Source organism: Hyperoodon ampullatus (genome assembly GCF_949752795.1).
Source record: "Hyperoodon ampullatus genome assembly, chromosome: 5".
Lineage (NCBI taxonomy): Eukaryota > Metazoa > Chordata > Mammalia > Artiodactyla > Ziphiidae > Hyperoodon > Hyperoodon ampullatus.
Window position 1 is genome coordinate 74101315 of NC_136918.1, and position 70258 is coordinate 74171572.

Consider the following 70258-nt stretch of genomic DNA (forward strand, 5'->3'; position numbering starts at 1 on the left):
GTGTGTTAAGTGATTCTTTCACCGTAGAGGGTTTGGCTTTGTACGGTACCTCGGGAATGCACATCACCACAGGTACTTCTTAGACGCCTGCTGTACTGTGATAGAAATTTGACATATTTCTGTAGCACAGGTCAAAGCTATGACGTGATGACTCCTTTTGTGGGGGGAATCTCACTTGTAAGGTGAGGGCGTGTTTAATCCTAAACCACTTAGGTTCTGTCCTCTTCTGAGCATTGCAGTTAGAATATCAGTTGTCATCTTAGAATAATTGCATATCAAGAAAATCTTTTGGAGAAAATATTTCTAGGTTTGTTTTTTTTTTCCCCTTCTGAGTATCAGAAAAATCAAACAACTTCTTGGTTGTTTTATTCCTAGATGACAGTTAAAATGGCTCTTGATTTAAAAGGGGGACTTTTGATTGTATTGCTGTATAAGCTGTATTGATTACATAATACCTGGGGTGTTTTTTTTTTTTTGCGGTACGTGGGCCTCTCACTGTTGTGGCCTCTCCCGTTGCGGAACACAGGCTCCGGACGCGCAGGCTCAGTGGCCATGGCTCACGGGCCCAGCCGCTCGGCGGCATGTGGGATCTTCCCGGACCGCGGCATGAACCCGTGTCCCCTGCATCAGCAGGCGGACTCTCAGCCACTGCGCCACCAGGAAAGCCCTCTGGGGTGTTTTAATTTAGTTTATGTTCCGTTGTATAGTTTGAAACCTAGAGCCTTGTGCCGGATGTTTGTATGGAATTTTGGAGTGCTTCTTGTTTGGTTCTGTGTGCTCCTTACCCATTGATGTTTATATCTTGGATCGAAAATACCAAAAAATATATTCAGCATTCACGAGGGTAAGTTTAGAAGAATCAAAAAATTAAAATACCACTTTTTCCTTCTTTTGCAAAGAAGAAGCGCTATGTAAACAAGCAATAAATAAGAGGAGTCGGAGTAGGATACGTCAGTTGGACACAAACATAGAAGGAAGAACCCTTGGAGAGCTCCGGAATGTGGGTGAAGGCTCCACAGCAGCGCAGGGTGCTTGGCCGTCGGTGGAGTCGCCCCAGGCCGCCCTCGGGGAGCAGAGGCAGAGCGGGCCCCCACGGGGCAGGTCCCAGCGGAGGGAGAGGCACAACCGCATGGAAAGAGACAGAAGGTAATGCGTGCTGTCGGTGGTATACAGTTGTCCTAGACGCCAAGCTGGTGAGAGTCAGTGCTGGTAACAGGCACCTTTTTGTAGAAAACAATGGTGTAGGCACTTCTGTGTTCAAGGGAGGGAAAGCTGGCAAGAGTCAATGGTCACCTTGCTTTGCTAGGTGGATGGGGGTAGCCAAGACCACCCCCAGGTTTGATGATTCATTAGGAGGACTCATGGCTTTGATTTATTTTGGGCAAAGAACCCAGCAAAGTCAGCAGAGGCGCATGGGGAGAGGTCTAGGGGCCCCAGGCGCCAGCTCCCCAGAACACCTCTCAGTGGAGCCACTCAGGATGCCTGTCACCCCCCAGCACTGGTGACATGTTCCCGGACAGCAAAGCTCCTTAGAGACTCAGGGCCATGGATCCTACTGGGGGCTGGTTGTGGGGGGTATTCCCTAGGTGGCACGCGGCCAAATCCCAGACGCCCAGAAGGAAAGCTGGTGTTTAGCATAAGCCAGTGACCAATGGTGGTGGGAACCCCCCCGAAATCTAAGTTCCCAGGTGCTGGCCGGGGCCGCCTTCCTGGGAGGGAGTCCGCCTGCACACTGGGTTACTCAGTTTTGCTTGGTTCTTTTAAGGATATTGAAGAAGGAGGAAGTTACAGCTTATGTAAGTTGTTTTATCTGTGGATTTTATTTGTGCTGTTCTGTGTAGATAGAGCTGGGTACGGGATGATTCCCTAACATAGAGTTAATTAACTTAGTCATTTATTGAGTACTTTGTACCAGTTTCTGTTTTAGGCTCAGGAAATAGAGCATTGAGCAAGAGAAATATTCATCTCTGAACCTACAGTGTGGAGCGGTGGAAATTTATTTCTTTAAAGGGATATATTAAAGCTAGGCATCTAGATCCCTTTCCTAAGGGTGTGTCCGCACATACACGCCAAGTGATGGGCATCACTGAACTCACCGTGACTCATAATGGGCATGGTTTATATTTATTTAATAAACATTTGCTGAGCACCTACCGTCTGAAAAAAAGCCTCATATGTACTACGTGTTGACGGTAAAAGTTTAAATTCTTGCTCTGCCATTCCCTAGTTTAACAACTTCCTACACATTCTTTACCTCTCCACCTGAGTCTCTCGTCTATACAATAGGTATATTACCTACTGCGTAGATGGGACACAGGAAGTAAAGAAGCTGAAGTGTAGTGTCTGGCCCAGTGCCTGCAGTTACAGAGCATCTAGTGAATTCCTGCTGTTGTTGTTGCCTTAGAAAGTTGCTCTAAAGTTCTGAGCGTACAGGTGGGGAAATAGAAACAAGGGCCGTATTATCTGAACGTGATACGTAAAAGTTAAAGATGGTCTAAGACTCCAGTTGTGATGTAAATCATCCCTAAAAAGAGCAGGTTTGGGGATATTAACCGGCTGGTAGTCTGTGGTCCTTTATGAACCGGGACCCCTGGAGGATGAAAGCTGTGAATCCTAGCTTCTGTGACTTTCTTGGCACCTGGAGGGCAGGTGAGTGAAAGAATGTCCTGCCCAGAAGAAACACACACACAATTTTGCTTCCAGTTTCAGGGGGTTTGGGTCCATCCTTGGTCTAGAGACTTGGACCTGGTCCTTGCTCCTGGCCCAGGAGAAGTAAACAGGAAACTTTCCAGGGAGCGCAACTGGGCTTAGTGGGCCACTGAAGGGGGGCTGGCCGCTGTAGATGAGGCCTTAGTGAAGAGCGTCCGGGTTTGGCTGCTGGTCCCGGCTGTCGTGTAGTCGCTGCCGTTGACGGCAGCACGGGCCTGGTTAGAGAACCGAGCTGAGGCTGGCACTGTAAACGTGGAACCTTTTGCAAAAGAGCCTTCCGTATCGAGATCCTGGGGCAGCGGCCGGCCGAGCGCCCCAGGTCGCCTGGAGTGAGGCCCCTGGGGCTGAGTGCTAAGAGTGTGTCTTCTCCGTTTCCCTTTTCTGTGCCTATGGGCATTTCCATCTTGTGTATTTCGTAATTTGGTCAAGTTCCTTATTTTCCTTGTATATTTAGTTGCCTTTGAAAGCGATCCCTGTGTGCAGTTTGTGCTGATTGGATCATTTCTGGTTATTTATAGTGTGGTTTCTCTTTAACATTATTTTTTAGCGATAGACTTGGTTTATTGTAAAAAAATAAAGCTTTTCTATTTAAAACAATGATTTAATGGTTGGCTGTGTGTACGTAATAATGGTAAACTATTATTTCTCTGATTCATTCAAATATGATGAAGGTGTTTACAGCAATAAAAAAACGTAACTGTCACTATCTCTACTCACAGATTAAATAGGTTAAAAACTTCCGGACATTAATTTTTATGTGTCTTAGGCTTCCTGAATCTTTGTGAAATTTAGTTACATTGAAGTTGTAGATTGTTTCTGGGTCGGATTACAAGACCCATCAGGAAACAGGCTGAAGTGACGTCAGTAGCAACTTGGGGGGGAATTAGAATGTAGGTAGCTTAAACCCTTGTGTCCTTCCTGTTTCCTTAGTGACTTTCCCCCTCTTCCTTGCATGAACATTTTGAAAGATGTGATACCCAAAAGTCTTCCGTGATTTTCCTAAATTATTTCAGTACACATGTCATGCCACAGGTCTGTTCCGACTCTAACCAGGCTTGTGTCCCAGACACTGGGGGCACCTTGAATAAGACAGAGACCCCGTGGGCTGGAGGGAAGCGGCTGAGAGGTCGAGGGTGAATGGACCACCTCCATCCCGGTGTGGGGTCTGGTTGACATGCTGCAAAGATGGCTCTCCCTGCTGTGCAGCAGGGAGACTGGACTCCAGGAGGAGAGGTTGGGGGTGGGCAGGAGTGGAGACACAGACCCTGGTCAGAGGCCGCAGCCGCTCTGCTGTGACTGGCCAGGGCCCGCGGTGGTGGATGTAGGGCTGCTGGGCAGAGGAAGTGGGGATCACGGTGGGGCGTCTGGCTGGAGCAGGTGGGCGGGTGGCGCCGTTTCCTGAAATGGGAAGACGTGTGGACGAGCAGGATGGGGTGGGGCGGAAGCCACGTTCTGTGTCCGACGGGCTAGGTTTTCAGTGCCCAGGAGGCGTCAGGTGGAGAAGTTGAGAATGAGTAAACGAGTCTGCAAGCAGGTGGTTCTCTTTGTTTTATTTTTCTAATGAGCACAGAGTTCACTGAACACCTGCCCTCCCCTCACCTAGTGTGAGCCGTCAACATTTCCCATGTTTAACACACACGTGCACGCGCACAGCACAATTTCAAAGACAATGACAGATGTCATGACCCGTCACCTCTGAATATTTACGCCTGCGTCGCCCACGTAACGCCAGTGCCGTTTTCACACCTCACAAGGTCGATAGTCATTGTCTTATACCATCTACTACCCAGTCCGTATTCCCATGTCCCCCAGATGTTCTAAAGGTGACTTTTATGGCTGCGTGTTTTTCCAAACCAGCACCCAGCCATGCTCCTGTGTTGCCTTCAGTGACGTTTTTCTGTCTCTAAGCTATAGCAGTCCTTCCTACCCCACAGTTTCTATTACGGCACTGAGATTTTGAAGAGATCGGGCCAGACAGGTGCCTGTAGAACCCTGGATTTAGATGATTCGTTGTATTTATTTATGGTAATTAAAAATTTTTATATAATTTTAAACTTGCAGGAAAATTGCAAGATGAGTGCTAAGAGCTCCTTGTGTGCCCACCCAGCTTTACCCAGTTGTTCACATTTTGCCCCATTTGTTCTGTCTCTCGCAGTCTCAACCATTTGATGGTAAACTGTGGGCACCATGCCCCTTGATACCCAAACACTTCAGTCTGTGATTTTAAAGACTATTACATTATCTTACATAACCAGAATACAATGGCCCAAATCAGGACACTTAACATTGCTGTAATACTCTTATCTAATTCAAATTTTGCCTCTTGTCCCAATAACACCCTCTACACCATTTTCCCCCGTCCAGCCCCACTGCAGGATCACTGGTGACACAGTGGTTGTGAGGTGACATTTTGGGGTCATGACCTTGAACCCTAGCCAGGCTCTGGGGCTGTGGGGCAGTCTCTCACTCTGTGCTGCCCTCTCCTGTGTCGTGTCACCATCACAGTCTTTGGGCAGGACGGTGGCGCTGCCCCCCTGCTTTGTCTTCCCTCCTCCACCTGAAGACGGGCTGGGGGCCGCCCCGCACCCACTTGTCCTTGCGCACCAGCCCCAGTTATCAGGTGCAGCTGTACTATTACTTCTCCCTTTCCTGTGCAGTAGGAATTCTGTCCTTTTTATTTTAAATTTATTTTATTGAAGTATAGTTGATTCACAATGTTGTGTTAATTTCTGCTGTAGAGCCAAGTGACTCAGGTGTATATATATGTATATACACATATATATACACACACGTATATATATATATATACATACATACATTCTTTTTCATATTCTTTTCCATTATGGTTTATCACAGGTTACTGAATATAGTTCCCTGTGCTATACAGGGAACTGTAACCCTATATAGGGTTAGGACCTTGTTTATCCATCCTATATGTAATAGTTTGCATCTGCTAACCCCAAGCTCCCACTCCATCAATCCCCCACCCCCACCCCCTTGACAACCACCAGTCTGTTCTCTATGTCTGTGAGTCTGTTTCTGTTTTGCAGATAAGACTGTTCTTTGTAAGAACAGCATTTTATCTATTTCTCCCATTTATTTATCACATTGTGATCAGTGAAGATGGTAGTTTTTAAAAGCTTGTTGAGACTTCCATTGTGACCTCTTATGTGGTCAATTTTTTTAAATCGTGTGTTTATTTGGAAAGGATGTGCATTCTCTGTTTGGCGAATTCTGTATGTTTATTAGGTTGAAGTTACGAATTGTGGTTCAGGCCTTTCCTGTCCTCTCTTGTCTGTCAGACCTGTGGTTCTGAGAGCCCCCGTGGCATCTCCCGCCGTGACTGGCCTTGTCCCATCTCTGTGGGGCTCTCGGCGTGGCTGAGTGTCGGGGGCACACCCTCCCACCTGGGCCCCGAAGTTTGTCACCCCGCTTGGTTTCATTAACCCTTTTCCTTTAAGTCTCTCGTCTCTCTGTACAGATGACACCAGTTTTCTTCCTCTTCCTGACTTCCTGGTATAATTTCTTGACATGTAATTGGAACAGTCTTTCTTTTTCCTACTAAAAATAGTTTTTATTATTGACCTTCTCCTATTTACAAATTTAATGTGAATATCCAACTTTGACCAGAGGTCATCTCAGGGTGTCTGATGAGTTGTAAAAATCCCTTCAAACTCAGCTATTTCGCTTACGTTTCGTTGAAATAGACGCTACTTGAGAGAGCAGAGTAACAATTACTAGCTTCCCTTTGAGGCAGTCAAGGGCGGGAGGTGTCCACTTGTCTCCCTCTTTCACGGTCACCCCAAGTTCCCATGAACTGAGTCCCAGGGACCTCGTGAGAGTCTAGATTGAGCTACACCTTAACCCCACTGCTGGCAGAAGTATTCAAAATAAAGACGGGTGCCCAGGGCTATCCACCTCATTTTATGACGATTGTTTAGAAAATCTCTTGAAGTACTTTCTGACATCTGAGATATGATTCTTGTCTTCCTTCTGACTTCTATTTAGGTATTCTCAAAGGTAAATTCTACCTTCTGAAATATAGGCAAATATTTTATAGTTGGGCTTTGGGTGTCAGAATATAGAAACCAATATATCAAACCATGGTTCATCTTACATTGCATTAAGACCCGTTGAAAATCTTTTAAATTTTGGGAAGGAAATTAGAATGTATTTATGTGCAGATATAGCTTCTGAGCATAGACAGTTGTTGCAAATGGCAGATGGCCTTGGTTGGGATGCCACTTAGCGTGTGGACAGGTGGAGTGCTCCAGCCGTTCCAGATGACTCAGAAGTCAGCGCAGTGGCAGCAGAGAGAGCGCTTATACTTCCCTTCCTGGACACAAAGTAAATATCAACCTATTGTAGTCCAGCAACAAAGAGACAGCACAATTCAAAAATGGGCAAAGGACTTGAATAGACATTTCTCCACAGAAGATAAGCAAATGGCCAATAAGCACATGAAAAGATGCTCAACATCACTAATGATCAGGGAAATGCAAATCAAAAGCACTTTAATGGATGTGAGATAGCAGTTCACACCCATTGGCTGTGGCTCTTATAAAAGAAAATAAGAAGTGTTGGTGAGGATGTGGAGACATTGCAGCCCTCGGGATTGCTGGTGGGAATGTAAAATGGTGCAGCTGGTGGTTCCTCAAAAAGTGAAACACAGAGTTACCATATGATCCAAAAGAATAGGAATTACCCAGAAGAATAGAAAGCAGGGACTGAAACAGATATTTGTATACCAGTGTTCATAGCCGGTTTATTCATAGTAAACAAAAGGTGGAAACAATCCAAGTGGTGGAAACAATCCAATCAACAGACGAATGGATAAGCAGAATGTCTGTACAGCCAATGGATTACTATTCAGCCATGAAAAGGAATGAAGTTCTGACACATGCCTCACAATATAGATGGACCTCCAAAACAGGATGCTGAGTGGGAAGAGGCAGACACAAAAAGACAAATACTGTATGATTCCACTTACATGTAGTACCTAGAGTCATCAGATTCATAACGTCAAAAAGTGGAATGAGGGGGGCCAGAGACTGGGGGAGGCGGATGGATGGAGGGAACATGTTTCACAGGGACAGAGTTTCAGTTTGGGGAGATGAGAAAGTGCTGCAAATAGATAACGGTGATGTTTACACAACGTTGTGAATGTACTTAAGCCACTGAATTGTACACTTCCAAATGGTAAAAAACGGCAAATTTTATGTTATATATATTTTACCGCAATAAAAACATATAAACTTAGACTTAATTGTGTAGGAATGCTGTGCTTAAAAACAAAAGCTTACAGAAATGTATACATGCACAAAAACGGAGAGACTAGAATAATGAACTCCCGTGTGCAATAACTCAGCTTCAGGCATAACTTTGTTTCACCTATACATCGCCATCCTCCCACCGTCACTGAGTTATTTTAAAGCATTTCCAGATGTCATATCATTTTCCTTCACAAACGTATCTCTAAAAAGAAAAGGGCTGTTTAAAAGCACAATCACGTCATCATCATCTTCCTTAATCTCCATCCGTGTCCAGATTTCTGTGATTGGCTCACAAGTGTCTTTTTACTGTTGACTTACTTAAGTCAGTATCCAAACACTGCATTTGGTTCACGGCTCTTCAATACCTTTTAATCTGTTACGGCTCCCCTTGCCTATTTTCCTTGCTGTTTGTTTATTGATGAGGCTGAATGGTACTGAACCAGATGTAGGTCCACTTGCCTGCGCACAGTAAAGCCAATTTGCTGCCACCAGTTGCAGTGAAAAAAAGTTCAGCGTCTCTTGCAGGTGCCAAAGAAGCAGTGTGGGCAGCTATTGCTCAAAAGACCTGAAGTTCTTGTTTGGCACCCGCAATAAAAGCTGCACTTTCTTTCACTGCAAGCCAGTGTCAGTAGATTGGCCTTACTGTGCGTGGGTGAGTGGACCCAAATTTGGGTGAGTGGACCCATCATCTCGGCCCCCCGCGTGCCTGCATGCCTTGCTTACAGGCGCCCTTTGAGCCAAATTCCCAAAGGAAGACAGGCACAAACTCACCTCCCACCCAACACGACGCCCTCCTCGCCACTGTCCCCGCCCCCAGGAGAGGGGACCGGAACTCCCGTCACTTCTGGGCGGGCTTCCTGGTCCTGCAGACCATGGGAATAAGGCCGGCCATTCCCGTCGCATCCAACGCGACCAGGGACGAGCAAGGAGGAGAAAACAAAAGCGTGCGGTGGATAGACGCGCAGACACGTTTCCATCAGAAGCAGGATGAGGCGCGGCTGTCAGAGCCGTCACTCCTGGTGGCAGCCGCGGCGCTGGTACCGACAACGACCCTCCTCCATGAACCCGTCCACGCTCCCTGGGCCCCCGAGCAGCTGCTGGGAGTTCGTGGCCTGGTGGGTGACCCAAACCTTTGCTTCTGCCGGGTCTGAGCCTCAGCCGTCGGGCCCGAGGGCATCGCTGTGTCTGTCCACCGGCCTGGAGGACGAAGAGGACCTGGGTTCTCCGGCTCCTCACCCTGGACAGTCGGGCCCTGCCACCCCAGCTTTGGGCCTGAAGAGTCCCAAGTGGCCAGGCCACAGCCTCCAGCGACAGCCCCAGGAAGCCTCACTGCGTCCCTGCAAGGAAGTTCTCTTCCCCTCGGGACTGAGCCCTCTAGAACCGAGAGTCACAGGACAGGAAGCACAGATTCTGCGGGGCATCAGGAGAGGTAATAGGGAAAGGGGCCACCCCATTGGCACCCCTTGATTCCAGATCCAGCAATCCAGATCGCAGAGCTGGGTTCTAACTGGGCCGTTGGGCCAACCCCAAACAAATGTTCCATGATTTCCCCAGAGCTACGTAGTCCCTGCCTTCATGTTTCCAAGAAAGGTGCTTTAGCCCTGGTTCTTTTTTTCCAACATCTTTATTGGAGTATAGTTGCTTAAAATGGTTTGTTAGTTTCTGCTTTATAACAAAGTGACTCAGTTATCCACGTGCACATATCCCCATATCTTAGTCATGGATTTTAAGGAAATAAGATCTGTGACCTTTAGAACGATTTCTCGTTGTATTCAACAAACATTTATTGCATCCTGTGTGCCAAGCACCCTGGTTGTAGCAGGGAGCAGAAGGGTGGCCTTCCCAGCCCTGGAGACGTGTGTGATGGGGTCCTGTGAGGGTCGGCAGCCATGTCCCTGGAGCCTGGGGCCCCTTGTTGGCACTTGAGGGTGGCGTGTATTGAACATCCACGTCTCCACGTCTAGTCCTCTGCTCTCCCATCTTAACACGGCAGAGACGTCTCAGGGGTCGCCTGGGGAGGCCCAGCCCCAACCCTGTTGTGAAGCGTTCTGCCTAATGCATTTCCTGAGCACCTTCTGTTTCCTAGCTGCCCGTGTTCTTGCAGACTTAGGTTAGCAGTGAGTTTAGGAATAAGGCGTATCTTTAATTTCCTTCTGATTTTCCACCGAGAACTGTCTTCTATTAGTATTCGATTAAATTCAGGCTGTTCCAGGCGAAGCGAGTTATGTTCTGATAAGAAAGGGCAGAATTCAAAGTTGGGCAGTTGGCCCCTCCCCTGATTGTCTGCTGTTACCGGGGGTCACCATTTCTTTCTGGCGAGCAGTGCCCCTCCCAGCATGTATGCGTGTGTGAGCATCACCATGGCTTGTTGAGGAAATGTGTCACTGGAACCTGGACACGGGGCGACGCCCAGTGCTTCAGGTGGCCCTTCGTGTGAGTGGGGTTTATCTTCTTGGTGAGGCGGGGAGGGTTTGGAGTGGGGACTCGGCTCCCGTTTTCTTCTTGGCGGTGGAGTTGTGGGTCCTGCTGTTGACACTGGAAGTCTCTCCGTGACTGAGCACAGGGTGCCTTATTGGCGCGGAGCCCCTTCCCTGGCAGCCCGCGGACTGGGTCTTTTGTGTGTGTGTTTTCCAGATGTTCCAGGTACTGATTGTTTTTTATTTCTGTTAACATGACGTGTTTTACCTTTTTTATCCACGTGTTGCAGGCTACCAAGTGACTTCCATTTGGCTCTTACAGAGCGAAGATTGAATGTTTACAGGTCAGTTCACTGTTGTCCTTGGGTCCCTGCAGTTGGCACTGTGTCCAGTAGAGGCCTGATTTCTCATACAACTGGTGGCTTCGGGAAGTCCTTTAAGAAAAACTTCCCTTAAAGAGTCCCTTTTGCATTTCTTCTTACTGAAATGGTGGCGTCAGGTACAGTGGAAACCTAATGTTACTCTCTTTAAGGCCAGCATCAAATGATGTGTGTTAATTCCACTGCAAAGGCTCTGTGACTAAAAGCTAATGGACATGTACTATTTGGGAAGGAGGAGGCGTAACGGTCTACATTGAGCTCCGTTGATCTTAAGCACCCACACTTCCTGGAGTCTCTCGCTTAGGCCTTTTTTTTAAAAATTCCAAACTCTTAATTTATCCCCCTGCCCGAGCATGCGGGCCGTGGGATACACTTTGTTTTCTACGTCTGAGTCTATTTCTGTTTTGTAATAAGTAAGTTTATTTATGTCAAGTTTTTTGGATTCCACATATAAGTGATATATATTCGTCTTTGTCTGATTTCATTTAGTATAATAATCTCTGGGTCCATGTATGTTGCTGCAAATGGCATTTCATTATAGCTGAGTAATGTTTTGATGTATACATTAACCACATCTTCTTTATCCATTGCATCCATCAGTGGACATTTAGGTTGATACATGCCCAGGACTGGGATTGCTGGATCATACAGCAACTCTAGTTTTTAAAGGAACCTCCATACTGTTCTCTTCATTTTATTTGTTTGAGTAGTGTAGTTGACCCTTGAACAACATGGGTTTGAACGGTCCGGGTGCACTTACACAGGGACTTTTTCCAGTAGTAAATAGTACGGTACTGCACAGTCTGCTGTATACGGAGGCCAAGTATAAGTTATCCACGGGAAATGGATGGGAGTCCAGTTCCTGCATTGTTGAAAGGTCACCTCTAATTTTGAGGGTAAGTTGTTGCGTGAAGTTGAATAGGTAATTGTACGCATTTTAATAAGAATTGTTGTAGCCGTGATTGTACAACCTACTTAGTCGGTGTGATTATCTTGTTTGTAATTTGTAAAGCAGAAGTTTCTCTCTTGAGTGTCAAACTTAGGTGCTATGGTTTTGTTTTTCATACGCTGATAGAGACACTCAAGAGGTATTTAATACACCTTTACTACAGGAAGGGAAATGAGGTTCTCCCCCAATGTAAAGAGAGCTGTACTGTGTATGGGTTGCAAAGATAAGTTTATATAGAGAGAAAATTAGGATATAAAGAAAGGATATAAAATATGAAAGGATATAAAGAGAGCAGAAACCCCAGAAATGGCACCATTTGGAAGCCCAGTTACAGCTGTGGATGTGTTTGTGAACTTGGTTGGGGCGGGGTGGGGGTGGGGGTCAAGATGTGCTGGGAACTGTTACCTGCTGGCTTCGCTCAAGGGTGTGGGGCTCTTTCCATGGCAGGGGCTGTGGAGTTCATCATCCTTTAATTACAGTCTTAAAGAATTGCATCATATGGCTGTTTCTGGGTTTTTCTCAAACTGGTCGCCTGGTGATGGACATTGGTTTGTGTCCCTTAATTTAAAAAAAAAAAAAGGCATGCTGGGAGCCCCCTTACAAATGACACAGGCTATTTATCATACTCTGACTGGCACTTGACACGATGGAGTTTCACAGTTGTCCCCATTTCCCTGGGCAGCACACCTAGCTGTTAGGTTTGTAGTTGGGATTGAAGGCAGGGACACCCTGGTGTGAAGCCTGCCTTCTTCCGTGGTGCTGCCCCTTGAGCCTCCCAGCCCCCTATCTGCTTATCAGAGGACTTACCCTACTTGTTAGTGTGTGGGTGTGGTCATGCTGTGGTCAGCAGAGGAGGACACTGGGGGCTGCCTTGGTCAGGACTTGGCATGCTGAGCCGGCACAAGGAGTGGTCCCCCTGAAATGCCCCCAGTGCCCCATGGAGACAGGGCTAGGTCAGTGCTAGCCATTGGCTCTTTAGGTTTGTTAGATTGTAATTTAAACAGTATTTGTGTTTTTAGTAGTAAGGTGGCTTTCTTCTGCACTTTTGCGACCCGGGCAGTGGTGGCAGGAGTCGGAGAAGTTGCCTCAAGTTGAGCTCTGCGTGGATCTGTAAAATCCTGTTTTTATTTAATAACTGCTTTATTTAAGCTTGGACCTTCCCCACTGCCCCCCAAAGGTAGACATTGGCCTCTTCTAATCTCAGAGAAAGAAAGGAAGATTCCAGCTCAAGTATACAGTTGAATTCTTGACTTTTGCATTTCCAAGGTCTCCAAGCATTATTTTTGCCCCTTGGCCTGTGGCATGAGATGCAGCTCCACTCATGAAGCACGTACTTGTGAGACAGCAGCAGGCCTTTGGTTTTTTCCTCCAGCCATTTTCTCTTTGGACTTGGGTGGCCGTCCCTCTGAATGCTGCCGTTTCATAACTGGTGCCTTCTCAGTCATCCGAGGAGAGGTGGGGAGGGTCTGGGAGAGCAGCCTCCTGGAGCGTCACTGTCACGGCCCTTCAGTCTCACTGGCCCATCAAGAGCAGCCCTTTGAAGTAGCCAGTAGTGTCAAGTCTGTGCCGTTGGCCATACTCAGACTGACCCCTTTACACCTAAAATTAACAAGGACCCCAAAGGGCTTTTGTTTATGTTGTGTCTGTTGATATTTTCCATATTTGGCATTAAAAATGAGACATTTAAATATACTTAAAAATACTAACGTAAATAACACTTTATGGAAACTATGTTCCAAAAGAAAAACAATTTAATGAGAAAGGTAGTGTTGTCCTAGGGCTTTGCAGGTCTCCTGAACGTCTGGCTTAAGCGACAGTAGCCGGATTCTCTTGTCTCCTTCGTCCTATCTCTGTCATTTGGCTTCTGAGAAACCACCACGTCTGTGCCCTTAGTGTTGTGCAAATAGTTTGACCTTGGGAGGGCCCTCCTGAAAGGCCCGGGGGCCACACTTTGAGAACCTCTGCTGTAGGTCATGGTTAGAAATGCTCTTGTTGTTGAGAAATGGGAATTTCAAAAGGCAGTTGACTCTGAACTTTAACACCTGGGGAAATGGGTTACTTTTAAGAAGATAGGCAATGTTTTCAGGGGGCCCTCAACCACGTTCTTGCTTTTTGGGAACAGCGTGGACTATCTGGCTAGTTTGTGGTCCCCAGTGAAGAGGGTTCAGTGCACACATCCCCCTCAAAGTGGACCGCCGGGAACCAGAGCCCCAGAGTACAGCCGGGGTGCGCTGTGGGTGAGGAGGCCCCAGGGGTCTTTGGGCCTGAGGGAACGGTGGCATTTTGCCTTTATCGTAGGCTGTCCTCACCCACAGCCTCTCACCGGATCCTTACCAACAGCTCTTGCCGCAGCGAGACACGGTGCACCGGGCCTGCACTGGGTGCTACGGGTGACACGGGGATCTGGCAGCAGTGCCCCCGTGGGTGCTGGAAGGGAGTAGCCAGCCCGGGTGCACTCGGGGCCCAGACAGACCACTGCGGATGTGAAAGCGATAGGGTGGGTGGTTAGGGGGGCGGAGCTGGAGGATCAGGGTCCCTAGGAAGCAACCCCTGAGGTGCCCAGCAGGGCTGACTGTCCTGGGGAGCGACTTACTGTGCCCAGGTCCCTTCTGTGACCCTCCCTCCCACCCACCTCAGAGTCACACCCTCTGTCTTGGTTGGGGAAGGATGGGGGAGGCTCCCGTTTGGGGGCCCATCCCAGTGTTGTCCTGGGCATTTAGCCAGACCTGCCCCATCTTGCAGACTCGGTGAGGACAGGAGCCTGTGCAGTTCAGAGGGTCCCTAAGACCCTGGCGGGGGCCTTGTCTTACAATCACCAACCCCCAGGGTGTAGGATTCAGAGAGTCCCTTGCCAGTGTTTGAAGCCATGTCTTCTTATTCCTTGAGAGACAAGAGGGAGCTGCCTCAGTGCACTCGGGCTGCCGTGGCAAGGACCACAGACTAGGAGCTTTGACACAGTGGACTTGATTTCTTGCAGCTCTGAAGGCGGGAGGCCCGAGGTCAGGATGCCGGGGCAGTTGGGTCCCGGTGGCAGGGCCAGGTGGGGTCTGGGGCCTCTTTTCCAGGGCAGATATCCCATTCAGGAGGGCTCTGGGGGCACAAACGTGCAGACCCCAGGAGTAGTCCATCCAAGGTAGCAAGCGGTTCCGTAGAGGACAGGGAAAGCCTCGTTTCCTCCACCTTACCCTGGACGCATTCAGGTGGCTCTGCTGGTTGTTCCTGAAGCGCTTTTGGAGAGCTGCCCACCGAGGTCACAAGCCTGTGTTTTCACTAGGAAGTGGATAGAGAGAAAGCAGAGTGCCCGCTGCCCGCCCGCCAAGGGGGAGCTGGGGTCCCGGCCTCACCAGAGCTTTGCCGAGGCACCAGTCGTGGCGAGCTTTTAAGCAACAAGTTTTACTTTTTGTCTGCACAGACCTGTGAAGCAAAAACACCTAAGAAATTTTGAACAGCAGGTGGTTCCTAGATTTCTCTCTGTAGTTACCGCTTGAGAAGCGTATCGTGCTGTGGGTCCTTTTGCTTCAGTGGAATTTGAATGACAGTGTTATTTGGCAAGCAGCAGACTTTGGATTGGCCACCTAAAGGACTGCAGTGCCACTAGGGCAGTCGAGTCAGGATGAGCGTGGGGTCGCTGAGAGGGACCGCTGCCAGGTCGGCAGGATGTCGCATGTCCTCTCAAATTCCTGGGCGTGGCCTCGTTAGTGACTGTCCCATTAATAAAAACGGAATTGTGCAAGAAGCTTGTGAAATTGTGAAAGCTTGCTGTTTTCAGTACTTCATAAAACTCTCAGCACCTTCTCGATCCCTCCTCATCCCCAGCAAAGGATTCGTCATGAGACGGAAGACTCTTAACGTGAAATATCCGTAACTGAGAACTTTGGCCCAGCCTATTAGAACCATAAGTTGAGTTAGCAGAGTCCGAAATAATGAGGTTACGTTGTAGCATTGGATATAATTTGTGAGCGAAATAATGAGGTTATGTTGTAGCACTGGATATAATTTGTGACCCGCAGGTTAGAATTGATTCAAAATTAAAATTGTTAGCTTTGAATATTGTTTCGGGGTGTGAGATTCGGAGGACCACCTTGTTTTGCCGCTAGGTGGGCAGGGCAGGTGCACGCTTGTGTGTTATGTTTTTGAGAAGCCGCAACGGTTTTCTCGTGTTTGTTGTGCTGTGAAAATAGGAGCTTCATTGTGGTTATATACTACATTTTAAAGTATCTCAGAGAAATTAGTCTCCAGTGCATAGAACTAAGCATCTTCAGATGGGTAAGATGCGGTTACTTACCTGTGGCGAGCTTTGTAGTAGTGGAGCCTTCAGATTTACGTGCTTGTAGAGTCGGGCAGCACCCACGTTGTTTGTTTGGGGAGCGTATTTTGGGTTTTGCTTGAAAGAAAATCACTTCTGGCAGCTTAACGTTTTCCAAGGGTTGTATAGTCTGAAGGGAAAACGAAGTGGGGCTTTAGAACAGTTTTGTGGAAGCAAATGTTTCCTCTCCTCTGACACTGGAGTGCGGATTCGTGTGAGGGCTTGGCGTGTATCCAGAATGTTCTTGAGCTACCGGAAATGGTGTGTTTTGAAACCCTTTGGAGGCTAAGAGCTCAGAAGCCCTGTCCAGGGTCACAGTCGGCCTCGTGAGCCAGCCCTGCCGGGTCGGCGTTTGCACTGCTGGCACAGAGGTTCCTGGTAGTGCCCCTGAAGGGCCAGAGGCGCCCGCAGCCAGGGGCCGCAGAGCAGTGCCGATGGACTGCATTTTTCAGGTGGTGTGTGTCAGGCGTTTTCTCGAAGATGCACAGCGTGAGACTCGAGGAATTCAACTGACTATATTTGTTACTGATGACAAAATTCCGGTGTTAAAGGAAAATTAGCATTTGGAAAAGCTTTTATCTGCCACCCTGAGCTTGATGGCTTCCCAGTAATGAAAGACATTTCAGGAGATGGGCGCTCACATTAAGAGATGCGTCTCATGTCGTCTAATGAAATGTGCCAGCGTGTGGACTCTGCACGTGTCCAACTGGCCACCGTGCACATAGGCAAAAGCTGTTTTCAGAGTGCGTTACGACGCAGGAAGGTGTGGAGCATTCATGGCTGTGGTTGCAGATTCGTGTCCCAAGTAGTTTTCATGGAACTGCGGCCTGTCGAGGTTTGATGTGGTATCAGGGAACATCCACAATTCTGAAAGCCTTTCTCAGGTTTAATTTTGGAAATACATATCCCACATGAGCAGCCGCTCTTTGGGGTCCTCAGTTTGTAAGGGTATAAAGGGACCTTGACAGCAAAACGTTGGAGAGCTGCCTGGGAGGTGGTGGGCTGCTTCCTGCCCTTGGGTGGCCTGGGGGAACCTAAGGTTTCGTGTTGGTATTCCTAGGTCTGCTTAGGAAGTGGAGCCGTTTTCAGCTGAGAGGACATTTGCACTTAGAAATGTAAAGATCTAAAAGTATCTCAGTGCATCATGTTTGCCTCCAGGTTTTCTTTTTCCCAGTTTCAGGGATGACCGCCCACCGTTCTTTTCCTCTGGGGAAAAGTTGTTACTAGTACGGTGTGAGCACCGTTTGGTGACCTGCTGTTGTGTGTGGACCCACATTTTAAGTTGTGTTAGGAACAGAACACAATTTTTCTCTTTTAACTTTTGCCTTGATCATAGGAGTTTGTTTTTGTTTCGTGACCTGAAATTTTACCTTAGAATTTCTGGGAAGAAATTATGAAAGCGATCTTGCAAATGTAAAATCAAAAAAAAGAACCAAAATGAACCAGATGATCTAAAATGATATGATGTATTCTGAATAAAGTACTTCATTCCACTTAACAGAAATAGCTGGATTTTCCTTTTCTGATGATTCAGAAGTCAAATCCAGAGGCATGGGTTTTTTCTTGGGTGGGTGGTTGAGATTAACACAAACCTTAAAAACTTTTTAATTCCTGAGACCATCGTAATTTCTTTGCTTTTATACATGTTCACTGTTCTGAACAGTTTCTCCTGAGAAGTTTCTCATTTTGAGATGGGTTGACCATATGTGAGAGAGGTGGTGGCCATGGGGGGCCGGGGGTGACCAGAGTGAGATGGTCGCTATCTCTTTAAAAGGAGGTGGGACGGAATGTTTGCTCTGAGGTCACCCAAGGAGACCACAGTTAGAGGGGAGGCAGTTGGTGTGAGGTGAGGAAGAGGTGAGTTGCGGGCAGGGAGTCCTGGGTCTAGAAAGCAAAATGTGTTAAAATGTTAACACTGCGGACTTACCTAGAAACAGAGACACATTTGTGGAGCAAACTAGGTATCGTGATTGAATGAGGGCACAGGAGGAGAAACGTTCTTTCAATATGTAAATACACATAGATGAGCTGTACCCCGGTGATGTTCAATCATCATCACATTAGTCCTCTGAAATCTTCCTTAGATTTTTAACTAAAAGGATGACATAGGTATAGTGTTTTAGGGCTTCCCTGGTGGCACAGTGGTTAAGAATCCGCCTGCCGAGGCAGGGGACACGAGTTTGATCCCTGGTCAGGGAACTGAAGATCCCACATGCAGCAGAGCAACTAAGCCCGTGTGCGACAACTACTGAGCCTGTGCTCTAGAGCCCACGAGCCACAACCGCTGAGCCCGCGTGCCACAACTACTGAAGCCATGCGCCTAGAGCCCGTGCTCCACAACAAGAGCAGCCACCGCAATGAGAAGCCCACGCACCACAACGAAGAGTAGCCCCCGCTCACTGCAACTAGAGAAAACCCACGCACAGCAACAGAGACCAACACGGCCAAAACTTAAATAAATAAATTTAAAAAGAAAAGAATTTCTAAATAATGACTTTCATGTGTAATTTTTGTGTTCATCTTTTCATGTTTTGTTCCTTTCTCTCTGTCTCTGGGTTTTTACTGACCTGGGTCCATCTTAAAAGTACGATTGTAATTGGAAAGCAGCTGGTACCAATGATCAGTTTTGAAACCCTCCTTCCCACTGAGGCCTCTGCCCTCTGCCCACCAGCTTCCTCCCCACCAGTGCGCAAGCGGAGGCCTTTCCAGCCCCCTGCTTTGAGGTGTAGTCAAAGTATCTTCCCTTCTTTAAAAGTCCTTAAGGAAGCAGGGGACTTTGTTTTGTGGATATTGTTTGTCGACTCGCCCAGTGTCTTTGTGGGTCATGTAATGTACATTCAAATAAGAGATTGTTTGGAAAGCTTCATGCCTTTTTTTTCTTAAACATGATTTTAGTTATAGTTGCTTTAAATCTTTAAACTGTTTTGTTGTCTTCTTTTAGGAGCTTACTCCGTGGTGACAGTCTCGAGATAATCTGCATTGTAATCTGTGAATAGTGACCGGCAGCAGCAGGGTTTCGGGGCTTGGCGCTTCCCTTGGACCCCGCAGTTGCATCGGCCAGGTTTTCATTGTTCCTAGGAAGTCGGAAGAAGCGCCCAAGCTTCCGTGTGGGGCAGGTAACGTGGCAATAGTGTTAAACGCCAGCAACACAATTTTCAGTTTAGATGTCATGTTTTCTATTTCAAAAGCAGCATTATATGTAAAGAAACTGATGTGACATTAGTATTTGTTTGCAGTGGTTTAAGCTTTAGCCCAAGATTTCTTGAAGAGTGTCTAACTGTGTGTTAAGAATCTGATTCAGAGCACTACTTTATTTTTACATGGGTGATTTCTTTAGTGCATTTACGATGACGTTGTATGTTGTCTCTGGTGAGAACTGTGTTTTGTAGAGGAGAGTCCTTCCTGCAGAAAGACTTGGGTGACCAGGACAGTGGCGTGGTCCTTGGTGGCACAGGTGCTGATGCCACAGCTACTCCTGCAAGCTTCCAAGTGTCCTGGGAGAGTGTGGGCCCAGGCCCAGGGTGGGGGAGTTGCAGAGCTGGACATGGAAATGGGAGGTGACCATACTTAGTGGGAACGAAAAAGAGAGTTCAGTTACGTGTGATTTTTAATTTTGTGTGTTTTCTGTTTGAAGGTTTCCATTCTGTACTAGTCCTTCCCCTGGGATGGATCATGGCGTAAAACCTGAGTCATCGTTAGCATTTAAATGTAATTGAAGGCCGCGCAGCTTGGGAAAAAATTCTCAAGGTATATACTATCTTTTTCAGGCTTTTTCATTTTAAACAGGAGTGAAGTTTTCACAAACACGACCGTTTAAACAGTCTGTTAGAAAGAGGAGAGAAGAAATAAATACCACAGGTGCTGCGTGGGTCAGTATTTTCTCAGTGTCCTGATGGTCTGCTGCTGCAGACCCTGCGTGCAGAGCTGGATGGGCCCATCTTGTGTCAACACAGTCGTGGCTCGGGAATCTGGGCAGGGCTCAGCGGGGGCTGGGTGTGGGTGTTCAGGGTCCGAATCCCCCATCTCCACGTGATCCCTCCAGCAGCGTGGTCAGACGTCTCACACGCAGCTCGGGGCTTCCAAGCACTAGGCCCGGAGCCAGCACGGCATTCTGTCCACCGAGCTCTGCGGGCAGAGCCAGGTGGGCCCCGCGTCTCTGTGCGGGAGAGCCCGAGGCACCCGCCACCCTGTCCTGTCCTGGCAGCACTGCTGCTCGCTTCCTCTTTCCCCGCTACATCTTGTACAAATCCTGGTCCTCAGCAGTCGACAGATGCACAGATTTGGTTTGCTAGCTGTGTTTTTCTACTGAACATTAGCTCCGTAAGTGTTACACTTTTCTTCAGAGATCACCTTGAATCCTCTCAGCGCACTTTAGGAAAAGCCTTCGGTTTTTGTAGGTGGAGAATTGTTGCGATTCACTGTGTCTGGGTTTCCTCCGTGCGGGTGGTGCCCCTTCTGGTGCGCTGTCGTGGCTGGTGGGTGCCGGTCCTGGGCCTGGACCGCGGCCCTGGCTGACGCCTGGCGTGGTTTGGTTGCATTTCCCTGTTAGGTATGGACGAGGAGGATGACCCGAGTGGTGAGGACGCGCCCAAGGCCATCAAGCCCACCAGCAAAGTGTTCAGGAAGACGTGGAGGTTCCGGAGGACCACCATCGGCAAGCGCGAGGGGGCCAGGGATGCGGAGGTGGATTCCCTGGAGCCTCTGCCCGGGCAGCAGCAGAGCCCGTCGCTGCGTCGCAGCGGAAGGCAGCCGAAGCGTACGGAGCGGGTGGAGGAGTTCCTGACCACGGTTCGGCGCCGGGGCCGGAGGGGCACCTCCGTGTCCCTAGAGGCCTCAGTGGAGCCGGCATCCTGTCCAGTGACAGAAGCGGAGAGCGCCTCCGAGGGGAGCATGGAGAGCACCTCGGACGGGAATAGCGGTCCCAGGTCTGGCTGCACGGGTGCTAAGGAACGAACGGCCTCCTCGGCAAAGGCCAGAGGGCGTGGCGACGAGATTGACACCTCCAATAGCCACAGTGACGGTTTGACTTTGAAAGAACTCCAGAATGGCCTGCGGAGAAAGCGCGAGCAGGAGCCCACCGACAGGCCCCCAAAGGGCATCCAGAACCGCCTGAGGAAGAAGCATCGGGAGGAGGACCCGGTGGAGACCGTGGATGCTGAGGCAGGCGATGCGATGGAGGGTTCGCGGCCCGTCCCGCAGGAGCCGGAGGCCGACCTGGGGGCTGCGTCCCAGGCGGCGAAAATGGACAGAGAGAGCCAGCTGGAAGGGAGGGCGGCCCCAGGGGGGAATGCAGAGGAACCCGGAGACGCAGTCCGACACAAGCCCGCATGTGAAGTGTACGACCCCAATGCCCTGTACTGCCTGTGCCGCCAGCCTCACAACAACAGGTGGGTCGTGGGGGGATGAAGTGGCTGCCCAGGCCTCCGGGGGGGAATCCGAGGTGTGGAAATTGCCAGAGAGGGTTTTCCATTCGTCTTAGTTTAGAGAGTCCCAGGGTGGCCTGAATGAGGGACTTGTTCTCTTGGGAAAGACGAGCAAGTCATTGTCAAAAAACAAAAACAAATACGGCATGGGTGGGCACTGCCAAGAGCCACACCCTCCACCAAGGTGGGGGCTGGCGTGGGACATTGGCTGCCTCGGTCCCAACAGCCACAGACAGGGCGGCCTGGACCAGAGAGGATCTGCTGTCCCAGAGAGCTCGCTGGGTGACGCTGCTCCAGAGCGGCTGCGACTGGGCTGTGGTGTGGACGTTGGGGCAGCTCAGGGAGGGGGCGGGTAAAGGCATGGCTGCCCTCCTGTGGACAAGAACTGTGGTGTCCAGGGCAGAGTGCTCCCCTGAAAGAAAAGATGAAGCAAATTTGATTGAATGTTAGTAAAATTGAGAGGGGCACGTGGATGCTCTTTATTCTGTTCTGTCCACGTGTCTGTAATATTTTTGTTTTTTTCATAATAGAATGTTGAAATTTGACTTGTGTTTAAAATTGAGTTGGTCTCTCACTTTCCATTCGTAATACTAATAATAATCTCCATTCCTTATTTTATCATTCCAGGTTTATGATTCGCTGTGACCGATGTGAAGAATGGTTTCATGGCGACTGTGTGGGCATTTCTGAGGCTCGAGGGAGGCTCTTGGAAAGGAACGGGCAGGATTACATCTGCCCAAACTGCACCATCCTGCAAGTGCAGGACGAGCCCAGCTCCGAGACCACAGGCACGCAGGACTCGAGGTCGAGACCTGCAGATGCCGACGGCATGGACTGTACAAGTCTAGGAATCGTGGAGCAGAAATCGAATGAAGACCAAGGAATTAAGGTTAGAATTGAGAAAGCTGCAAACCCAAGTTGCAAGAAAAAACTCAAGATATTCCAGCCCGTAAGTACCTGTCTCCCAAGGTCAGCGGTAGAGGTGACTGTGGAGCCCTCAGCTGCCGTTGGCAGAAACATCAAGACAGAAGCGTTTGTTTCCTGAGATAAGTTAGCTTTTCCCAGGAGTGGCATTGGGCGCGGGGCTGGGCTCTGCGAGCTCCCAGGTCCATGCACCTGCTTAAGGCTGGCACGCCTGTCTATTCTTTCTCTATGTTTGTTCATCATATCTATCTCCTATGCTGTTATTACTGACTTAACATTTTCCATAAGTGGACTCACTTTTGTAAGTCTTCCCTTAAGTTTTCTCATGAATGGATCCAGAGTTTGACGTACATATGTGAACAAACAAAATTATCTTTGAGTCACGGGGGCACGTGTGCACCTATATTACCCGTCAGCGCCTTGAGAGAACCAGTGGTCTAGTCCCTGCCTCGCAGCAAGATGCCAAGGCCAGCGGTGGTGACCGCACAGGTCCCCAGGCTGACAAGACAGCTGCGGCTGGCACGCCCTCTGTTATGGTGTTCTCCCACTCACCAGTGCTTGTGCAGCTGTGTTTTCTCCTTTCCCAAGTCTGTTCACTCGTGTCTCCTGCCCAAGGGCCGTGATGCTTTGTCATGGATTCCGTGCATCTTGAGAGCTGTCTGAGGCTCTCATGATCGTCCTACTCAGAGCATGTTTTCACCCCAGGCCTTCCTTGAATTGGGGGCCCATGCCGCCCCCACAGCCCGTGCTCTAGCCAGTGTTGGGCATGCAGACGACCTTGCGGTGGCCGTGTCCTAGCTTCCCGCCGTCTCCCCCTTGCACTGAGGTAGCCTCGAGGGCTGGACCGTTTAAATTTTACCTGTCACGGGCGTATGAGGAGGCATCGAGTGGAAGTATGATGATAACTGGTAAGGAAGAGAATGAATGGAAATGGAAGTCAGTAGGAAACGTCCTGTGATTGCTGATGTGTTTGAGACTACCCAGAAACTTAAGTATTTCTCTGAGCAAAACTTGGATTCTGTGGAGGAAAAACAATTAAGTGCATAATTTGAGATTTAAGATTTTGCTCCAGTACATTGGAGGGGTATGTTCATGTATGTTATTAGTCTCGACCATCAGAACATGCTCTAGTGATGATGGACAGCTGTGTTCAGCCCTTGTAGTGAACCAGGTTCCTACTGCACGGCAGGCAACCACAGACTTGTTCAGCAGCTTAAACAACACACATTTATTAGCTCCGAAATCCAGGCCTGGCTTAGCTGGGCCCCCTCTGCTCTGGGTCTTACAAGACTGCCCTCCAGGTGTCTGTGGGGCCTGAGGTATCAGAGGCTCGGCTGGGGAAAGATCCACTTCCAAAAGCTCTGACTTGGTTTAGCATGAAAAATATATCCCGGGCAATTTTTGTGGCCTGATAATAGCAAAAAGTGATCTGTTGTTTCTGAGAGCCACGTTTAACTGGGTGTCCTGGGTGTCGTCTCCCAAGCTTGCCCGCCGAGCCTAGGCATGGGCGCCCTCTCAGCAGAGGCAGCAGTGGAATCCTCTATCTTCTGGAGGCTCAGTTCCTCTTTGAAGGGTTTTCAGTTGATGAAGTTGGACCCTTTGGACTAACTCAGAATCCTCTCACTTGGGATCTTAATGTGTTGGTAAAATCCCTGCCCATTTGCCCGATAAGGGAACCTACTTGTGGTGTGAAACCCCATTGTGTTCAGAAGTGCGCAGCGTGAGCGCCGGGTCCGCTTAGGGTTCCGCCCTTCTTGCGTTGCTGAAGGGCAGGTAAGAAGCCGAGGGCCTTCCTCAGGGGAGGTAGATGTGTGTGTTTTGAATAAACAAAGGTACATGTTTATTCACAGTTTTTCATACATGATTAAAAGCAGTCATCTCGGTACCATAAATAGTTCTGTTACAAAGTGCCGTACCCACCCGGTGGGTGAGTACACTGAAGCCACGTCTGATCCTGCAGGTCCTAGAGGCGCCTGGTGCCGCCAGATGCATTGGCCCCAGGTGCTCGAGCGTGGCGCAGCCCGACTCTGTCTACTGCAGCAGCGAGTGTATCCGGAAACACGCCGCGGCCACCATGCGCTTCCTGAGCGCAGGGAAAGAGCAGAAACCAAAACCTAAAAAGAAACCCAAGACAAGGCCGGAAAAAATCATTCTTCAGAAATGGAGCGTTCAGGTAAGTTGACTGAAACCAACCATTTGTGTAGTGCAAACCATGGGCGTCTGGAGGTTACAGGCTCGGTGGGTTGATTTGGAGAGTGTAGGGCACACAGGCCCGGACGGGATGCAGGCACCTTCACACTGCCCTCCGTCTTGCCCACCAGTGTTCTTGTCGAAATGACAAATAGGCACGTGTTCTCATGTTTTCCTTCTCCGCCTCCTGCCGAGGGATTAACTGATAGAAACGTGGGAACCGGCTGCTGCGTGGAATAGCTGTCCACCCACACGCCAGCCCCGCTGGGAGGAGAGTGGTCCCTGCTGGAGTCTGTGCGGGGAGTTGACACACAGCGGGGTGGCCAGTGGGTTCTGGGGGCACCGCACTGAGTGCCCGGTAGGGTACAGGGATGTCGTTTGTACGCCTGTCCTTTCTCCACGTGCTGTTGTGTCTGCAGCTCCTGCCTGTCAGTGCTGCTTGGGCGCGTTCTCACACGGGGCCCCGGTCTGTCGTGCTCTCCGCCTTGCTTCACTGCCTCACTCCACGGCCCCTCGGTTATCCTGGCGGCCTAGCGCGTCATCAGGATGCTAGGTTGACGGGTTGTTGTGTCAGGGACCTTGTCATCGTTCGGATGTTGATGCGGGCCTGCTGGATGTGGGGGAGTAGCCAAGCCCTCTGCTGAGCAGATGCAGTGTATTGGGCTTAGGATGGTCCAGGAGCTGATTGAGTCGTGACCCTCACTGCAGAGTGAAATGCGCAAAGGTTAATTTCTGACCTCGTTCATGATTGGGGCTTTACTGATTATCCAGGCAGGCATTAAAATCTCTTCTGTGCACAAGAGACCGGCTCCAGACAAGAAGGAGAACACAGCGAGGAAGGTGGCGGTGGTGCCTCCAAGGAGTGAGGTCCTCGCTAAGGAGCCGCCCTGTGAGAGCAGCACGCCGTCGTGGGCCAGCGACCACAAGTACAATGCAGTAAAGCCAGAAAAGACTGCCGCCCCCTGGCCGCCACTGTTGTATAAATGTATGTATCAGCCGGCGGGGAGCTCTGGACCCTTCCCGGTCTTTCTGGACGGCCGTGCACTCGGGCCTGTCCAGAGCTAGGAGTTCTAGCCGTGTTTTCTGCTGCACCTGCAGAGATCAAAGCCCTTGCCCAAGTCCAGGAGGCCACCTGAGCCCCGCGTGCCCATCCTTAGTCTGTCGGGACTTCCTGTCCGTGTTTCCAAAAAGCTGTACCAGCCCCGTTGCTGAATGTCTCACCTCCGACGACTGATGTCTTTAATTGCTTTTCTTTATTATCAGGCTCTGGTAAGTATGTGTAGTATCTTCAGCAGAATCTGACAAGGGGGCGCGCTGCCCGGCACTCAGGGTCCGCTGTCATCCAGGTGTTCACCACTGCGCCGTCACCGCCGTGGGCTCTCCACGCGGGGGCCTTTCCACACAGTCTGCTCCCAGCACACGTGACCCTCACTTCTTTGTATATTGTGGGAACCTATTACTATTAGCACAGTAGTGTTGTAGCTGATTTTCAACTGAAGCATGATTTGCAGGAGTTATATTATTCTTGACCGAACCGGAATTTTTTTAATGTCCAATTCACATACTACACACAACATAAACACACATGCCAGTCTTGAAGGCTGTTTACCCTGCTTCCCGTGCTTGAAAGTAAGTGAGCACAATGTCTGTCCACTCTGAGCAGCACCCAGGCCAGGAGTCTTGGCGTGCACTGCTGGGTCATGCCACCCAGGCTTCAAGTTCAGACAGACCTTTGCAATCCCAGATGAGATCATGCAACTTGAATCTTTTCTCCTTCTTCTTTTTCTCAGCTCATTCTCCAAAATTAAATTTTAGAAATTTAAATTGCTCTGGGGCACATCTTATTCTTATTTTTCTATGATTAAGGTCATTTTGTGTTTTTATTTATGCTATCTTTTATACTCTTGCAACTTTTTTTAAAAGCACAAGAGGTTAAATGGCCCTAAATTCCAGGATTATAGCCACGTGCTGCTTCCTCCTCTCAGCGGGCTGTTTAGGCCAGTGGCCTGAGGGAAGGCCTCGTGGATGTAGTGTGGTTAGAAGACTGCATAACTAGATGCATTTTGAGAATGTAAATGACCCAAGACCTAAGAAATGGAGTTGCAAGTAAACCGCCAAGCAATACTGTGTGTGTATATGTTTCTATACATATTTATTTGTGTATTTATTTTTGGATTTTTGGAGTGAGTGGTTAAATATAGAATTAACCAGTTGCTGTGTTAAAATGAGTCTCAATACACCTCAGGTTGTTTGAAGCAAGAACTTCATGCTAACAACGTGTCGCAAACATCCATCAAGTTGTAGCACCTCTACACCGTAGCGCCTCTACAGGGGTTACGAGTGGACCTAAATATAAGCATCGCCCAGCTGTGAATGGGTGGGGAGCCGTCATGTTGGAATCCTGGGCTGAATGTTCTCAATTGGTTATAGGCATGTGACAGAATGAAAGGGAAACCGAGGTGTAGCCACAAAACCCTGGGTGATTGATTTCAATTCAGTTGATTTCCATGTCTGTGGACGAGAATCGGGAGACTGCCCCCAGGCTCGGAGTGTGGAGTCAGATGTAGGGCGCACAGTGAGAAAGGAAAGCTGGCGGGGTTTGGGGGAGGGGTGGGTGCTTACTTATCCCCAGTTCTGACTTCCCGGTTTTTGAGGGAAGATTGGGGTGGAGGGGCGGGGAGCCCGGCCTCAAGGAGGTGGTGGCTCTGCTCACAGGCCGGGTTTCTCTTCCCTCTGCCCCACCCCCCTCCTCTGCACATCACCTCCTCACTGACCACCTTCCCAGCGCATTTTTTTAAATTAGTTTCTGCTTTATAACAAAGCGAATCAGTTATACATATACGTCTGTTCCCATATCCCTTCCCTCTTGCGTCTCCCTCCCTCCCACCCTCCCTATCCCTCCCCTCTAGATGGTCACAGAGCACCGAGCTGATCTCCCTTTGCTATGTGGCTGCTTCCCAGTAGCTATCTACCTTACGTTTGGTAGTGTATATGTGTCCATGCCTCTCTCTCGCCTTGTCACAGCTTACCCTTCCCCCTCCCCATATCCTCAAGTCCATTCTCAAGTAGATCTGTGTCTTTATTCCTGTTTTACCCCTAGGTTCTTCATGACGTTTTGTTTTCTTAAATTCCATATATATGTGTTAGCAGACGGTATTTGTCTTTCTCTTTCTGACTGACTTCAGTCTGTATGACAGACTCTAGGTCCATCCACCTCCTGACAAATAGCTCAATTTCGTTTCTTTTTATGGCCGAGTAGTATTCCATTGTATATATGTGCCGCATCTTCTTTATCCATTCATTGGATGATGGACACTTAGGTTGTTTCCATCTCCGGGCTATTGTAAATAGAGCTGCAATGAACATTTTGGTACGTGACTCCTTTTGAATTATGGTTTTCTCAGGGTATATGCCCAGTAGTGGGATTGCTGGGTCATCTGGTAGTTCTATTTGTAGTTTTTTAAGGAACCTCCATACTGTTCTCCATAGTGGCTCTACCAGTTCACATTCCCACCAGCAGTGCAAGAGTGTTCCCTTTTCTCCACACCCTCTCCAGCATTTATTGTTTCTAGGTTTTTTGATGATGGCCATTCTGACTGGTGGGAGATGATATCTCATTGTAGTTTTGATGTGCATGTCTCTAATGATTAATGATGTTGAGCGTTCTTTCATGTGTTTGTTGGCAGTCTGTATATCTGCTTTGGAGAAATGTCTATTTAGGTCTTCTGCCCATTTTTGGATTGGGTTGTTTGTTTTTTGCTCTTGAGCTGCATAAGCTGCTTATAAATTTCAGAGATGAATCTTTTGTCAGTTGCTTCATTTGCAAATATTTTCTCCCATTCTGAGGGTTGTCTTTTGGTCTTGTTTATGGTTTCCTTTGCTGTGCAAAAGCTTTGAAGTTTCATTAGGTCCCATTTGTTTATTTTTGTTTTTATTTCCATTTCTGTAGGAGGTGGGTCCAAAAGGATCTTGCTGTGATTTATGTCATAGAGTGTTCTGCCTATGTTTTCCTCTAAGAGTTTGATAGTTTCTGGCCTTACATTTCTGTCTTTAGGCCATTTTGAGCTTATTTTTGTGTATGGTGTTAGGGAGTGATCTAATGTCATACTTTTACATGGACCTGTCCAGTTTTCCCAGCACCACTTACTGAAGAGGCTGTCCTTTCTCCACTGTACATTCCTGCCTCCTTTATCAAAGATAAGGTGACCATATGTGCGTGGGTTTATCTCTGGGCTTTCTATCGTGTTCCATTGATGTATCTTTCTGTTTTTGTGCCAGCACCACACTGTCTTGATGACTGTAGCACATTTACGTCTCAGAAGTACGTGGATGGATAGCCACAGCTTGTAGCCTGCATAAGGGACATGCTGTTGAGCTAGTTGCTTCTGATCATTTTCTGTTATCCCAGAAATGTCCTCTTCCCAAAAGATGATTGGGAGGAGTGTAAAAGGTCGAAGGTCAACACCCGACTTGAGCCTCGGTGAGTAGCAGCTGTGCCTCTGCCTCTTCCCCAAACCATTACTTGACAGTGGCAGTGGCTGTGGACCTTCCGCGGGTCCCCACACACAGGCACAATGGGAGGGGGCCCCCCGCACACACTCAGCAGAGCCCTGCACCCCCACCACGCCCCCAGCCGCCTCCCTGGCTGCAGAGCGTGATATGTTTCTGGGTGCAGGTGATGCCGGGACAGCTCTTCGGAGGGGGCGTTTTCCCTGTTGCCCTGGACTCGGGTCAGGTCTTGGGTGGATCCTTAGGCAGCCAGTGTGCGGCCCCTGGAGGTGCTCTGCCCCCACCCCACTTCTCCCAGGCCATTGGCACTGGCCTTGGGTTGTGGGTTCAGGGCAGCCTTTCCTGAGCATCGTGGGCAAGACCTTGCTACACAGAGGCTCTGACCTGCTTCTCTCGTGGGGCAGTCAGTGGATCTTAAGGTCCTCACAGTGATGGGATTAACACCCACTTGTTCTCTGATGAGTTTTTTAAATTGTTTTCCAGAGTTTCTGAAAACAAAAACAGTGTAACTTAGGGAAACAGTTGCCATTGTATTTCCCCCCAGGTCCCTGTGTCTCGTAGTCCTCCTCATGGTTTCTCTTTGTTTCCTCTTCATCGCCTCTCGTTACTGTCCAGGCACAGGCACGAAGAGGGCTGAAGATGTTCTTCTAAAGTGGCCCTGGTTGGTTAGGGTTTGGAAGTGGAATTGTGTTAGGCATAGGTACATGGTCCCATGTTGGGGGCTCCCTAAATGGCTCCGAGATGACTTGAAACTCTGGGGACCTGAATAAATTTTGACTGGGAAATCAGATTTCTGCAGTTCCATGTAGGTTTGAGAATTGAAATGGGGACCCCTGGCAGAACCTGTGCACCCAGGTCCAGTGATGTGTTAGCATCCTGCCCTGACGTAAGCGTTGCCCCGTGGTCTCCGTGTGCCACATGTCCGGTTCCTGTGCTGTGGCGAAGTGGATCTGGGGGCGCGGGTTTCACAGGGATCGGTGGTGTGAGTTCCGGGAGCACGCTTCACAGGTAGTAAGAGAAGACAGGTCCCCATGGTGACATAGATGGGGGGCGCTGCCTGGACCAAGGGGTGTTTGGTAGGAATGGAACGGTGGGAGAGGCATGTTTTATCAGCTACACGAGCTGTTTTTCTCTGTCTCTTCCAGATCTGCAGTGGCAAAAAAATGTGGGTGGGGACAAAGCAGCCTTGTACATCTCACCAATTTGCTCCCCCCATTTGGAGAGAGAACCAAAACTTGTCCTGATAAGGATTTACCTTGACAGCTGTTTTTAATGTTATCCAAATACCTGGAAGTTTCTTGGTCATTGGCATTCTCTTGTATTTTTAAGTGTTTTACTTTTTACAGGTTTTTTTTTTTTTTAATAGCCAACTGTTCAGAAAATTAGTGCAGGGAAGGTTTTGCATGTACATGTACTTTTTCTGACAGAGACCCTCAGATGTATCCTGGCTGCCCCCCTTAGTTCTTGTGCTTTAGCGGGGGGTCGGGGTAGAAGTTTCTAGCGGGATTGGTCCTGCTCACCTCACCTGCCCTTTGGCCTTCATGTGGCCTCTGGGGCTCTGCATCTCCTGTGGCACTGTTCACAGACGGTCCCGCGGCAGAGTCCCTTAGGTGGCATCGAGTCCCAAGGGATCTTTCTGAAGATGCAGCTGTAAACCCTCCCACACGGTGTAGGAGTCTCAGGTACACTTGAAGCTGTAAAGTAATGTTTTTGATTTTTTGCGTGTTGCACCTCACCGTGCACGTAGTCATAGTCTTACCTTCTGAAAGTTAAAGAAGTAAACCTGGAAGATCGAGAAGAAGGGTTTCCACTTTGATTTCTGTCAGCGAAGGTCGGGGCGTTGCCGTGCACCTGGAGGCGTCAGCAAGACGAGCACAAAGGTAACGGCCGCTAAACCCGCCGGGGTCAGCAGGTGCCGCGGGCTCTGTGCCCCAGAGTCTTATCACGCCCTCGACCCCATCATGTTGCTTGAAGTAGCAGATGGTGCAGGCACAGATAACAGTTAAAGTTGAACCTTGTCAAAGTGGTGAAGTGCCTGTTGGCGGGTTTTGGAGATGAGGGAAAGCAGCAGCTCTACTTGCAGCTGAGTGTCAGGTCTGGCGGCCAGTCCCCGCCAGTCCAGTTGGCGTAGACAGGAGAGTGGAACGCCTGCCTCACACACAGCCTCGGCCCCGTTTCCTTCTCGTGGTTCGTGCTGAAGGATGATGTGACCATTTTTTTCATATATTACCAGTCCAACGTGAATTGGCTTTTGGTTTTCAAAATCTGTGAAACTCTGAAAAGAAGGAAGGGTCCATTTGCCTCCGGAGGCGTACTTGGTTTTTTGCAAGCTTGTTACGGCCGGTTCTGTGCACCTCTCTTGAGGTGTAAGTCGCTCAAATACTGCACATCAGTAAGAAAAAGTCAATCTGGACAAGCTTTGTGTAGCCCCAGATCGTGGCAGTTTGGCTGTGGACCCACATACAGACCCCTAGCGATGGAGGGCAGCTGGCGTGAGGGCCCCAGAGATGGAGATCAGGCCTCCCAAGTCTTGGGTGGGGATTGTCTCTGTTTCTGTGTAAGCATAACTTCTACAGGAATAATTCACTGCAAACTATTTAAGCAAAGGCACAAAAGTAAAATGGTTCTCTCTTGCTACTTGAATTTTCACACTAAAGTCTTGACAGCCAAGAAACAAAGTTGTAATGAGAAGCGTCTTCGTACACGTGTCAGGCTGAGCTGAAATTAGAACCGCTGTCACAGTGAGCAGAGTCCACTCCCCCCAACCCCTGCCGCTGGTCCACTGTGTCCTCTGAGCCCTGGCTGGTCCCGTTACGTTACCCGGGCCTTGTGGCGGTAGCTGCCTCGGCCTCACCACTGAGCCTGGGTGGATCTGGGGCCCTGTGGGAATGGCGGGGGGGAGGGGACGCTCCGACCTGCACCACGAGGGCTTGCTTGGCGCCTGGTCACATCAGAAGCTCTTCGCTTCCTTTGGCGTTTACAGCCAATCATTCTGAGTAGTGTCTCCCCCACTACCCCCCACCGTGTCAGTGTGACTGAAAGCCTCATATCTGGGGATTTGTAGGGTAACTTGGCACCTCTTTGGGGCAGGACAAAAGGTATAAAGCAGTGACCGTCCCTCAGGGTTTCTCAGTGGTCCCTGTGAGGGCCCACCCCGGCAACGGCTGTCACTGAGCTGTGAGTGGGCGCGGGCCGCGCGATGCTGTGCTGTGCGGTGCGACTCGGCTCTTGCCAGGCGCCGGTTCCTTGTGCTGCTGCACAGCACTGGCTGCTCCCAGTAACACAGCTTCCACTCCCTTTTCCTCCTGTCCCCTCGAAGGCCCACCAGTGCCACCCAGTGGCCAGCAATGCCATAGCAGCATGGCCCACCTTGCCGTGTGGCAAGGCCCCCAGTTTCATGCTTACTGGGAAGTTAGCCAGTTAGATTGTTGCTGGTCCCTGAGCGCAACGGCCTGCCTGGTTCCTGCCGGGCTTCACCACAAACAAGTCGTTTCCAGTAGAAACCAATGGCCAGACCCAGCAGAAACGACGTCATGTGGGGCGGTGGCCTGGCCACCGGCCAGCCTTTCCTCCTGTATCTGCTCCCCGAGACAGCACCTGGCCTGGAACTCGGGCCACTCTTTTCCCCATCGGCAGCCCCCGGGATGGCCCAGACTGGGTGTACATTCCGAGGAGGCCGTCTCTGTCCGGCACGTGGGCAGGTGGTCACCCTGCCTCGAGCTGGCAGCACTGGGGGCCCTGCCACTGCTGGAGCCACTCTGCCGGGGGTTGGTGGGCTGCTGTCCTGTTCTAGAACTGGCGCTTCGAGGTCGGTTGTTTACGCCTTGCTCTTCTGTGAATGTATACACATAATACAGTTAAAAGGGAATTTGGATGAAGAATTTGCAAATGTGATTTTAGCTCTACTCAGAAGTAATGCTTCTGTCACTGTCAGAAGCTTTGGCACTACATGGTGTCACTGCCATTCCAGCAGCAGCTAACCCGCATCCAGCTGACGGTGGGACCACATGCAGCTGTTTTCTGTTTTGAGCATTTTTCCTCCAAGTAGAAGAGGGATAGAGCTGACTTGTCGGGGTCCACCAGTTTCCACATTTGACCAACTTTTTATTTCTGTAATCATACTTACATACGCTCTGAGACGCAGGTGAGGGATAATGAAAGTTGACTTTTAAAAGCCAGAAGCAGCTAATCTTCTAGAAGAGCCGCACAATGGTTAAGGAAAGCCATCCCCTGCTTTTTAAATAGAGTACGTTCCTTTGCCGTTACCACTCTTGGATAGCAGGTCACTTTAATCACCTGTACTGTGAATGTCCTAAAATTAAGCTCCTGGCTTCTGTTTTCCCTGCATGAGACAAAACACCGGTTAGACCAGTAGGAGCGTTGATCTTAGGGAGTGAATGTGTTCGGAGTTGACAGGAATTCTCACTTGAAACAATGTAAATGTCACATGATAAGATTTGTTTGAGGCCCCATCATGGGTGCCTCATTGAGAATTCTGGAAGCCCCTTAGGCCAGCTTTTTAGAGTTGCTTAAAAGTGTGCTACTAAAATAATCTCAGCAAAGTTCGTATAAAGTCAGTGAGTGAGCTGGTTTTAGGACTCGATTTTAATCCGGACGGGTTTGTTCCTTCTTCCCCTGCTGGCAGTCACAGCTGGCGCCGCGTCCTGCTCCACTCCACTCTCGTTCCTTCCCCCAAGAAGAGGGGCCTCTGTCCATTTCATTTAACTTAAGCTCTAGCAGTCTCTCCCCCCACCCCCCCACCCCCGCCTGGATTCAGTGCTGTGGACCCCGTTAGCCGAGGCTGAGCTGGTAAAGATAAGTTTCCATGTACTGAGGTATGGTAGCGCCTTAGGAATATGGATTTGAGCTGATGAATAATATACGTAGAAAGATACTTCTTAGTTCCTATGACGTGGCCAGTTCGTCCTTTGTCAGACAGCTGTGACTTGCTGACGGGACGTGGGTGACAGCCAGCAGGGTGGATGTAGAGCACAAGCGTGCTGCTCAGCGGGGAGCGGGTGGTCTTGGGAAAGCCTGGACAGCATAGCCCGGGGGTGCCGGCACACGTGGGGCCAGTGATTGGGACACCGTGGACAAGGGGACATAAGGTTGGGGGGTTGCTCTGTGAGATGAAAATAGGAGATTTGCAGTCAGGATGGTTGCTTGATGACAATGAAGTACTTCTGACACGGTTCTAAGTTTTGGATGTGTGTAGCGCTGTTGCAAAGTTTCTAAACATAGGTAATTTCACCTGTACTATGAAATGGAAAACTCTTGCGGTCCCTGGGCTTTTAACACCTGTGGCTGAACTGGCCTGACCAGTGCTGGAGGAAGGCAGTCCTGAGGGCAGCGCTCGGCCCTTGGCCAGGATGGTCACGCAGGGTGTAGGCTGTGAACGCCTTGGGGGCTCTTGTGGGGTCAGGCCTTATTTGTAGACAGGGTCTCACCTCTGTCCCCGGACTTCAGATTTTCTCCCTGCTTCACTAGGACAGTTGCAAGAAGCACCGGCAGCCGACTGGCATTGGTGGGTGTTCAAGCCCTGTGTAAAATCGGAAGGCTGCTAGAGCATCTCGAAGTCTCCTGTTTAGCATGTGGGGGCTCATTGCGCTGTGGGTAGTTTGAGAAAAGCCTGCGCCTGGGGAGGCGGCTTCTCCGTCGGTCCTGTGTGACGTGGCCCTAGGTGGTGTCCCTGTGCTCTCCTGGCTTGCTCCCTGGACCTGCCTGCCCCCCCCACCCCGTTCTGCCCTGGGTCCCAGACGTTCTGGGCGGTGGGCCTGAGCGGGGCCATCTGGGAACACGCCCCAGCTCTCCGTCACGGCTCCCCATGGACGTCTGCTGGGCCGCCCGCCCCTGAGACCGAGGGACTGGTCTTAGGATGAACCTCCTTGCTTGCCTCTGACTGTAATTCTGATGGTCTGATACAGGATTAAGTGGAATCAGTCCATGCGAAGTACTGGCATAAAGATTCTCATTTTAGCTTTGGGCTGTAATCCTTGTTTGCATTAAAAGTGCTAACCTACTGTCTTACCCAATAGCGAGCTGCTACTAGAGGGGTGTGAATGGGAATGTGAATGACAGCAGGTGGCGTTCCTGCCACCGAGCTCCTAGTGTAAAAGTAACTGGTCTCCCCCCATGTTGCAGTTCTCTGCCAACATTCTCTATATTTATTAACCGTGTCCAGTTGACTCTTGTCCAAGAGGACGATGAGCACCTGTGAGCCCCTAACCCCAGGGTGGACTCTCGCTAGTCCTTCCAGTGCCCCAAGGGCCCCCGAGGTGGGGCTTGGATATGCATTCGAAGCGAATGTGTCTGATCCACCCTGGGAAGAGTTTCTAAGCTCCTGTTCACCAAAAACTGCACTGGGACTCTCCATGCGAGTGGTCTTTGAAATCTATGCCTTCTCTTGATACAGCGAAATTTGGCCTTGGAGTTCCAAGCTAAGCTAACGGTTCAAATCAAGCCTTTGATAGCTTACTGGTTTATCGGTTGGAGTAAATGTTTTAATACTAAAGCGTTTCTCTCTGAAACAAAGTATGTTCACTATCGTAAATGTTGCTGGTAGCCCTATTTACACTCCTTTTCTGAATTTAACAGTTACTTTAAAAATCCTCTTTAAATGTGTCTCACAGTGATGCCTGGTTATTAGCTTTGCTGGTTTCGGGTGCACATGCTGTGTGGGGTCCCCTGCACCCCTGCCTCACTAAGCGGCCCCTCTCCTTTCAGCCGTGAAGGAGGACAGACGCGCAGAGGCCAAGGCGGCGGTGGCGGCGGTGCCGAAGAAGGTGGCTCCTCCAGGCTCCTCGGGGAGCCTCAAGCCACCCTCGCCCAGAAGTCTCCTTCCAAAGAAGTCCCCTCCTTTTGCAAACGCGGTGGCAGCCAAACCGGCCATCAAAAAGTTGCCACCGGGGTTCAAGGGCACCATCCCCAAGAGGCCGTGGCTCTCGGCTGCCCCCTCCCACTCGGGCAGCGCTCCCTCGGCCAAGCAGGCAAGGCTGGCACCTGTTGCTGCCACGTCTGCTTCCAGAAAGTTCCCCAGCTCCGCTGCTTCGGTGGGCGCCATCAGGAAGCCTGGGACCACCTCGGTTCCCCTGGCCTCTCCAGCCCCGGGACGCCTGGGCCCCGCGCGGCCCGCCTCGTCACAGCCAAATTCTCAAATTTGGCAAAACATACGACGCTCCTTGAAGGAGATCTTGTGGAAAAGGTAGGCTGTTCCACTTTGTTTCTTATCTGTTAAAGTGGAAAGTTTTCCACGTAAAGGGTGGTTGTTTCACGATGGCCCTGCTGTTTATGAAAAATGTCCCATGTGGGACTTCCCTGGCGTCCAGTGGTTAAGACTCCACGCTTCCACTGCAGGGGGCACCGGGGTTCCATCCCTGGTTGGGGAGCTGAGATCCCATGTGGCATGGTAAGTGCAGCAGTTACCGTGGGGCTTTCTTCATTCCATCTAGAGTCACTGACAGCGATGACTTAATCATGACAGAAAATGAAGTAGGAAAAATTGCACTGCACCTCGAGAAGGAGATGTTTAACTTGTTCCGAGTCACAGACAGTCGGTACAAGAGCAAGTACCGCAACCTCATGTTCAATCTCAAGGACCCCAACAACCAGGTGCGTGTCCGACCGTCAGGAGCGGGGGCAGTCCTGGCCAGGGGCTGCCCAGGCCTGGGTTAGGGCACTGGGTCCCCCTGCGGCTGCGGGTGAGTGGCATGCTGTTCCCGTGGGGCCAGGCGCTCGCCAGCTGAGGTTCTTGCCACCTGCGCGCCTGTGTGCCTGCCGGGGCCCACGCTGTCTGGATCGGCCTCTTGACCTCTTGCCTGTGTTTAGAAGCAGGGCACATACTCTTGACTTTCCATTTCGCCTTGTTAACCCCCTGGCAGAAGGGATTTCTTCTACCTTTGTCCCTAACAGTGTACCTTCTTCAGTCAATTGTGTTTTCTGTGAAGTGGTCTTTGTAGCAGGGTTAGTGCAGTGGGATACTGGAGATGAGGTGCCCGAATTCAGGGCCCTTGTTCTCCAAGCATCGATGGGAGGCTCCGGGCCCTCGTCCTGCCGCGGGGCAGAGGCTTGCCTTGCTGCCCACCTCCACATCCTCTCTAGTATCTTAGAGGGTTTTGAACGAGTGAACAAGAGATATTTGTTTACAGGGGCTCTTCCATCGTGTTCTGCGTGAAGAAATCTCTTTGGCAAAACTTGTGAGAATGAAGCCAGAAGAACTTGTCTCCAAAGGGCTTTCCATGTGGAAAGAGAGATCGTCCAATCCTGTGTGTGCCGACGGGAGAGGCGGCTGCGGATGCCAGAAGCCTGACACCAACGCCGCCCCCAACCCCACCCCAGAGTGAATTAATAGCCTGTTGGCATGAGAGAGTCCCCTTGGGAAACAAGGGCTAAGGGTTTACGTTTGTCTGTCTTTTTCATCTTAGGTGATGGAGTCCGGAACTAACTTGCATAATGAGACTAAGAAGCTGACCGTTAAACCGGAAACTATTCCCGATATGGAAGATTCTCCACCAGTATCAGATTGTGATGTAAGCGTTTAGGATTTCCAGTGCTCACGAGAATTGACAAAGATGATCCCGTTCCAGGCGTTGTTAGGTGCCTGAATTACTGGGCAAGACACTGAGCTGACACAAGTGTGTGTAGTTGTATTGCTTCTCGAGGACTTGTATTCAGTAGTCCTTTTCCTCTTTTTTCAGTGGTTCTTAATCACGTGAGATGTTTTTTCCATGGGTGCTGCTCATTTGGAGAGGGGGTGGGAAAGACATGACCTCCTCTGCTTCTTGTGCTTTAGGGGCAGCAAGAATCGGTGCGGGCGGCCCCCGAGAGGAGCGCGGTACCGCTGCTGGGCCTTGGCGGCGGCACGCTGCAGGACACGACCGGGCAGCACCGCACGCACCTCTTTGACCGGAACTGTAAGATCTGCACAGGTGAGCAGATCTGGGGGGAGACTGTGGAGACCCTTCTCAGGATGGCTGCATTCAAACCAAGTCACACAGTGGAAAGGCTAGAATCGTTTCTTCAAGCTTAGGAAGTGAGCCCCTCCCTTTATAGTGTTGTTGTTTTAAAGCAGTGATTGTCTGTCTACCCATGGGAAGGCTTTGCTCTCCAATGTGTGGGACTTCTCACGAAGGCCTGCCTTCTGTTCTCCAGGTCAGGTTCCATCGTCGGAAGATGAGCCAGCTCTGCGAAGACAAAAGTGGTCAACTTCTACCAAGAAGGAGGACTCAGAGTCCAAGCGTGACAGCTCTGCCTCTGAGCCTGCTCTCAGCTCAGCCGATGATGCGGCCCCAGAAACTCTGCCTGAAAACACCTTGGAGCCAGACCTGGAAAGCCCTGCTCGCGCCCATTTGGAGGGAAAATCCCTCCTGGTGCCTCCAGAGGATGGCCACCCCGTGCCGTCCGCCCTGGAAGGCGCCCCCTGCCCGGCTCCTGGTGGCGGCGCAGTGCTCACCACAGTCACGGTGTCCGGCCGAGACCCCAGGACTGCACCAGGCAGGCCGAGCACGGGCACGGCTCCCTCGGCAGCCCGCCCAGGCAGCGCCCACCCAGCAGAGCCCCAACAGGATGTCCCGAAGCCTCTGCCGACTTCCGTGACGGTGCCCAAGTCCATCTTGATCAAGCCGTCCACGTTGCCCGAGCCCAGATACCTGCTGTCGGTCCCGCCGTCGCCAAGCATCAGGTGCTGCCCCCGTGTGCGGTCTGAGCAGCTGAGCTGTGGCCTTTCTTTCAGATGAACAGAAGGAGCAGTAATGAGTGATTCAGTCGTTCGGCTCGGAAATCCACTCAGATATACAACTCTCCTCAATTTTCTATTTTAGAAAGGCGTTTTTTTAAAGCTTCAGTTTTAGGATGACTAATTATCACCTTAGACATATAGTTGTTGAAAACTGGAATTTGAATTTACAGCCATCCAGTTTATTGCCTATATAGTTTATATTTCTTTGACCAGAATGTGTTCATATCATTATGATGAAGGTAATTAATTTGAAAAAGTAAGCTATCAAAACTTGCAGGAATTCACTTTGCTTTTATAAACACGTCAAATAAATAAATAAATAAATAAATCTTGGGGATTCTTTGGGCAGAGAAAGATTCACGTATTTTCTGTGGTTCTGTTTTACAGCATCTCGGAGTCCCAGTCCCCTCCAGAAGAAGATACCACCCTCTTTTTGTCTCAACTCAGCACCATTTGGAAAGGATTCATTAACATGCAGAGTGTAGCGAAGTTTGTCACTAAGGCGTTTCCTGTCTCTGGATATATTGATTATCTCAGTGAGGTTAGAACCAGGAGGGAGAGAAGTGTGTGTGTGCGTGTGCATGCGTGCGCGCGTTTTCCAAAGGCACTCTGATGCCGCGCTGGAGTCAGGCGTGTGACCACCTTCCTGCTGAGTGTCTGGACGCACAAGCACCTCTGAAGGCAAAATAGGGGTTGCCGGGCCGAGTCAGCAGGTTACGCAGTTTGGCCAGTGGCGAAAATTGAAATGAGAAATCAGACAAAGCTGAAGCTTGTCTACCTTCTCCCTTTGTTCCGCTAGAGCTTGTGCAAAAGCTGGGTGTGCATGTGCCCACTGCAGGTGTGGCCAGGCACGCGTGACCTGCCCTGGTGTGGAGGGGCACACGTGACAGGTCTTTTATTTTTCAAAATTAACGAAACAGCACTAGCATTTCAGACTTAAGAAAGAGTGCTCAGTCTCTTCTGAGACATACCTGGATCTTTCCTGTATGTGTATGTTCCTAAAAGACAACAGTAACACACTTTGCTAAATGTCATCCTATTTAGCAGAAGCTTATCCTCCTACCACCCTTGGGTTTGGTCACTCATAATCCCGGATGTTAGTCAACTAAGCAACATTTGACACAGTTATTGCCGCTGTGTTTGGGATAGTTGCAGTTGTCTTAGTTGTGAATCTCGGGTAGTTTGGGGTCTGTCTCTCTGTGACGGCCACAGTTCCACCGGCCATTGAATCAGAGCTCATTTCACTTAGGATCTGCCCGACACAATTCACATCGGCGGACGGATTGCCCCGAAGACAGTCTGGGATTACGTCGGCAAACTCAGGTCTTCGGTGTCTAAGGTACCTGCCCACAGTCTGACCTCTGCACCCAAGGAAGAAGGGGTTTGTTTACACACGGCTCTTTCTTTGACATCTCGTCTTGCACGTTAATACTTGAACTGTCTCTAGTTGGTGAGATGTTTGCAGGTGGACGTTGAAGTTGATAGCTGGCTAACCTGTGAAGGGGGGTCTGAGTAGCACGACGGTGGAAGCTTTGTGAAGGCGTGTGTGTGGTTCAGAGTTAGAAATACAGATGCTCTGTCCCTTCTTGTCTGAGCTGATGGAGGAGAGGTCGGGGGAGGCGGCTGGGCTGGAGTCTGTGAACCGCTGAGATGCGGACGCAGCTGTGTGTCTGCGTGTGCAGTGCTCTTTGGGGGAGGGGCTCTGGTTTTCACTGGGGTCACAGAAGGGTTATGACCCTGGTCTAGTTCAGCCCTCCCGTTTCGGAGCTGCGGGCAGCTCATCGCACGCTTAGTGGTCACTTAGCTCTGTGTCAGACGCTGCCCCAGACTGGCCCTGCACACAGAGTACCCCATCAGTACGAGAGCCCCAGGAGGTGGGCTCTGTGTTGAGGACAGCGGGGCTAAGTAGTTTTAAAGCAGGTCCTCCGAAACCAAGATCAAACCCAGCAGTCTTGAGACTCGGGCCTGTGTCCTCTTCAGCAGCTCATTGTTCTGATGTGTTGGGCAGCAGGGCTGTGACAGTCAGAATCAGGGCTGGTCGCTTCTCTCCTCGCTTCCCTCCTGCTTTGGGGGCTTAGGTGCAAGGAGAAGGGGCTGCCTTTCCGAGTGGCCGCAGGTCAATGCTCCCCGCCCTCTGTTTGTTGCAGGAGCTGTGTCTGATCCGCTTCCACCCCGCGACGGAGGAGGAGGAGGTGGCCTACATCTCTCTGTACTCCTATTTCAGTAGCCACGGCCGCTTCGGCGTCGTGGTAAACAACAGCAGGCATGTCAAGGACTTCTACCTGATCCCGCTGAGCGCCGCGGACCCCGTCCCCTCCAAACTCCTGCCCTTTGAGGGACCAGGTAGGCCCAGGCTTCCACCCACACGTCCCCCCCACACACTGCGGAGTCCGTCCCAGCAAGCTGCGTGCCTCACCTAGACCCGGCCTTTGGCAGCGGAACTTGGGAACGGGGGTGAAGCAGCGGATAGTGGAGGGTGGCACGGGAGGTCCCCTGAGGAAGGTGTGCATTGTCTTAGAAAAGTCCTGTGAAGAGGGACAACCCTGTCCGGAGCCCGCCCGCCTGGCATGAGCAGGGTGTTGCTGGCAGGGGCTGGGCAGTGCCGGGAGGGCGGGGCCTGGGCCTGGCCTGCGGGCTTGGCTCCTTGCAGGCGTCAGGCAGAGCCTCTTGGCTGCAGGCATTCGTTTTGAGGAGAAACGAAAAATAGCGTTGAGAGACAGGAACTAGTTCTAGAAATAGGCACTTTGAAATCTGCTGCTCGAATGCGTGTCTTTGGCAGACCACGTTTTGGTCACTCATTCCTTAGAAAGTGCTGCTTCTAAAGAATTATTTCCAGGCTGACCAGAAAGAAAGTTCAGGCTTCTCAAGGGAGCTAAGGGTGATTCCAAGGGGGGCGTGGTCTCTGGGGACCCAACTCCCCTTAACCCTGAGAAGTTGACGGGACTTAAGTCTCGCCTAAATGGGAGTGTCTCCTTGTCCATGGCGCCCCCAAAACGGCTAAGCCTAAAAGATTCTGAGTGTAACCCGCGGTGAGGGCTCTTGAAGCACCTGCTTCTACAGGCAGTAGCTACGCCCGCACCCGGCGCCTCCGTGTCCATGGCCAGCGCCCCTGCCGCGGCCAGGCACTTACGCGCCCCGGCAGCTCTGCGGCTGGGCCCAGCGTCCTGGTCGGTCCCCGTGACCTCACGGCTCGTGTCCCCTGACACAACACACAGAACTGTCTCAGTGCCAAACATGTTAGAAGCCAAGCTCTCCGGAGGGCTGTCCCACTCCTCGCGCTAAAGCGGTGCCGCCTGACGGGCAGCAGGGAGGGCTGTGGCCGAGGTTCTTGGCGGGCAGCTCCCGGGGCGCCGGCCAGCTCCCTGGACGCCGTGTTCCCGAGGCAGCGGTGACGGTGGTGAAGCCGACTTCCCGATACCGTGAAGAGCCTCCGGTCAGTCACAAGGGCGGAAGCCTGTGCGGGGCCTAGTGTGAGCGTAGATCCTGTGACACGCACACTCTGCGCGTCTGTAGCAGCGGGACCTGGGAGGTGACGAAGCCCTGTTTCACCCGTGTTGGAGCCCCTCTCACGGCTCCACCTGCAGAGCCCGCGATGGGGTCTTGCCTGACACCGTCCCGGTGCACCTTGTCACACGAGCAGGGGGCTGCCAGGTTCGGGGCCACACACAGACCCTGAGGGGGGCAGAGGTGGACGAGGTCAGGCGTGGTGAGGAGGCAGGGGCGCGGGGGCCACCGAGGAAACCCCCGGTTGGAGCCGCGGCGGGAGCTGGTGCAGTGCTGGGTTGGGGCCCGGCTGGCAGAGGGAGGGGGCCGCGCTGGGTGTTCCGGGGTGACACGGGGACAAGGAAGGCTGGGCAGGGCGCCCACCTCATCTGCTAAGTGACCACACTTGATGACCAGCGGAGTGGACATCACTCCTCCACCTGCATTGCCAAGGCTGTCACTTCCTGAAGGGGATGCTCAAAAGCCTGCAGGTGTTCCTCCACAATAGAGAACGAATGTTTCATTAAAATAAAGTAGTAGGAGGGGTTTTGGAAACGTGATTGTACGGGAAATTTTACCATAAACTTTTAAAGACTTTGTTTTTCAATCGAAGGGCTTCTAAATCTCAGCTTGTTTAATTTAGTATATATGTTTTTAATTCTAGGGGCTTTATTCACGGAAGGAAGAGCAGTCAGATGGGACGCTGGGCCTAGGCCAGGGTGCCCGGCCCTCCCGAGGGGGTGGGGGGCGCCTGTCGAGGGCCCTCGGGCATCTAAGGTGTGGACCACCCTGAGCAGAGGACAGGGACCTGCCTTCCGAGGCACTGCCGGGAGAGGGCCATTCTCTTAGGCTGGCTCCATCCGTGGTGTCTGCCTTCTGTCCTCACTCTTAACTGCTTCCTGAACAGCAGACCGTTTCCGTGACTTGCAGTATTGTCAGATAAAAGCACGTCTTCAGTTTCTGCGTGTCTTCCTGCGTAGCTGTGTACAGATGTTGTAATCAAAGGCAAAATGGTGCTGAATGGAAAGTGCTTCTCTCTCCTTTGAAATCAATGAATATTTCATGGAAACTGGCCATTGTTTGTCTGAATTTGAACCATTTGGTAGCTCTTGGTGCCCATCCAGGTGCACTGTGAGGGAGGACTGTCTCCACCTTGCTTTGCCTCAGCCGACGCCAGTGTGCTTCTGGCTGTGCAGGCGGCGGTGCTGCGCTGGGGGCGCCTGGACACGGGCGGGCGGACGGACGGATGGACGACGCTCTCCTCACTGGGACGCGGAGCCCTGGCTTTGCTCAGGTCTTAGGGACCCAAGAGTGGGAGCGGGCGAAGTCTGCATGGGAGCCGAGTGTGGCGGGCGGGCAGCTGCTTCTCCCTGTATTTGCTGGGTCTCTGCCCAAGTCCTCTTTGAGGATGTTTGTTGCTAACTCTAGCACAGTTTCTGTTCCCGCAGGTGTGGACGTTTTGTCTTGTCGGACTCAGACCATAAAAAGGTGTTCACTGTAAATACTGAAGAGTGGAGCATGCCAGGTTGATTTAGGGGTAAAAGCCTCATTTGATAGTTGGGCAGCTTTCAGCTGGTTTATTAATTAAAACTAAACCTCGTCTCCCGCTGTGCCACGTCCAAGGTGCATGGGGGCTGCTTCCCCCGCGGCCCTGTTGCTGACACACCCGGACACAGATCCTGGTTTGGGTCTTGGCTCAGGAAATCCACACACACCTTTTCAGCTGTCCCTCGTCCCTGGGTTTGTCCACTTCTCTCTTTGTACGGGTGGTCTGGGGCTGACCCGTTCTTTCACCGTGAAGACTCGGGGACCTACATGCAGCTAGGAAGGCTCGTTTCAACCACACGGGACATTGTGGACACGTTTGCTCCCGCAGTTCGGAGGGGGTCGGGCAGGGGTGCCGACACCCCGGTGCTCAGTCTGACCAGTACCCCTTGTCTGGAAATGATAGTTCAGTGGCCTCCCACCTAGTTCTCATCTACTTGATGAGTCATAAGCCTCACCACTACCCTCAAAGGCAGGTCGGTAAGTAAGCACCCCCCTTGTAACCATGGGACAGAGGCCCTGTGCGGAGCCGGCGCGGCGCCCCGGACCCCCAGAGGGAGCCCTGTCTCTGCACACAGCCAGCGTGCTCACTGCTGCTGCGCCGTCTCGGGGCGCCCTTTCCTCTCCAGGGGTCACACTCAACAGTGGGCGCGCCCACAGGGGCCCCAGGCAGAAAATGGGGCCTTCGGGGGAAAGCTGCCCCTGCCACCGCCCCAGTGGTAGTAGCCCTTTGACTGTGTCCAGCGTGCCCTTGCCAGGCGCCTGTCGTGAGGGTGCGGAGCGGGGTGGAGCCAGACGTGCCCTCACCTCCCTGAAGGTCACTGCCGAGACCCCGGTAGCACAGTGAATCATATTCTTCCACGAGTCAGTCATCTCCACGGTGCTAGTTACATTTCAAGTCTCCATGCAGCCATAACGTGCACAGGTGAAGTAGAGAAGGTTTGACTGCTTCAAAAACAGCCCAATTCAAATGTCAAATCCTGGGGAAGATTAGTGGGGAAATGCATAACTAACACTCCTCCAACTCTGGAGCTTTATTAGATCGCTTACGGGTGTGTGTAGATGAAGTAGTTGAGAGCTGAAAGCATTTAAAACTACTAGCTGCTTAGTTAGATGCTGGTCTCCAGGGAGTTTACTGTTTTCGAAACAAATGTAAATGTTAAGTAATTGAATGCTACCCTCAGCTGTGATGCCTGTGACCGCAAAGGGTAGAGTCTAGAGAATTTTGCCAAGTCTGGGGTGTATCCTTTTTGTTAGGAGGCATATAAAGCTGTTGCCAGTTGTAGGGCTGGCACACCTCCCGAGGACAGGACCCCATCTCCCTGGATTTAACGCAGTGCCTTAGCCTCCACACACAGCATCTTTGACCTGAAACGTGATTCATGCCGCAAGCCCTGGTGTTGGCACCTTAGAGGTTTAGCTCTTCACAGGTAGCATAGCCCATCTGCATTGAGGACAGTGAGGACAGTCGTGGGCCCTGGGCTGCTGAGAGGACGCCCCCGGCCAGGGCTCCCCAGCCCTCCCCGCCCCCGCCCGCGTGGCCGAGCACATTCCTCTGCTGCTCCTGCTCACGGGGCTGGCCAACGCTCCAGCGTGTGGCTCGGCTGGGGACCTGTTCTGCCAGCTCTGGGGCCGTGTCGGTGACAGTCGGTCCAGAGAGGGCCACGAGAGCCAGTTGAGCTATTGACTATGCCCCAGACTGGATATCAGTGAGCTGTAAATTATTCAGTAAGTGGCTGTTACAGCGAGTGAGAGATTTACTATTTTAAGTTAAAATAATTCATTTTGATTAGAAAGCGAACTTGATAGAGCATCTTTCACATCTGAGCAGAACCATCTGGATGCCATGCTCAGTGCAGTGGGCCTGGCCTTCCTGTGTCCACGCCGTCCTTTGCCCAGCTCCTCCTTCCCCTGAGTCACCACTGTCATTAGAAGGGCAGGCAGAGGACATTCTGGAAGCCATTCCTCTTACCATGAGTGGGTGTCTTCATGGGCACCTCAGCCCTTGAATGTCAGCCTGTGAAACGAGGCGCTGAGCACAGTGAGGAGGGGGGCCAGCAGTACCTCGCCGATCCATGCGGATGCTGGGCCAGCCCAGCTCCCTCTGGCATGCCAGGTCTTCCTCCTCCTCGGGGGCGGGACGGGACATCCGCCACCCTCGTGCTCGGCATGTCACCCCATCTCTGTTGGAATTTAGGAAGGGTGACAGGCGCTCAGAACTACACAGAGGGTTTCTAGGGACAACTCTTTGATCTGTGATCAACTTCAAATCACAGAAAGAATAGGAAAAACAGTGCTGATTTTCTTTTTTAGTGAGTCAACAAAAAATATATAGCATGAATGTCTTTTACACAATAGTGATTTATGTGTAAATTGAGTTTATACAATTTAATTTAAAATATGCTGTTGAAACAAAATTTTGGTGCCGTGTTTATCGTTTCTCCCTAACTTACTGATCTGTGACGTGGGCTTCTCTGTTCCCCTGTTGGTATTCCAGGTTTGTTATTACTGTGAGGGTGGCGGAGCCGTACAGAAACAGTAGCATTCCTGGTCCAGTGCACCACAATCCAGAATGTGTGGACCAAGAATTTGTTAAGAAATCATTATGTTTTAAGAACTGTGCAATGTTCTGAAATTCCCAGCGTGTTCTCCACGTGGTGTGTCCTCTGTTGCCCCTGTCCTGAACACCTTTGGGCTTTAAGCCGCACGTCCTGTGTTGACAGAGACCTGAGCGTTCGGTAGCTTTTGAGAAGTTACTGGTCATTGAATGTCTTTCTAAACCTGCAAGAACATTTGTTTTAGGCAGTTTGGTCAGCATCACTTTTCCCATCAATTGTCATTTTGACACCAGTGACTCATGAACTTACCGAAGGGCGTGTGCTATATCGATCCGTATAATTTTGTTGATCATTATAATTGAGTTGTAGAATTGGTCCTTAATTGAACCTTTAATTTTAGTATGAATAGCTTAATTTACATATTGCAGCTCATAAGTTAAAGTCGAAAGGGGGTGCTGCCTTCCTGATTTGTAGCAAGAGGCAAATGAAGGTACACGGCTAAGAGTTTGTTTAGAAAACATCCTGGTACATACAGGCTTCACTCCCAGTAGGTGAACGGCCTGGAGTGTGTGCGTGCTGGCCTTCCCCACCTCCCCCAGCGCGCCTCTACCCTAGCGTTGTGTATAATTGAAAACCTGTAATAATTTTAGCACTGGGCGAATGCGCGTGTGCATTGGGCCCTTGGTTTTGTGGTCTGTGGGCCCGTCAGGCTGGGCAGGTGCGCGGTGCAGTCTGCGTCTTTTGCGGCCGGTCTTCGAACACTTGGTTCTATTTTGCCACAGAATTTCCCCCTCCTCCTCCCTCTGGAAACCATCCCCCCGCTGCCCTTCACACCCAGAGTTGACCCCTGAAGGACAAAAGCTACAATTCGATTCTAAAATTTGCACAACTGTTTTGCTTTTTAGGTCTTGAGTCACCGCGTCCAAACATAATACTGGGGTTAGTAATCTGCCAAAAAATACAGCGGCCTTCAAATGCTGGCAAATTAGACAAGACAGAGGAGAAGCGGCCCCGTATTCAGACACAAGAAGAAATGGATGCCGTCCACCCCAGAATGCCAGCAGCCCTGCTCCCTGAAAAGAAGCCCCGCAAGTACCCGCTGCGCCCAGGGAACGCGGCTGTGAGCACCACACCCCCGGGGTCTCCCCCACCCCCAGCCCCTCCTCCAGAAGCACCAGGTGCGCCGGCCTCATCTTCCGGGTTACAGATACCGTCGTCGCTCAAACCAGGAGCCACGAACACTGTCACAGCATCACCCGCGTCAGTGACGGTTGCGGTGGCCGCTTCCTCTGTCACTTCCTCTTCTTCACCCCTAGAATATATCCTGCAGACTCTCTTCGGGAAGAAGAAGGCGTTTGACACCCCCACCGAAGAGCCTGCCGAGTCGGCCCCAGCCCCCCACCAAGACTCGAGAGCCAAAGCCGGCGGCGGGGTGCCGTCGGCGCTTCTGCTGGACCCAATTGTCCAGCAGTTTGGTCAGCTCTCCAAAGACAGAGCTCTGGAGGAGGAGGAAGACGACAGGCCGTATGACCCCGAGGAAGAGTACGGTCCTGAGAGAGCCTTGGACACTCAGCTCGGAGACCGCGGGAGACGCCAGGACGCGGACAAGGCCGTGGAGGCAGCTGAGCGGGAGGAGGTGGCCTATGACCCGGAGGACGAGACGATCCTAGAAGAAGCCAAAGTGACCGTGGACGACCTGCCCACCAGAATGTGTGTGGACGCGCACGGCGGGCCTGGCCTGCAGGCGCCCTCCCTGGCCGAGCGGCAGCAGATGATAGAGGAGCTCACCAAGCAGATCGAGGAGCAGCAGAAGCAGGTGGAGGAGCAGGAGGAGGCGCTCAGGCAGCAGAGGGCGGCCATCGGGGCCTCCATGGCCCACTTCTGGGTGTCGGACGCGCTCATGTCGCCGCCGCCGCCCAAGCCCGCGCTGCTGCCGCAGGAGCCGCAGGCCGCGGCCAAGGCGGCCGCGCCCCCCGCTGGCAGCCAGGCCCCGGGCCCGAGCGACGAGGCGCGGCTGAGCCGGGACCCGCGGCAGGCCCGGCGGCTGGCCACGGAGAGCAACGAGAGCGAGGCCGCGCCCCGAGGCCCCCGCCGGCCAGAGTAGCGCCCGGAGGGGCCGCTGCTCCCCCGGGGCCACTTCCAGCCCAGGAGGAGCCAGAGTCAGCCCCTCCACCGTGGGCTCCGGGCGAAGAGGCCCCACTGCCGGCCAAGCAGGACGGCCCCCTGCGGGAGCCCACAGAAAGCCCGGGGCCTGCGGGCGCGGCCGGCGCGGAGGGCGCGGCCAGGCCTGCCCGGGAGGTGCTGCTGCCCACGCTGCAGGGCACCTCCTTCCAGCCCCTCTTCCCTTGGCAGCACGACGGCCAGACCTTCCACCCTCCCGGAAGAAGGGATTCTTTCTCGGGTCCAGTGTACGCCTGTCAGGAAAAACCTCTGGGCTCTTGCCAGTACGAGGATCAGAGAAATGCTCAGTTTCCCGAAAAACGTGACTCCCTGGCAGCTGAAACCGAAAGAGACAGAGAGCCACAGCCCAGGCCGGCTGAGGGGGCCGGCACGTTCCCCACCGCAGCAGAGAAAGGGGGGCCTCGGCCCCAGTTCCGAGGCCAGCGGGAGCCTGCACCGCGCGTTCTCGGGATGTCGGGCTTTCACGGCCCCAATTTCACAGGCCCACGGGGGCCAGTCCCTCCGTTCTCGGAAGAGAATTCGAATAACGATGGGCCGAGAGGGGGGCCTCCACCAGGCAGATTCGGGCCCCCAAACGGGCCCATCCCTTCTTTGTTCTCAGGGCCACACGGGCCACCTCCCTACAGGGATGGGAGGGGCCCATCCGTCTCCCACGTGGGCGGGCCCAGGGGAGCAGGGCCGCCTCCATTTGGAGACCGCAAGGACCCCCACGGGGAGAAGAGGGAGTTCCCGGAGGCCCCGTACGGTGAGGCCTCGGGCCCCCCTGGCCAGAGCGAGGGGCCCGAGCAGGCCCCGTTCCTGGGAAACGGGCACCGCGCCTTTCCAGTTCGGGGGCCAGAGGAGGCCTCTGCTGTCACAGTTCAAAGGACCCCGAGGTGGCCCTCCTCCCCCTCAGTTCAGAGGTCAGAGAAGCCCCCACCGCGGGCCACTTTGTGGGCCCGAGGGGGCCACACCCTGGGCAGTTTGAAGGCCCAATGGGCCAAGCTCCTGGATTCGACCCAGGGGGATGCAGCCTCAGCGGTTCGAAGAGCAGAGGGTCCACTCGCCGCCCAGGTTCACCGGCCAGAGGGCAGCGGCGCCCTTGCCCTTTGGGGGGCCCCGGGGGGCCACTCCCTTCCCGGAGAAGAGGGAATCGGTGCTTCCACACTTCCACTGCCAGGGCCCAGCCACCCCAGAGCCAAACTGGCGCCCCGGGCGCTGCTGGAGCTGCGCAGCCACCCACCGCGCCGGCCCCAGGCCCCGAGGCCGAATTCCGCGAGGGCAGGGGCCACGAGTACAGAGGCCCAGGCTGCAAGGGGCGGCCCCGGGACAAGGCCCCGGAGGAGCCCGAGGCCCCACCGCCCGACAGCCGCCCGGGCCAGGCCCTCGAGGACCGGCGGCGTGAGCGGGAGCGTGGGAAGCCATGGGAGCGGGAACGCGGCCGGACCTGGAGCCGCGAGCAGGACTGGGACCGAGGCCGAGAGTGGGACCAACCCCGCGACAAGGACACTGGCCGCGAGTGGGACCGCGGCCGCAAGCGCAACGCGGGCAGGGCCGAGCAGCGCAAGTGGCACTGGGCCCGAGGACGGAGCTGCCACCGCGACCGCAGACGTGAGCGGGAGAGGTCCTGCAGCAGGGACCACGAAGGCGACAAGGCCCGCGAGGAGGAGTGCCGCAGGGACCGCAGTCGGAGCCCGGAGCGACCCCGGGACCCCAAGGCCGCGGCCCCGCGGGGCGCCGCCCCCGCCACCCAGACCTAGGGCCGCCCGTGAAGCCGCGCTCACATGCTAAGCAGGTGGTCTTGGAAAGAGCTGGGAGCTGACGCACAGGACAGAACCTTCTGGACTTGAGAAATTACTGTAATTTTGTGTGTGATTATTTCTTACAAAATTTCACACCTTTACAATTCTGACGCTTTTTAAATAAAAACAAAAAACTAAGAAGTCTTTAACATGTCCATTTGAATGTACTGAAATGGGAAAGTATCTACAAGAGCATATTGCTTTTCAGAGTATAAAGTTATCTTTTCTCATAACTTGACTGTTGTAAATTTTAAGGGAGTTTAGTGGACCTCAGAGCCATACCTTTCCTGACATCTTCTCATCTGTGATACCTGTTTCCAGAAGCTAACTTCACAGGGTTCGGGGCAGGCGGCCGCGTGTTTCTGTGCATGGCTGTGTCAGCTCGTCTCTGGAATGTTGAGAAACACCAGACTTACAGGTGCATCTTTCTCTTGTCATGAAGAAATTTGAAATACAAATTTCAACCAGGAAACAAAAACACATTTCTTGGTTTTGCTCAGTGTTTAGGTATCGCCTTACATGTTCCCCCCAGCCCCAAACAGGATTAAAAGCAACATCTGCATAGAAATTGTGGAATTTTAAAGAACAATTTATTTTGAAAGGTGTAAATTTTACCAGCCTAAAGAAAGTGAGAAAAGAAAGCAATCAAGTGTACTTTAAAAGGCAGGGTGGGTGGAGGGAGTAGGTTTCTTTGATTTGGATAATCAGGAACGTTTTTGTTTGTTGAACTTTACCATCTGAGCGGTTCGTTCTCTGTCCCGGGAAAGGTGCACGAGCTCTGCACTGTGGTACTTGTCAGGTGACAAATCTCAACGTTTGTCGTTGAAATGGAACAATATTTGTGTAAAGCCTGAGATAAAATAGTGATACTAGCTTAAGAACTGCCAACTAGAAAGCTTTTCACTGTGAGACACAGTATACCGCTTCTCGTCATGTGTATTTTCCAAGTACTTCTGAAGTGCGAAAGAGAGAAAAAACGTGCTCGTTTATTTGACTGTACAAAGAAACTTTGATAATTTTTTTATATTTTCATAAAGTTACTTTTGCAAACATAAAATGAGAGAATTTCATTTTTTCTTTGGAGTCTGTTCCATTGAACATCACTACAGATTTTTCAGTTTCTAGCAAAAACGTTTAAGTTATGAGAACATCGAGAACTTAGCAATTTGGAGTGATTGGTGTTAGAGACCCTGTCAGTAGGTTACGTTAAAGTGGCGACGAGTTCCAACATCTAACGACATGTGAAGGCTTTTTTACGTGTAAAACAAAATTTTTCTAATTTACAACAAATGTAAAAAATGAAGTGTGTTTGTTTAGGTTTACTTGATAGAAATTTTTGTAAATTGTATTTTATATTGCAAAGAATTATATCACTGTACATTAAAACATGGAGCTTCATAGCTTTGTTACTTGAAGTAGAATAAGCATCTACAGAAGGTTTTCTGTCTGGTGTGGCATCGCGTTGGAAAGTCGGGTCTGGAGAGGGATGCGTCAGCTCCCGCTTCTTGGCAGTCGGCGTGGTGTGGGCATCGGTGCCCTTTGGCCTGAAGACGCCTGCCGGATGCACCCCGTTCCCGGGATGGTTCCAGCACAGGACCCCATGTCGAGCAGGAAGCCCGAGGCCACCAAGGGAAGAACGGAGGAGCGCACGGTCAGGGGATGACAGAGACGTGGGCCCGGGTGGGGGGGGGTGCTGTCGGTCGACAAAGGTACCGACGGGGTCGGCAGGCACCCAAAAGTCCCGGCCGCTGACTCGGGCCTTAAAGGAGCACTGGGCGGGTCACGAGCGTGTGGTGAGGCAGAGCTGGTGGCCCAGGCACCTTGCTGGGTGGAATAAGGGGCAGGGGCTGGACCAGCAGATGCGGTGCCTTCAGGTCAGGGAAGCGGCCGCCGCTGGGAGGAAAAGAGAAAGGTGTGGGCCTTGCCCTTGAACTTCAGGGCCACCGGTGACTGGCCCCAACGTGGTGGCCCTTGTGCCAGCATTTAGCTTCTCAACAAGTTTGTGCACCCAATGCCCACCGTGAGCCCAGACAGCCAGAAAACATCCCTCGGGCAGGACAGGCTCTACCCCTGTGGGCTGGAGAGTCAGTAGCTTACGGTCTGGTTTACTCGGCTGAGCGCACGAGAAACCAGGGGAAAGTGCCGCAAAGCAGGGGTCCCGCAAGGGGACGCCGCCATCACTGCCGTCTCAGAAAGGCGTCAGGCCAGGCGAGGCCTGGAGGGTGGCCGCTCATCTACGGAGAACCCACCGCGCTAGCCTGACCTTGGGGAAGACCGCCCTACGGTGACCTCCCGCCAAAGAGGAAATCCCGAATCCTGCAGGAGAGACGCCGAGCAGGGCTGGGCACGGTGCCTGGCTCCAAAACGCGTGAGTTCCTCCGGCCTGCAGGCTGATGTCCAAGCAGTTTTCCCAAAACGTCGGGGAAAATATGCCCAAGTTTTAAAATCCTCCGTCCCTGGAGTACAGCTGGGACATTTGCATCCTCCCCAATCCCTGCTTTATCTGCTGCAGAGAATATACTCCCGCGGCGCGCGCAGCTCTGTCCTCACGCTGCCAGCTTCCCCTGCTCTCCTCCAGGACCAGCCCTGACGGCTCCAACCCGTGACCCCGTTTAGCCAAAGTCACTCACACGCAATCAGGTGCACCGTGCAGAGCTTGGCTCTCCGGAAACCTGGCATGAGGACTCCCTCCCGCTGGAGGCCTCGAGGCCCGCGGTGCCTGGCAGGGCCCCGTATCCCATCCAGCTCCGCAGAGGCAACCGTCGGGGAGGATGAAAGCAGCCTCCAAGGGAGGATCACACCCCAGGGGCCGGAACCTCCCCACCGCCGCACCAGCAGGGCCAGGGCCAGGGAGACAGCAGGGTGAGGGCACGGCGACGGGGACCAACTGGCTGTGCCCTTGAAGGGGCCTGAGCAAGGGTTGGGGGGGCCCCTCAGGGTGCGGATGGGAGCTCCTGGCTTGGGATGGCTCTGACGCCTGCTTCCCATCAGACATTTAGGACAGGGGAGGCCCTCCAACACCACCCACACTTTCCACCCAGCGGTCACCAAGGGCAGTCATCTGTCTCTTTTCCCTTAATCTTTTTTCCCCTCTATTTTTCTTTCACAAAATTGGGATTCTATACATTCTTGTATCTTTTCTTCACTTCTTATAACCGGGGCAATTCCCAAAGTGATCAAGTATTCATCAAGAGCATCATTTAGGACTTCCTTCGTGTTTCAGTGGTTAAGAATCCCCCTGCCGGGCTTCCCTGGTGGCACAGTGGTTGAGAGTCCGCCTGCCGATGCGGGGGACATAGGTTCGTGCCCCGGTCTGGGATGATCCCATATGCCGTGGAGCGGCTGGGCCCGTGAGCTATGGCCGCTGAGCCTGCGCGTCCGGAGCCTGTGCTCTGCAGCGGGAGAGGCCACAACAGTGAGAGGCCCGCGTACCGCCAAAAAAAAAAAAAAAAGAAAAAAGAAAAGAATCCACCTGCCAATGTAGGGAATACGGGTTCGAGCCCTGGTCCAGGAAGATCCCATGTGCCGCAGAGCAACGAAGCCCGCGAGCCACAACTACTGAGGCTGCGCTCTAGAGCCCTAGAGCCCGTGCTCCGCAACAAGAGGAGCCACCGCAATGAGAAGCCCGTGCACCGCGACGAAGAGTAGCCCCCACTCTCCGCAACTAGAGAAAGCCCGCTCGCAGCAACGAAGACCCAACGCGGCCAAAAATAAAAATATATAAATATATTTGTATATTAAAAAGGGCATCATTTACATTTCTCACATCGTTCAAAAGTTTCTAACTTCTACTTTCCAGAGAATGTGGGCTCCCTGGAGATTTGTGGGGTCCTGTGTGTTCCCAGAATGGGAAATGAAAGAGGTGTACCAAGAAAATCAAGATCTCCCAAATGCCGCCATCTGGAGACAACTGTTCTTAATGGTGTTTCTGGCCCACTTTTCCTGTACCCATGTTGCTGGTGTTCAGGTGAGGGGGTCACCAAGGAAGCACAGAGACTTTTTCCATCTTCGAGCTTCCCACGAGGGTGGGGCAGGCAGCCCTGGTGGCTGGAGCGGCTTGCAATGCCACTGAGGGTCCCCCGTGCTCTGCCAACCTCAGCTCATGACTCTTGTCCTCGTGTTTGCAAGGAGGCTGCCCCTGCAGCCATCACGTCATCACCTCACTGTTATAGGAGGAAGCCAGCAGGAGCGACAGAGCCTCTGTTCCCCTTTGAAATGTCTGGTTTGACCTCATTGGCCAGGTTGGCACACGGCCACCTCTGGCTACAAGGCAGCAAATCAGGGTATCGGGGTCTGCCAGAGAAAAAGAAGAGGAATACAGCCACTGTGGACCCCACCCCAGGGTGTCCCTTTACGTAAAGGGTCAGAAAACTGACTGTAGCAAGTGCTGGCGAGGATGCGGGGTGGCGTGGAGGGAAGGTGGCACCGCCCTGGGGAAGAGCTGCGGGTTTCCAATCAGTGACTTGTCATTAAATTCCACACAAGCCGGCCACCCCCCGCTAGACATTCACCCCAAAGCATGCATCATCAGTGAGGGCAATGTCACCCCAAGGGGCTGAGAACCCAAGTACTTAGAGTGATTTATTCACAGTTGCCTACACCAGGAAACCACCCAGGTGCCCTTCAGTCAACACGGGGGTGGATCGTGGCCCAGCCACGGGGAGGAGGGAAGTGCATCCAGTGAGAGAGGCCCCAGACCAAGGCCACTGGCCGCAGGACCCCCTGAGGGACATGCTGGAGGGGGCAGGTTGCAGAGAGGGTGGGGTGGCGGGGCCTCTAAGGGGCAGCACGAGGGAGGCATCTGGGGGACGGGGGCGTCCTGTCCGATGGCAGCGCTGCAGGCACAGCTGTTTGCACTTGTGACTTTGACCGTGAGCAACACCCAGACGCACAGGGAGACCAACTGCTGGGCTGGCAGCTCGCAGGGATAAGCCCCAGCCCCCGCGCACACACATGCACACGGATACGCACACATGTGTGCACACACTGGCACACACACACACACGTGTCAGGAACGGAAAGAAAGCAGCTCAAGTGTGGAAGGCGAACCGGCCGCGGTCACGCTTCTCTCCCTGGACGATGTGCACCTTTCATCTGTAGTGGCGCACTCTTGGTTTTCAGAAAAGATCCCCACCCGTGTAATCAAGTGGTAAAGGAAAGCTTTCCTTTTGTTTGGAAAACAAGGAGTGGGGAGGGAGGAGGAGGGCAGAGGGAAGGAGAGGAGCCCCGTGCAGCGGCCTCGGGTCCCTCTGCCGCTGCTTTTCTCAGTCACGCTATCACCCCCGTCAGGACGGCCCTGTGCATCCCTGGCTCTGGCGTCCTGCTGCATCGTGCCTTATTCTAGGCCAGTCCTGGAATCCCTCCACCCTGCTGGGCATTCGGACCCGATTCTCTCCAGCACTGGCTCCACCACTTGCTGCTCTTACTGTGTTGTGATTTTGCAGTTTTAACTGAAGACTCGACCCTTCCCTGCCTCTGCTGGCCTCTGATTCCTGCTGCCCTGCCCCTCGTCACTGGAGTGTTCATCTCTTGACCCCGCGAGCTCAAACTCACGTTAATTTCCTTTGAAGTTCAAAAGCAGTTGCTCAAACTTTCCTTTAGTTTGTCTTTCCTTCTGTGCGTTGCGTGTGCATGTGCGTGTGTGTTTGTGTGTGTGTGATTAATCAATACTTTATTAGCTGAGGAACTTTCGAGCAATCAGAAGGAAACTCGTATTTTGTTCAATGTCCTATTTCTCAGTCCTATAAATCTATTAAACAATACTTTTAGAGATATTTAAACACAATATCGAACACTTAAACACCAAATTAAATACTGAACAATTTTCCCAAATATTTAGAAATCGGTCACAAAGGTATTTAATCGAATTCTCCTAAGCCGCTGGTTGAAATCACATCTCTAACAAAGGTATTCCGATTCTTTTACCCCTTAAGAAGCGAACAAAACTCACAAATCACAGCAATAACACGATGCGCAGCAAATGGTTTACAGATGCCGGTGCCGTGGGTTTCACCGTCTCTTCGTTATCTGGATCAGAGAGAGACAGAGAGAAGAGGAGAGGGAGGGAGAGAAGAGGAAGACAGGGATGGGGGGACGCATCAGGGCTTGGTCTGCAGGCTTAGCCCCAGCTGTGGGAGCTGCTGCGGCCAGAGCTGGACGGGAAGGACGGGCAGAGGGGAGGGCGTGGAGGGCGAGGTGAGGCCAGGCCGGGCCCCACGAGGATGGACTAGCCCCTCTCACGTGTTTCTCTCTACCTCCAGCCTGGACGGTGCGGACAGCCGGCCTGAGAAGCTGGCACACTTTGTCATAGAGGTTACAGGCACACCTGGCCCGAGGGAGGCTGAGCGGGCCCGGGAGGTGGCGTGGCCAGTGGGGACACTGCCCCCAACAAGGCGAATGCTACGCGTGTGACCCCAGGTCGACCGTCCGAGTTGAAATATCGGTGTGGCTGTTGCTTCCCTTCTGGTCTCCAGATCTCGTGCAGAACTGTCTCTGCTGACCCCCTCAACCGCGAACACGCAGCAGAGGGGCTTCTAAGAAAAGGGGCCCGGCTAGCCGCCCCGCGCCCATCATCTCAGCCCCCGCGCGCCTGCATGCCTTGCTTACAGGCGCCCTTTGAGCCAAATTCCCAAAGGAAGACAGGCACAAAGTCACCTCCCACCCAACGCGACGCCCCCATCGCCACTGTCCCCGCCCCCAGAAGAGGGGACCGGACCTCCCGTCACTTCTGGGTGGGCTGCCCGGTCCTGCAGACCATGGGAATAAGGCCGGCCATTCACGTCGCATCCTACGCGACCAGGGACGAGCAAGGAGGAGAGAACAAAAGCGTGCGGTGGATAAACACGCAGGCACGTTTCCATCAGAAGGAGGACGAGGGGCGGCTGTCACAGCCGTCACTCCTGGTGGCAGCCGCGGCGCTGGTACCGACACCGACCCTCCTCCATGAACCCGTCCACGCTCCCTGGGGCCCCGAGCAGCTGCTGGGGGTTCGTGGCCTGGTGGGTGACCCAAACCTTTGCTTCTAACGGGTCTGAGCCTCAGCCGTCGGGCCCGAGGGCATCGCTGTGGCTGTCCACCGGCCTGGAGGATGAAGAGGACCTGGGTTCTCCGGCTCCTCACCCTGGACAGTCGGGCCCTGCCACCCCTGCTTTGGGCCTGAAGAGTCCCAAGTGGCCAGGCCACAGCCTCCACCCACGGCCCCAGGAAGCCTCACTGCGTCCCTGCAAGGAAGCTCTCTTCCCCTCGGGACTGAGCCCTCTAGAACCGAGAGTCACAGGACAGGAAGCACAGATTCTGCGGGGCATCAGGAGAGGTAATAGGGAGAGGGGCCACCCCATTCGCACCCCTTGATTCCAGATCCAGCAATCCTGGAGCAAGAGCACCACTGGTCGCGGAGCCCAGACTGTGTCCTGGGAGACATCGCCCCCGCCCTGCGCCGCACGGGGTTGCCACCAGGCCGGCACAGTAACTGAGTCTTCAAAAGGCCGTCAAGCACACTTCGTAGACTGCCCAAAGCATGCAACGCTGACAACACCAGATGGGGCTGGGGATGTGGAATGACAGGAGCTCTCGTTCACGCCAGTGGGAATTCAGAATGGTGCAGCCTCTTTGGAAGATGGTTTGATTATTTCTTACAAAACTAAGCATCCGCTTATCATACGCTCCAGGAGCACAATCCCTGGTACCTACCCAAAGGAGCTAAAACCCATGTCCACACAAAAGCCTGCACACGGATGTTTACAGCAGCTGTATTCATAGTTGCTAAAACTTGGAAGCAACCAAGATGTCCTTCAGCAGGTGACGGATAAATAAACGGTGTCCCACACAGACAATGGCATATGATTCAGCACTAAGTGAAATCAGCTATCAAACCACGAAAAGACACAGAGGAACCTGAAATGCATTTAACTAAGTGAAAGAAGCCAATCAGAAAAGGCCTCATGATGCCACCTCTATGACACTCTGGAAAAAGCAGAACTATGGAGACAGTAAGAGGATCGGTAGCTGCCAGGGGGCAAAGGGGCAGAGGGATGGGTAGGCAGAGCACAGGGGATATTTAGGGCAGTGAAAGCACCCCGTATGCTATTCAACATGCATGTCCTATACGTATTCTGTTACACTCACACCTCGGTGTGCACTTGAGTGATGGTAGGTGCTACTGTACTTTAATTGCAGGGTCTGCATGTCCACCGCTATTGTATAGGAACATGACTGGTATTAGGATGTTGTTATGTTCTCCGACCTCGCTGAACTCACTGGCTTTTCTGTAGGTTCTGTAGGAGTTTCTCCCTAGGTCATCATGCTGCCTAGGGAGAAAGTTGACAGTTCCACTTCTGGTCTTCCCACCTGCATGCTCTTCTTTCTCTTGCCCTGTCACGCCGAGTAGACCCTCCAGCACAATGCTGAATAGAAGTGGCGACAGTGGGTATCTTTCCTTTTTCCTCATCGAGAGGGAAAACATTCCGTCTTTTGCCATTTAAGTATGATGTGAAGTGTGGTAATTTCATGTACTCCTTTATCAGGTTGAGGAACTTGCCCTCCATGCTTGGTTTGCCTAATTTTTATTGGGAATCGATGTTAGATTTGCCAGCCACTTTTTTTTTTTTGCATTTTTGAGGTAATCATATGGTTTTCCACTTTGCTCTATGAATATAGTAATTTACATTGGTTGATTTTCAAATGTAAACAAAACTTGCATCCCTGGAATAAACACCACTTGGTTACGATGAGTTATTCCTTTTAAGAAATCTTGTTGGATTCAATTTGCTAAGCTTTTGTTAAGAATGTGTGCCTAGGGGCTTCCCTGGTGGCGCAGTGGTTGAGAGTCCGCCTGCCGATGCAGGGGACACGGGTTCGTGCCCCGGTCTGGGAAGATCCCACATGCCGCGGAGCGGCTGGGCCCGTGAGCCATGGCCGCTGAGCCTGTGCTCCGCAACGGGAGAGGCCACGACAGTGAGAGGCCCGCGTACCGCAAAAAAAAAAAAAAAAAAAAAAAAGAATGTGTGCCTATTTGTTCATGTCCAATATTGCCTGTAGTTTTAATTTCTTGTAATGTCTCTATTCTCTATCTGGTTTTGCTCTCCAGCCCTGCTGGTTCCACCGAATCCATATATTTATACAGCGGTGTCATGTCCAACGCTTGCCCGCATTCCTTGAGGCTCACATGGATGCTGTGCTTGGGTCTCTGGCCGTTAGTCCGGAGCCACTAAACTGCCTTTGCCACCCACTGGGGGTCTCCCCCTGCACGATGGCCTGTCCACAGAGCAGCTCCTCCTGTTCTCGAAAGCCAGCCCTTCGCATCGGTCCATGATGCTGTTTACTTATTCATTTATTGATTTTTTTGCATGTTTAGTTCTTAGCTCAGGGGAGCCCAGGTGGGGCCTTTCTCCCGCCCTGACCTGCTCCGCTGGGCTCTGCCTGACCCTACAGCCAGGGTCCTCAGCTAAGGAGGGCTACCCCTGGAGGGCTACACCAGAACCACTTGGAGCCACGTTTAGAGTTTGAAAAAGACATGTTTTATATTTTCTTCACATTTTATTTATCAAAGAAGTCCCACTAAAGCCAGATCATTCTCACGTTTCATGTCTAAATAAAAGAGGGCTCAAAAACTGTTATCTGCAAGGAATCCGCCCAAATCAAGAAACACAGAAAACAATGTAGGTGCCAAAGGTCTTTATTTCCAATAAGCAAAAAACCAAGTCGCATATAATCTTGATTTTATTTTCTTTTTTAAACATTGTAAATGTCACCATACTGCGTGATTTTGCTGCTCAAAGTGGGGTCAACTGATCAGCTGCACACACGTCAGCTGGGGCCTCCTTAGAAAGGTGGCATTCCGGGTCCCACCTAGGCCTGCTGAATTAGAATCTGCTTTTAAACAAGATCCCCAGGGCGAGCCTGTGCACATTACGGTATGTGTTGATGTCACGCTGAGAATCTTCTCAAAGATTTTATCGATATCATCCTATATATATAGTAGTTGTATAATTTTCTTTTTAAATGTAGGTATTTCGATGATCTGAAACTAATTTTTATGTTAGGTGTGAGAAAAAGTGCTCTTTTTCCCCCCCAAACACCTGATACCTTTTCTTGAGTAAGTGGTCCATCATTATCCTGCTGGGGACATATTAAGTCGACAAAAAGAAAAGCAAATTTATATATATTTTGTCTTTTTCCTTTTTTTTTTTTGAAAGTTTTTTGGTTGTGCCACGTGGCATGTGAGATCTTCGTTCCCCTACCAGGGATTGAACCTGCACCCCCTGCAGTGGAAGCACGGAGTCTTAACCACTGGTCCTCCAGGGAAGTGCAGGATGATCTTACCTTGTTCAAAGAAAAGAGACTGCAGAAGAAATGAATAGCACTCCATAGATGTCTGAGCTCTGACAGAATGAGCGATTCAGAGCCTGATGGAAGAAAACTGTGCCTAAATCACAGGCCTTTCTTTAAAGCACGTGGTTCCCATACAGAAAACAGCCACTGGTTGAGATGGGGGTAAGGGTGAGAGGTGGGTACAGTCATCATTTTGAGCCTGCAAAACTAATTCTTCTAAAGACCACGTATTCTATGATAACCATTTATAGGACGTACCCAGGGTCGGCAAACCCATAGGGACAAAAAGAAGGTTAGTATTTAGGGAGTGCTAATGGGTATGGGATTCTTTGGGGTGATGAAAATGTTCGAAAACTGGTTGTGGTGATGGCATGTGAACACACTACCACTGAAGAGCGCACTTTAAAAGGATGAACCCACATGGCACGTGCATTCCAGCTCATCAGTGGCCAGTGTTTGTCCAGTGCATTGATTACACGAGCCCTGCCGGTTGTAGGAGGAACCGTGCACCACGTGTATTGATTTACCTGCCTGAGTTTTCACCTACGTACAGCCTGCCTTGTCACACCTGTATTTGGGGCCGCTGTCTCACCTGTCTACTGTTCGGGCTTACTGCAGGCCTCGTGTCCCGAGAAGGGGGGGACCGCAGGGCACCCCGTGGATACGTGGACTGGTGGTGAAGCGTTACCTAGAGAGGTGTCTCTTGCATGCGCCCTGATACCCGGCCAGGCCCCGGGCGGCCCCGCGGACACTCGACCCGGGTGTGTCTGACCCTCGGACACTGGACTCGGGCGTTTGGCCCCTTGGACATTGGGATCCGGGCGGCCCGGCCCTGCGGACACTCGACCCGGGTGGTCTGGCCCCTCAGGCACTGGACGTGGACGGCCTGGACCCGCGCGCCGCGCCCCTGCCACCAGAACCCCGCGTCCCCAACATGGGCGCGCAGCTCGGGACGGGGCGCCGCGGCGGGGGCGGGGCGGGCGGTGGGTGTGGCCCGCCCTCGGGGTGGGGCCTCCGGGCGGGGCGGGGCGGGGCGGGGCGGGGTGGGTCCGGGGAGGGTCCGCCATTGCGGTCGGGCGGCACAGCCCCGCCGCGGCCGTCGTTTTGTGCGTACCCGACCACCCGGCCTGGCCCAGCCGGCCCGCCCGCGCGCCACACGCCTTTGGCGCGCGCAGGCATGTCGGGCCCCGGGCAGCAGGAGCCGCCGCAGGCGGGCGGGCCGGCGGGCCCCGAGGGCGCGGACGCGGCGCTCGGCGAGGCGGGGCTGAGTTTCAGGACCAGCGAGCTGAGCCTTGTGGAGATGACGGAGATCGAGTACATGCAGCTGCAGCACATCGTCTACTCGCACATGGAGGCGGCGGCGGCCGACGGCGAGCTCGAGACGCGCGTCAACTCTTGCTTCCTGGCGGCGGCGGCGCCGGGCGCAGCGGCGTCGGGCTTCGCTGCGGCCGTGGGCGCGGCGGCGGGGTCGCGCCGCCCGTGTACCCGGTGCTGTGCCGCCTGCGCTGGCCGATGGTGGCTTCGCGGGCGCCAACCAGTGCCTGGGCCACATCGACTTCCAGGAGCTGCGCATGATGCTGCTGAGCGAGGCGGGCGCGCCCCGCGCCGCCGAGAAGACGCCGGGCGCCGACGGGCCGGGCGCCGGCGCACCCCGGCCCAAGGCGCCCGACGGCGGCGTCAAGGAGAACGTGGAGGGCGCGACCGAGGTGCGGGCCAAGTGGGCGGTGCGCGTCCGCCTGGAGGACGGCTTCAACAGCATAGCAGCCGAGCCCCCGCCAGCCCCGCGCGGTGCGGATCCCCCCGAGCCTGGCATGGCGCTCAACAAGTGGGTGCATCCCCCAGGGAGCGGGCCCGGCTGGATCAGGGTGTAGACCAGGGTCCTGTGCAGAGAAGCAGCAGGCTGTGTGCGGGTATAGACCAGGGTCCTTGCAGAGAAGCACCATCGTGGGTCTGGGTGTAGACCAGGGTCCTCAGCAGAGGCCACCGGCCCGTATCCGGGTGGAACCAGGGGCCTCTGCAGGGAGGCAGTAGCCTGGGTCCGGGTGTAGACCAGGGTCCTGTGCAGAGAAGCACCAGCCTCTGTCTGGATGTAGACCCGGGTTTTCTGCAGAGGCCAGCGGCCTCACTGCAGCTTGCATCTTAACAGGGAGCAGACCTCAGTGGGTGTGGAGGCTGAGCTGAAAGTTTGTGTGCTCTGTGCAGGCACAGCAAGCAGATATTAAGTACACAGCCTGCAGCATTACCTTTGCGGTGTGCGCTCTGCGTCTGCATGTGGAAGAGAGATGAGTTGAGGTAAGTGCACACGTGTTCCTGAGGAACAAAGGTTTTGTCCCCAAATCACCCACCTAAATGTCAGGAGAGACCTCTGCTTCCCCTTCTGTTGACTCAGGTTGAGGCTGACCTGATCTTGCACAGATGCATCCCCTGGGAGGACAGACGTCATGTTGTGAGGCTTTGAGTGTAAAATGCAGCTTCATCCTTCAGCCAGACTGCCAGCCCATAAGTGATCTCGCAGCAACAACTATCGGAGAGGAGTAGCCTGTCTGCTAGGGTGTCTCCTCAGCTTTCTGTCTGTCCCCACCCTGTAGTTTTCCCCATTTTGCCCATAGTCGTCAGATTTTGGAGGATGGCCAAAAAAACACAGAGATTGGTGTCAGAAGTGTAATGGGAAGGGAGGTGTAACTAAAAGATGACACACAGCCACACCTTCCAATGTGAGGAAGAAAGTTTGAACTTGTCCCCTACGACACTAGCTGATAATTGTTTTGTAGAGATTTCCATGATGGGGGGCATTCATGGTAACAGATTCGAGTTCCTATCCAGAAAATCAAATGTTAGCCATTAGAGTGTGATCGTGATTGTGGTGTTTCAGGAAACTTACCTGCCACATACTCTTCATGTGTTTCTGGGTTTCTTTTGTCTTGGCAGTTTGGTAACTCTTATTCGCCATCCATCCGAATTAATGAATGTTCCACTTCATCAGCAACAAAACAAATGTAGAACATGAGTGAAAAATAAAACAGCTGCTGCAACTACTGCTCTTCAATTTACATACCCTCTGTTTACTGCAAATAGTTGCTCTACTAGTGGAAATTCTAATCTTTCACAAACACAGGTAGGGAAAGTGATTTGCGAAGCTTTGCTCTTTTGTGTTAAATGGATAAATTGTATTTTAGTTAGGTCCCAAGGCTGTTTTTGTCTTTCATTGAGCTCGATAACTTGTTAAAATCGAGAGTATTTATGTGGTTCGGGGATATTTAAAAATCCTTAGTGCACCTAAAGTTCTTCAAGTTCATGTGAATAACTTTGACGTTACTTCTATTAAAGTGCATTTTATTTGTGCGTAGAGAGGAGATTGTCACCCGTTGATAACGTTCCTGTTGCTTCATTGTTTTCCAGAGTTGTAGTAACTCACGTTCTGTACTTGAAGCTACCAAGCATCAGGATATTGGATTGCCGAGAGCACTTTCTTTCTGTCATCAGAAGTAAATTGAATCCACTAAACAGACTTTGGGTAGTAGAAACAAAGCTTTGCCTGAGCAGGTTCGGATTAAAGTAGGAGGTAAGCGATAAAACAGAAGCTGGCAGGTGCTTTCTCCTCCTGCCTGATGTCTCTGCCCCCCTTTTTTTTTTTGGCCACGGGTGGGGGAGGGGAGTGAGGTGGTTTATAAACAAATGAAAGGATCTCGGAAGCCTGCTTGCATCTTAGGAATCCTTCTGTCCCTCTGCCCAGTCACCTCACTTGGAACATCCTTGCGAATTTTGAACATCACGTTTATACTTGGCCTGGAAACGTTGAGTTTAGGGGCTGCTTTTTCCTAACAGTAACCTCCTTAAACAGAAACATGATAGACTTAGGTACATTTTCGTTAACTGACAGCAAATTTAGGGGTTTTTTTTTCACTCTTATTTCATACTTCATGAGTGAGGCAGGAGTCTGAAATCCGCTCAGAGCTTTAGGGGACCATCTGCAGATGGGCAAAGGCTTGAGTTGGGAGCAAGAGGCCATAAGGTGATACAGACAGTCTTAGAAAGAAAGAAATTTCTGAAGGCAAACTTTGCTTACCCCTGACGTTAACCCTCAATCCGTTTTTCCTGGAAAACATTCTTTTTCGAGTTATCCAACAATAACACAGCTTACACTAAGCTTTTCAAGAGCTGATAAAGACAGGGTAGGGATGGAGCTCTCCTTCTTTCTCCCACGCCAGTGATTAATTTTCCATTGTTCTTATGACATTGCTCGCGAAAGTATATGTTAGCATTTGTAAGGTATAAAGGTTAAAATTAAAATAGTCCCTGTACTGACTACTCAGCTGAAGAACCAAAATATTACCAATACTCGTGAATTCCTCTCTATGTCTTTTGCAAAGTTATCACCATTCTGAAATGTGTGTTAAGTGATTCTTTCATCGTAGAGGGTTTGGCTTTGTACGGTACCTCGGGAATGCACATCACCACAGGTACTTCTTAGACGCCTGCTGTACTGTGATAGAAATTTGACATATTTCTGTAGCACAGGTCAAAGCTATGACGTGATGACTCCTTTTGTGGGGGGAATCTCACTTGTCAGGTGAGGGCGTGTTTAATCCTAAACCACTTAGGTTCTGTCCTCTTCTGAGCATTGCAGTTAGAATATCAGTTGTCATCTGAGAATAATTGCATATCAAGAAAATCTTTTGGAGAAACTATTTCTAGGTTTGTTTTTTTTTTCCCCTTCTGAATATCAGAAAAATGAAACAACTTCTTGGTTTTTTTATTCCTAGATGACAGTTAAAATGGGTCTTGATTTAAAAGGGGGACTTTTGATTGTATTGCTGTATAAGCTGTATTGATTACATAATACCTGGGGTGCTTTTTATTTGCGGTACGTGGGCCTCTCACTGTTGTGGCCTCTCCCGTTGCGGAACACAGGCTCCGGACGCGCAGGCTCATTGGCCATGGCTCACGGGCCCAGCCGCTCCGCGGCATGTGGGATCTTCCCGGACCGCGGCATGAACCCGTGTCCCCTGCATCAGCAGGCGAACTCTCAGCCACTGCGCCACCAGGAAAGCCCTCTGGGGTGTTTTAATTTAGTTTATGTTCCGTTGTATAGTTTGAAACCTAGAGCCTTGTGCCGGATGTTTGTATGGAATTTTGGAATGCTTCTTGTTTGGTTCTGTGTGCTCCTTACCCATTGATGTTTATATCTTGGATCGAAAATACCAAAAAATGTATTCGGCATTCACGAGGGTAAGTTTAGAAGAATCAAAAAATTAAAATACCACTTTTTCCTTCTTTTGCAAAGAAGAAGCGCTATGTAAACAAGCAATAAATAAGGGGAGTCGGAGTAGGATACGTCAGTTGGACACAAACATAGAACGAAGAACCCTTGGAGAGCTCCGGAATGTGGGTGAAGGCTCCACAGCAGCGCAGGGTGCTTGGCCGTCGGTGGAGTCGCCCCAGGCCGCCCTCGGGGAGCAGAGGCAGAGCGGGCCCCCACGGGGCAGGTCCCAGCGGAGGGAGAGGCACAACCGCATGGAAAGAGATAGAAGGTAATGCGTGTTGTCGGTGGTATACAGTTGTCCTAGATGCCAAGCTGGTGAGAGTCAGTGCTGGTAACAGGCACCTTTTTGTAGAAAACAATGGTGTAGGCACTTCTGTGTTCAAGGGAGGGAAAGCTGGCAACAGTCAATGGTCACCTTGCTTTGCTAGGTGGATGGGGGTAGCCAAGACCAACCCCAGGTTTGATGATTCATTAGGAGGACTCATGGCTTTGGTTTATTTTGGGCAAAGAACCCAGCAAAGTCAGCAGAGGCGCATGGGGAGAGGTCTAGGGGCCCCAGGCGCCAGCTCCCCAGAACACCTCTCAGTGGAGCCACTCAGGATGCCTGTCACCCCCCAGCACTGGTGACATGTTCCCGGACAGCAAAGCTCCTTAGAGACTCGGGGCCATGGATCCTACTGGGGGCTGGTTGTGGGGGGTATTCCCTAGGTGGCACGCGGCCAAATCCCAGACGCCCAGAAGGAAAGCTGGTGTTTAGCATAAGCCAGTGACCAATGGTGGTGGGAACCCCCCCGAAATCTAAGTTCCCAGGTGCTGGCCGGGGCCGCCTTCCTGGGAGGGAGTCCGCCTGCACACTGGGTTACTCAGTTTTGCTTGGTTCTTTTAAGGATATTGAAGAAGGAGGAAGTTACAGCTTATGTAAGTTGTTTTATCTGTGGATTTTATTTGTGCTGTTCTGTGTAGAAGCAAAATGTGGTTACTTTTTCTGTTAGAGCTGGGTACGGGATGATTCCCTAACATAGAGTTAATTAACTTAGTCATTTATTGAGTACTTTGTACCAGTTTCTGTTTTAGGCTCAGGAAATAGAGCATTGAGCAAGACAAATATTCATCTCTGAACCTACAGTGTGGAGCGGTGGAAATTTATTTCTTTAAAGGGATATATTAAAGCTAGGCATCTAGATCCCTTTCCTAAGGGTGTGTCCGCACATACACGCCAAGTGATGGGCATCACTGAACTCACCGTGACTCATAATGGGCATGGTTTATATTTATTTAATAAACATTTGCTGAGCACCTACCGTCTGAAAAAAAGCCTCATATGTACTACGTGTTGACGGTAAAAGTTTAAATTCTTGCTCTGCCATTCCCTAGTTTAACAACTTCCTACACATTCTTTACCTCTCCACCTGAGTCTCTCGTCTATACAATAGGTGTATTACCTACTGCGTAGATGGGACACAGGAAGTAAAGAAGCTGAAGTGTAGTGTCTGGCCCAGTGCCTGCAGTTACAGAGCATCTAGTGAATTCCTGCTGTTGTTGTTGCCTTAGAAAGTTGCTCTAAAGTTCTGAGCGTACAGGTGGGGAAATAGAAACAAGGGCCGTATTATCTGAACGTAATACGTAAAAGTTAAAGATGGTCTAAGACTCCAGTTGTGATGTAAATCATCCCTAAAAAGAGCAGGTTTGAGGATATTAACCGGCTGGTAGTCTGTGGTCCTTTATGAACCGGGACCCCTGGAGGATGAAAGCTGTGAATCCTAGCTTCTGTGACTTTCTTGGCACCTGGAGGGCAGGTGAGTGAAAGAATGTCCTGCCCAGAAGAAACACACACACAATTTTGCTTCCAGTTTCAGGGGGTTTGGGTCCATCCTTGGTCTAGAGACTTGGACCTGGTCCTTGCTCCTGGCCCAGGAGAAGTAAACAGGAAACTTTCCAGGGAGCGCAACTGGGCTTAGTGGGCCACTGAAGGGGGGCTGGCCGCTGTAGATGAGGCCTCAGTGAAGAGCGTCCGGGTTTTGCTGCTGGTCCCGGCTGTCGTGTAGTCGCTGCCGTTGACGGCAGCACGGGCCTGGTTAGAGAACCGAGCTGAGGCTGGCACTGTAAACGTGGAACCTTTTGCAAAAGAGCCTTCAGTATCGAGATCCCTGGGGCAGCGGCCGGCCGAGCGCCCCAGGTCGCCTGGAGTGAGGCCCCTGGGGCTGAGCGCTAAGAGTTTGTCTTCTCCGTTTCCCTTTTCTGTGCCTATGGGCATTTCCATCTTGTGTATTTCGTAATTTGGTCAAGTTCCTTATTTTCCTTGTATATTTAGTTGCCTTTGAAAGCGATCCCTGTGTGCAGTTTGTGCTGATTGGATCATTTCTGGTTATTTATAGTGTGGTTACTCTTTAACATTATTTTTTAGCGATAGACTTGGTTTATTGTAAAAAAATAAAGCTTTTCTATTTAAAACAATGATTTAATGGTTGGCTGTGTGTACGTAATAGTGGTAAACTATTATTTCTATGATTCATTCAAATATGATGAAGGTGTTTACAGCAATAAAAAAACGTAACTGTCACTATCTCTACTCACAGATTAAATAGGTTAAAAACTTCCGGACATTAATTTTTATGTGTCTTAGGCTTCCTGAATCTTTGTGAAATTTAGTTACATTGAAGTTGTAGATTGTTTCTGGGTCGGATTACAAGACCCATCAGGAAACAGGCTGAAGTGACGTCAGTAGCAACTTGGGGGGGAATTAGAATGTAGGTAGCTTAAACCCTTGTGTCCTTCCTGTTTCCTTAGTGACTTTCCCCCTCTTCCTTGCATGAACATTTTGAAAGATGTGATACCCAAAAGTCTTCCGTGATTTTCCTAAATTATTTCAGTACACATGTCATGCCACAGGTCTGTTCCGACTCTAACCAGGCTTGTGTCCCAGACACTGGGGGCACCTTGAATAAGACAGAGACCCCGTGGGCTGGAGGGAAGCGGCTAAGAGGTCGAGGGTGAATGGGCCACCTCCATCCCGGTGTGGGGTCTGGTTGACATGCTGCAAAGATGGCTCTCCCTGCTGTGCAGCAGGGAGACTGGACTCCAGGAGGAGAGGTTTGGGGTGGGCAGGAGTGGAGACACAGACCCTGGTCAGAGGCCGCAGCCGCTCTGCTGTGACTGGCCAGGGCTCGCGGTGCTGGATGTAGGGCTGCTGGGCAGAGGAAGTGGGGATCACAGTGGGGCGTCTGGCTGGAGCAGGTGGGCGGGTGGCGCCGTTTCCTGAGATGGGAAGACGTGTGGACGAGCAGGATGGGGTGGGGCGGAAGCCCCGTTCTGTGTCCCACGGGCTAGGTTTTCAGTGCCCGGGAGGCGTCAGGTGGAGAAGTTGAGAATGAGTAAACGAGTCTGCAAGCAGGTGGTTCTCTTTGTTTTATTTTTCTAATGAGCACAGAGTTCACTGAACACCTGCCCTCCCCTCACCTAGTGTGAGCCGTCAACATTTCCCATGTTTAACACACACGTGCACGCGCACAGCACAATTTCAAAGACAATGACAGATGTCATGACCCGTCACCTCTAAATATTTACGCCTGCGTCGCCCACGTAACGCCAGTGCCGTTTTCACACCTCACAAGGTCGATAGTCATTGTTTTATACCATCTACTACCCAGTCCGTATTCCCATGTCCCCCGGATGTTCTAAAGGTGACTTTTATGGCTGCGTGTTTTTCCAAACCAGCACCCAGCCATGCTCCTGTGTTGCATTCAGTGACGTTTTTCTGTCTCTAAGCTATAGCAGTCCTTCCTACCGCACAGTTTCTATTACGGCACTGAGATTTGGAAGAGATCGGGCCAGACAGGTGCCTGTAGAACCCTGGATTTAGATGATTCGTTGTATTTATTTATGGTAATTAAAAATTTTTATATAATTTTAAACTTGCAGGAAAATTGCAAGATGAGTGCTAAGAGCTCCTTGTGTGCCCACCCAGCTTTACCCAGAACCCCCAGTTGTTCACATTTTGCCCCATTTGTTCTGTCTCTCGCAGTCTCAACCATTTGATGGTAAACTGTGGGCACCATGCCCCTTGATACCCAAACACTTCGGTCTGTGATTTTAAAGAATATTACATTATCTTACGTAACCAGAATACAATGGCCCAAATCAGGACACTTAACATTGCTGTAATACTCTTATCTAATTCAAATTTTGCCTCATGTCCCAATAACACCCTCTACACCATTTTCCCCCGTCCAGCCCCACTGCAGGATCACTGGTGACACAGTTGTTGTGAGGTGACATTTTGGGGTCATGACCTTGAACCCTAGCCAG

At 51.6% G+C, this 70258-nt stretch overlaps 1 protein-coding gene and 2 pseudogenes across 3 annotated transcripts in view; all 3 read left to right on the top strand.

Moving 5' to 3' along the window:
• Window positions 1–1150, top strand: part of LOC307054094 (transcription factor-like 5 protein) — a 4362-nt pseudogene extending 3212 nt beyond the window's left edge. The window contains exon 4 of the transcript in view: window positions 900–1150. The product of the transcript in view is annotated as a transcription factor-like 5 protein (transcript). The remainder of the gene's footprint in view (window positions 1–899) is intronic.
• Window positions 1151–20585: 19435 nt separating this feature from the next.
• Window positions 20586–50319, top strand: LOC307052997 (death-inducer obliterator 1-like; the record flags this gene model as incomplete). Its single annotated transcript, XM_079704212.1, is given in 20 exon segments — window positions 20586–21421; window positions 22085–22406; window positions 24342–24554; window positions 25343–25556; window positions 35804–36281; window positions 36529–36688; window positions 37225–37341; window positions 37501–37605; window positions 37869–38004; window positions 38228–38756; window positions 39201–39354; window positions 40063–40152; window positions 40961–41156; window positions 47305–48485; window positions 48488–49386; window positions 49388–49490; window positions 49492–49572; window positions 49578–49761; window positions 49764–49802; window positions 49805–50319. Coding segments are annotated over 20 exon segments (6552 nt in total).
• An 11548-nt stretch (window positions 50320–61867) lies between these two features.
• On the top strand, window positions 61868–66225 carry LOC307053521 (transcription factor-like 5 protein; annotated as a pseudogene). The gene is made up of 4 exons: window positions 61868–62515; window positions 63619–63805; window positions 64090–64252; window positions 65975–66225. The product of its transcript is annotated as a transcription factor-like 5 protein (transcript).
• The last annotated feature ends 4033 nt before the right edge of the window (window positions 66226–70258 follow it).